Raw genomic sequence first — 72,089 nt, forward strand, 5'->3', positions numbered from 1 at the left:
TAAAAGAAGTGGCTTTTAGAGAAGAAACGTAGAAAGGGAGCACATTTCATCCCTTACTGCTCACCACAGCAGAAGCTGAGTAAACACTGATCCTGGACATGGTTGTAGGTATTAAATGATAAATGTAACATTACAGCTACTTTCCACTCAACTTCCAGTCATGTAAGGTCACTCCTGGACAAGGTTAGACACAACCTTTCCTTTACATTAGAGTTTCCTTTACAAGTGTGGTTAAGGTAATACCCCTTGTGAAAGCAGGAATAATCTCTGTCAGTCAGCTTTGGCAGCTCAGTTTTGCCTGCACTGGACTATTAAGTTTGTAATGAAAATGCTCCGTCTTGCCTTGGTTGCAGAAGGGGTAAAACACGTTAAAGAATTAAAGAGCTATCCAACTAAGGACAGGGTCCTATCAGGATAATGATCAAAGAAGGGCTTGAACATACACACTAAGTGTAATTCACAGGGCTTTAAATCAATAGGTAGGCTGAATTAGCCCATTACCAAGAGAGAAGGGGAGGATTAGAGGTGTGTGGACCCAGCATCTAGATCACAGAATCACAGAATCACAGAATTTCTAGGTTGGAAGAGACCTCAAGATCATCAAGTCCAACCTCTGACCTAACACTAACAGTCCCCACTAAACCATATCCCTAAGCTCTACATCTAAACGTCTTTTAAAGACCTCCAGGGATGGGGACTCCACCACTTCCCTGGGCAGCCCGTTCCAATGTCTAACAACCCTTTCAGTAAAGAAGTTCTTCCTAACATCCAACCTAAAACTCCCCTGGCACAACTTAAGCCCATTCCCCCTCGTCCTGTCACCAGGCACGTGGGAGAACAGACCAACCCCCACCTCGCTACAGCCTCCCTTGAGGTACCTGTAGAGAGTGATAAGGTCACCCCTGAGCCTCCTTTTCTCCAGGCTGAACAAGCCCAGCTCCCTCAGCCGCTCCTCGTAAGACTTGTTCTCCAGGCCCCTCACCAGCTTCGTAGCCCTTCTCTGGACTCGATGTGCATGGTTCATAGTGATAGTTTTGCATGAGTCCCATAGGTGGAAATCAGCAGAAGTTGGCAACTCATTTCAGCGAAAAGACTGCAAGATGAGTGTCTGTATATCCATCAGTGGCTGGGTCTTAACATATCAGTTTCCCATCTGCAGAGAGGGGGAAACACCTCTCCCCTCCTTTGCCATTGCTGAGCAGTAGCCTGTGGTGCAGAGTCCATCACCATGGAGCCATGAACTTAACTTAGTGGCGGGGGAGCCGAATGCCATATTGTAACACAAACAACAATAGTAGGACCAACTTAAAGTCTAATCTTCCCTTTTTAATTGGCAGCTTAAAGTATTAAGGATATCAAGAGACAAAAAAACAATAGGCTGTGGAGGCTGGGTGACTGAAATCTAGCCTCAGACCATTCAGACCATTTTTTTGGAGACTGAGAGGTCTCACACTGCTGTGAATATGAAGGAGCCTGGCAGCCAGTGCAGAAAATGACAATAGGTGAAGAGATGTTGTTCCTCAGGACTGCAAGTCACACAGAGACAGGGTGATTGTCATTTTGTTATAATCACGTGTTGCCTGCTGCTGAAGTGCAGGTAGAGGTATGGGAAACAAAAGTGAGAACAGAAATGCGGAAGGATACAAGCCAAGCCCCCAGAGAAAGACCAGCCACAAATGACCATGGCAAGAGGAAAACTTTTCTGTTCAGGTAAAAACCACGGAATCCATTACTCCCAAAAAGATGTCCTGATCCATCTGATGTCTTTATGCTTAAAACCTCACAAATAAATCCATCAGCATCACCAGCCCTAGCTTACCCATTAAATCCTATTTGGAATTTAGTGATCGGCACAACAGGAACATGTGCACGGCAAAGGAATATCACTGTAATAAACTTCTCCTCCAGTTGTCCAAACTCTGCACTGCAAATAGATCAAAATATTCCAGTAATTTTGCTTCTTTCTGTTCCATAACTGTAGCATCTGGTTAGAGCTAACTGCATGAAATATAAATTTGGGGTCTGTAACACTTGCTAATCAAATCAAATGTTAACTATGCCAGATCACAGTGTCACAGTGATTGCCCTTAGGCCATTTTGTGGAAATTGGTGAGGAAGAGCTTTCTGAGACCTTAAGTCTCAAATACCAGTGCAGGAAGTCAAAAGATCCTCCCAGTAAAGAGAAATCTCAAAAAGCTAAATGAAGCTTTAGAAGAATCTCTTACTCCCAGAAAGATGTTCTGATCCATATGAACTGATGTCTTTATTCATGTTTAACTCTCCAGGAATAATCCATCAGCAATAGTAGCTCCTGCTAATCCATTAAATCCTGTTCAGAATTTAGTGATCACTCCAGGAGAATCATGGGTGGTGGCTGAAAGAAAAGCCACTTGTAAGGAAATGGGTAACTGTTTTCTATAGTAGTAAGCTGATGAAGGCCACTTCTTTAAAAAGAACAATGTGATAGTTCATTTGGTTAGCAATTGTTACAGTCCATTTTTTTTTATTTTTCACATAGTTAGCTCTAACCAGAGGTTAGAATTACTGAAAAGGAAGGAGCAAAATTGCTTTGTTCTTTAACCTAGAAGTATAATTTAATTCAGAAGAAGAATTCTAAATACAAATGTGGTTTAATGAGATTGGAATTTAAGTGGTTCATTTTGTGTACTACTAACAATACTTTTTTTTTTTTTTTTTTTTTAAAAAAAAAAACAAACAGGAATGTAGTCTGTTCTATTCCAAAAGGTTCTGTCTCCCCTGCATGAATGAAAACCTACAGGCTTTTCCTTTGGAAATACAAGAAGATATGGATAAAAGAAAGCCCCAGCAAAAATCCTTCCCTGGTAAAAAGATGGATACAAGAACATAAGTACTGAAGGACAAGAGAGAGAGACAGTTCTGTGGCTTTCTGCTCGCTCCTTTTTAAGACTATCATGTTGCTCCTTTTAAAGAAGTGACCTTTATCAGCTCACTACTACAGAAAACAGTGACAAATTTCCTTACAACTGGCTTGGCTTCAAGCATCATCATGCGATAGTTGGAGCACCAGCAGTAATGCCTTTAGGTGTTGAAAAGTTAAAAAGAAAGGCAGACAAGCCTGCTGTCACACGTCAAATGCATGTAGTAAAAAACTAAACAGTGTTAAAGTATAGGAACTATGTCCAAATTTCTCATTTGTTATTTTACTGTTTTGTGTTGTTCTTGACACTCCTACAGTGTTATGAAAAATCAGAGAGATTTATCCAGCTTAATTTGGTATATGTCCGAGAAAGTTAGTATATACTAAGTGTTCACCTGACAGTGCTAGCTTGTTAAGATTACAGTAGCAAAGGAATTCAAAGCTTTATTTTTAAGTCTAAAATAAAACTGTTGGGAGAAAATATCATAGATACCCACAGAAATGCCTAGATTCAAGATCCTAATCTCAATAATATCACAGCATTAAGACTTCTGATGGTAAGAGCATTTATAATGTAATAAAAAATTTTTAAATGTGATGCAAGTCTGCAGTCACTTTCTACTCAATCTTCCAGCCTATGTCTGCATAGCAATAGGAGATGTTAAGGACCCTTATTATGTCTAGCTTAATCTGCAAATAGAAAGGTTCAGCTCCTAAGCTCAATTCTTTCCTAAACTGGGCAATTGAACAGCTACAATAGGGATCTGAACAACAGTTTCAGTCAAAAAAAAAAAAAAAAAAAAAAGAAAAAGCATAAAAAAAATAGGGAAAAAGCAATTTGTTTAGTTTAAATATTAGTTTCATGATTACCTGTGTTGACATTGACTTAATTACAAGGAAAATTTAAATTTAAAACTGTATAAAAAGCAATCAACATAATGAGATATTTTAAGTTATTTAAGACTTTCTAATGTCCTAAAATCCTTCATTCTGTTTTTACTATGCCCAGGATATTGGTTTCCCCTGTTGGAGATTGGAATTTCTTGCAGTTACGAAGACTAGTAACGATGGACCTATTAGTACATTATTCAAGCTCTGGTTGCTCTAAGACATAACATGTGCGTCATTAATTGCCTTAAAAAGTTACATGTTAGAACTTAATATTTAAGAGTCCTTTCTGTATTATTCTTTCAAAGAAAGTGATATAAAACTTACTTAAAATGAATAGTATTAAATTTCAGTTTCATGTTAGACACCCCTCCCTCGCCACTTTCAAAGTTGTAGTCTATCCTCTTTGTACAAATAACAGAGGTATATTCTATGCTCAAATCAGAATTCTGAAGAGTGAGGTGCTATAAATGGAATCATATTGCCTTTCCATCTTAAAATTGTAGGCATAAGCTGACAAAAACCAACATACTTATGTGAAATCATATCATGTGTTTATACCGGCAAATGTCTTTCTCAAACATTATCTAAGTGTTTATTTCCTTTATTTCACAATGTTTGCAACAGGTTGTATTTTAATTCTTATCCTGAAAGTAGGTTTTAAAAGCTTGGCTAGAGCAGTTCACACCTCAGGAAGAATGTGCCTTTGGGTAGTATGACATGCAGGCATGCCATGGGCCTGGAAGGTGTACCCATTGTGTGCTGGGAAGGCTCTCTCCGGTCTCTGAGCTGTTTTCCTTCCCATTCCGCCTTCTCTGTGCTTTTTAAGAAAAGCGCAGTTAACTCATTTATTCATAATTATTATCTTTGCAATCACAATCTAAGAATCATTTTAATCCCCCAGAAATTACTCTACCTTTAAGTACTTAAGTTCAGCTGGAGGGGGGAGTAGAATCAGTATTAAAGGGGCAAAATCTGAAACTACACAGTCTTTGATTTGGCCCTTTACACCTAGTTTGTTTTAGTACAACAGAAAATGCTAAGTTAAAGATGCCTCTGCTTCACAGTTACCTGGTTACACACAACTTTTAGGTGAAGAAAAACATACTTCCAAGCAAGTACCACAAAATGGTGCTGGTGCAGTAGCCTAGATTTGTCAGATATGTTGTTATCTGTGGTCCATGCGTTAGGGAAAGAAGGCTGACCTACATATAATTTGGTAAAGGGTTATCATCTGTGCCCAACTATTAAAACTTATGTATTCTGCATTCTAATATTCCCTACTGAACACGGGCATTATGGTCTCTCTATCATAATGTATGTGATTTTACAGATCAAATGCCATCATGTCTAAACTTAACAGCTATGAGGCCGTCTTTTCAAGATACACAGAGCCTTTACAGCTTGGTTTTATCAGATTCCCCGAGTACTTTCTGCTACTGAAAACAAGACCATCAATGCTCCAACACACAGCTGATGGAAGGAAAAAAAAAGTGATTCTTCACCTTCTACTGTAATTTTTCTTACTAATTTAGTAAATCCCCAGTTTCCTGAAGGGAACAATGCATATTACATATATGTTCCTAACTTAAAGGAGTGTCTAACAGTTAATTTGCAAACATCAACACTTTAAAGACAGAATGATACCTGAAACATCTTTAAAGACCCTTGCAATACCCACATCTTATTTTATAGCAAATGTATATAATACTTTTTTTTTTTTTAAACACTTGATGCTAACCCCCCAGAATTTGGCACCGTGCCCACCAAAGCTTGATTTATCCACTCTTGCTCACTACTAAAATTGCATGATTACTCCCTGGTATAAAGTTAAGCAGCCAAGTGTTTTCTGAAGGAGGGCCTTCTATATCAAATTAAGGTAAAATCATTAGAATGCTTAATTACACTGGAAGCACACAAAACACCCATTCATGCCACTGCTATTCTCACAAGAACAATGGGAAGGAGAAGAGAACCTGGGAGGGCTCCCCAAGTGCGCCACCACCCTGCACACCCCAGGTTCTGATTCTGCAAATACTTGTACAAGCAATCAGTTGAGAACTTAAGTGGTTGTACATGAGTTCAGAACAGAGCTACTTTCTTGTTCATAAAAGCTATTCATGTGTGTACGTTCATCAAAAGAGGGATTCAGTTAAGACATGGCCACAGCTTTGGATAAAGTACAAGAGGCAGCCAGCAGAGGGTAACAACGATGTTTGTCTCAAAACCACACCACCACCGTGAGTTATTTTCCTCGAAATAAAAGATTGGCACGTGTCACTAATTTCATTTCAAAAATACTTTATTTTTTTAAACCATTAAGGCAAAAAACATATTTCAAATGAACTGTGTTTACATTCAGTCTTAGAGGATGACATTTTTCTTTTTAAAGCACATAGGTTCCTACCAGTCTCTATACAAATACGGAATCCAACCTCTTATTTTTTAAGGAGAAGTGGAAAAAAATCAGAATGTAAAAAAGAAAAATGTTTAGTTCAAGTTTTTTCATTGTCAATCAGTAGGCTGGTAACATTTGAGAATCGATTATCATATTTAGCTATATGTAATTTTTACATACACAAGTATGAGTGACTGTCTTTCCTACAAATCCCTGTGAGACCAGGGCTTCCATTCTTTCTTGAAAATGTCATTTGCATAGCTCTGACAGAAAGAAACATGGGAACTCGGCTTGAATTAGTGGTATTTTACTGGAAACATGCATTCCATGAGAATTAGGTTTGACTACTCCCTGCAAGAACTGTCTGCTCTTTACAACAAAAGACACCCAAAAACTCCTATAAAAATAAAAAGGGTGGCTGGAAAAAATGATTTTTTTTTCTTTCATATTGATATCTTGATTGATATAATTAAACACTTGTTAGCTCTACTTATCAGAGTTCGGCAACACTAACCAAAATGTGCTTTTTTGTGTCATATCAGATAACAGACAATTTAAGACATGAGAAAGTGTTTTAACATCATGATGTAATTAAGCTGTTGTTATATTCCTAAAGAAAGAGTGTTTGTAAAAAATGTGAAATAGCAGGAGCAATATGAAATGCAGCTCATCTGAGAAGCTGATAAACCAGATGACAAACAGTAAAAAGGGGTGTTCTTGTTAAAAGCTGTAACACTAAAATTTTGATTAGCTTTGTTATTACTAAAGAAATAACTAAAGCCATAAATGTTTGTCCACTTCTGAAACCAGAGGAAAATATTTGTGGATACATGGCTTCACACATCCCGCCATACCCTGGGATTCATTTGTCAAGGGAGCAGGGTGAATGACTCAGAAGCAGCTTCCTCCCCTTCTCTGCACCACAGGACAGCAGCAGATGAACATCATCAGTCCACTCAGTGAGGCGCCCAAGAGAGCTGGTGGTGAGCACCTGCACCTGCACACAGCATCACTAACAAACAGCCCTCAATGGTGCAGCAGTACTAACATGAAAGAAGGGCATGGAATCATAGAATAAGGACAAAGGCACTGTGTTTTCATGAAGGCAATCCCTACACTAGCTAGCTACCATGTGGCAAAACATGGCTGTAGTATGCGAATGTGCCAGAGGTAATAAGTCTGGATGTGAACAGCACTTGGTGTGGTTATTTGCATATGAATCACTGAGCAGTTTTGCTCAACTTACAATTCTTGCTGAACATCAATGTTGAATGTTTACACTCCTACTCAGTGGGAGAATACACTATTTGCATGTTGCCAATATGTTAATATTTTCCTTTTTTTTTTTTTTTTTTAGGGGTAAAGAATGCCTTAAAACTTCTTGCATTGATTATACTTTTCCATAACGGGGATTACTGTAGATGCATACCCAACCTGAGAAAATACACCAAAATACTTAAAAATGGCTTTAAGTACCTTACACCTGATCTTGCAGTCCCATCCTTATTTAAAACCGAGCCTGTAATGAGCTTAATCTCTTTTGTGCATATAGCCTATCCCCCAAATTTCAGCTCATCTGAAATTGAGCTCCCTGCAGTAGAAATTCTGTTTTCAAACATCCTTGCAGTGGAATCTGACAAGATAGCACAAATACAATCAAGAAGATCAAGGGAAAGGTGGAAAGGAGAAGAAAGGAGAAAAACAAACAAACAAACAAAAAAAACAGCTTCAGAAACTGAAAAAGCTTTAAAAACTGTAAGCACTTTAGGGAAAACAGAAGAGGAATACCCATACCCTTGCCCATGATGGGCTTAGTTAACAGTGAATTTCACATATTTGCAATGTAAAGTGATATAACTGATGGTACCTTTTACAGGTTGTGTTTTTTCCATTGCTGCTTAAGAAATTCAGAAAAGTAGCTGTAGGTTACCACAAGAAAGTTCAGTAGAGCTTTTAAAAATTTGACAAAAACATTGTAATAGACACCATACCTGCATGATGACACTGACCAAGTAAAAATTTCAAGCTGCAGCAATTTGAGAAATACATTTTTATCTATTACAGATAAGATACAGTAAGTATAATCATTGCAGGAACATTCCTGGTACATTTTGCTCCTACACCAGGATTCATTAGCGGGAGCACTGGAGGCACAGATTGTCACACCCGAATCAAAGGACACAGAATACCCATGAAAAGGCTCTGAATTCATCTCTACGTAAAACTGTAAAGGGATCACTCCTATTGAAATGCCATTATTGGCTTTTCTGTGTTTTGTTTTGCACTGCCAAATTACTTTTTAAAAACACATCTATAAGAACTTTACATCAACCTCCATGCAGATAAAAGGATATAATTATCAATATACATTGTTATTTCTAGTAAACTACAGATCAGTTTCTCAGAAGATAACAATAATGCAGTCCTTAGAGAATCTACCTCTTTATTTCTTTTCAGTCTTTTGAGGAAGATGAACTACTACTGTGCTGTAAAGCAAAGATGAACTTATTTACCTTTCCTGTTGGTGAACTTGAGTTAAAACATTGATTATATTAACTCTGTTTTGAAATTAGAGCTCTTCCTAACCTAGACTTACTTCTATTAAGATGAAATAAAAGGAAGTCTATGTTCTCTGTGAAAGTACATTTTAAAGTTTGGTTACAATTATCAATACCAAACATTGATAAGTTGCAGAATTTGTGATACTTCACAAATGACAGAGGAATAAAGACTACACAGGAATAAATATCTGTTTGTCTTTGACTTCAGGCCCACCATCCTTGCCCATAAAAGTAAATCTTTCCTCACTGTACAAAATGGTTCACAAGATAAAGTATGAAACATATTTAAATTAAATAATTTACATATTTTTCTTAAAGCACCTCTGTAATATAATTTAGTGAAAGTTTATACCTTGCAATTATATTCTGGTATTTTACAAATTGAAAGATGAAGAAACGGTATTGCATTAAATTAAAATATCCCACAGTATCTAAGAGTATTATCAATACTCTTAGATCAAACCCACATATAATTTAAATCTCTAGTAAGAGGATTGCAAAGCTGATTCAATCTAGATTTAAAAAAAAAAAAAAAAAAAGGCAACTTATTATCAAGAAAGCACTTGAGATATAAGCAAGTACCGGATACCATACTACACCTTACATTTCAACTCTTAACTAAAGGATTAGGGTTTTCACTGAAGGACCATTATTTATAAGAACTTATGCTTAAGTAATATCCCAACAGCTGCAAATGCATTTGTTAAATGCAGTTGCAGATTTTCAACTAAGTAACATGGTTGCTTTTAAGGAGAACCAGAGCTGAAATTGTTCCTCTTCAGACAGAGTAGAGGCAGCTATGATGTAACCTCCAGTTTCTCTGTCTGAGATGCTAAGTTGTCCAGGCTCTTCATTACAAATAAGGAGGAAATTCCAATTTAATATTATGTGACCCAGCTCTCGTGATGAGTAAATCTCCAATGCTTTAGCAGTTTGAATAAACAAACAAATGTTTAGATGCTTATTATAAGCTCTTTGATTTGCAAACTTGTGCTAGCTCTCTCATGAGAACGGACTTAGTGCAACTGCTGGTATTTCCTAAATCTGTGCAGGCCAGAAATAAAGCTAAAATATGCTCTTTGGCAACACTTCAGCTTTCTAGCAGCTGGCTAGAACCAAAGCACAAAGGCACATGGAAATGGCAATTAAATTAAAAAAAGAAAAATTATTTAAATACCAAGAAAGATTCAATTTCTGTAAGTGGAAAGCATTTCTGTCTATTGCTGGACAAATTGTTTTTTAAAATGAAAGTGGACATCTGAAATTTAACAGGTACAATGTAACTTTTTTTTTTTTTTTAAAAAAAAAGGACAGCTGTGCACAGAGAATAGTACACCTTTAAACAAAATATTAGAGAGGTAAAAATGAATATTAGATTTCCTTAATGTTTGACACATTTTTTTTTCCCCTCTATCGAAGTATCTCTTGGATCCCAACAAAGCAAAAAAACAACCCTAAAAACTGAATAGGCTGTAGGTTTGTTGAAAATGTTAAGTTGTACCATAGCTCCCTAGGATTTTTCTCTATCCACTTATGGTCTCTTGTTCTAAGCTGTTTGTGGGTACCTGGTGCCTAACCAGGGTTCTTCAGTGCTATGATATTAAAATAACTTAGTGTAGGTATGAATCAGATCAAAACTATACATAACAAGCCAGTAAGCCTTTAACAAATCTTTATCCTAAAATCTGATCATTTTATTCCCCTCCATAGATTAAAATATTAGACAATCTCTAAAAGGTGGAGATGCTGAAGGCTCCTCAGTAATACATCTAAAACTTAGCAGACTCCAAAATTCCAGAAAATTAACACAAATTGAGTCATTTGTTGATATCTGGTTGGCAAACGCCTACTGCAGTTGTCTACAGAAGTAGTTGATGTGTACTTTGTTAGTATGCTTTATTAGATGTGTAATGCTGCAATTAAGAACTTCATTTGTACATTAACACTCGGGAAGTGAATTGTCTACTCTGTGTCATTCTTTGAAGATGCTGTGGATATGTGCACGCTGCAACCCCGCAGACAGTGTAATTTATCCAGAATTTTAGGTTACGTTAACATCTCATTCATATTTCTGTAATTCACAATGTGTTCTTTCCATATGTTTAAAGGTCCATGATTTAATTTAAAACAGAAATCAAATGCCATTGTCCAAGGAATTATTAAAAAAATCATGCTTTTTTAAATAAAAAAAAGAAAGTCCATCCAGAATAGGAAAAACGCAAATTACTCACTTTCCTAATGGCTGTAGTGGAAGAGAACAGCTGCCTTATGCTTTCCACTGAACAATGCTGTTTTCAATTCTTTATAATTTTGCCAAAGTTAAGTATTTATTATTAAATTTTCCAAGTTTTTGAAAAGTTTCAGTAAAGTGTTTTAGCCAATTTTGGAAACAAGAACAGGGAAAATACATTTTGTCTGCAGTGATTGTGTCCTTTTGTCTGTTTTTAAACGAGAAACTTCAGTACATGCAAACAATGGAACAGCACTTTCAAATTTGCATTTTGCACACATCTGAGCTTTGGGAAAAAAATGCAGCTTGCATTTAAGACTCAGCTTAAGACAGTTTGCTATTAGAGTCTCCAAAGTTAGAATTTAGACTGCCATCAGCTGCACTGAGTGTGGTAAGCACTGCACTACACAATTCCTATGGATAGATACCATGCCACATGTACAGATCCTTAGTATGCCATCATGACATTTTGACACTTTTTTTTTTTTTTTAAACTGGACTAAGCAGTAGAGCATATCAATTGCCTAAAGCCCACAGCCCATAGCAAGGCAAGGCTGAATTGAAGAATCAGCAGCATCATTGCTAAAACCCTCTTGTTGTTTCTGAGGGCATACTGTATATTGCTGCAAGACACAGACAACACATTTCTCATCCACTGTTTCCTTGTAAGACAAACAAACTTCTCTTAATTAAGTGTTAGAAGTAGTTGTAACATAATGCTTATAAGACCCAGCTGGGGAGAGAAGGTAGTTGAGAGGGAAGGTGAGTGAGTTTTGTGCATATGCATCCACTGCTCCTATCTTGCCTTAGATTGTCACCAAATTTAGGGCTGATGCTTTAGTATTTTACACTGAGACCTGTGCTAATGGCCACCACCTAGATGAAGACGAAATTATTTTCAAATCTGTAATTTGACTAGTCAGTGTTTAGCCATGCCAGCGGGCTTTAAAAAACAAATGTTGTGACAAAAATAAGCCTAATTTTATGATGCTCTCACTTTATCCAGCTAACTTAATTTTTTCAGTAAAGGTTTAACATTCCAAAGTCTTCAAACATGCTACAATAAAACAAGCACAATGTGTTCTCCTGTGCAACTGCAAGCTTAACTATTGTGAAAATACTAAGATTGGCTTCTGATTTCTTTGTGTTATGAAACTGATAGTAAAATAAAGGAATAATAAAAGGAAATTACCAGTATTATGTAGGAATTTATGTAGAAATACCAGGAAATTACCAATAAAAAGGAAATTAAAAAATGTCAAGAAAAAGAAATAGTACAGTGCTTTGCATGCTACTAGCATTTGCTTTCACATTTTGTGCATTAATCTCTGATAAAGGACCCTGTAAAATACCAAAGTCAAGCAGTTTCCTTTTGGCTTATTTTGCATCAAGAATAAGTACTCTTGTAAAACCACCATATGCCCTCAGGGACTCTTGACTCTCTTTCATAATATTACACAATTAACAAACTCCACTCTTGGTAACATTGTCACCTTATCCACTATGGTTGTAAGGACAAGGACAAAACTTGGTGAAATAATCTAGCTATTACCTGTATGGATAAGGCCTATGGAAGAATATAAATATATCTAAGTGGATAATTGAAAAAAGAAAAAACATAATAGTGTACTCATCAGAAAAGTAAACAAGTTCCAAATATTATATACTGCCAATATACAGGACAAGAAAGTGCTTTTCTTATATTTTCTTCAGAAATGATGACTGAAAAGCTATCACTGCACTGGAATACTGTGCAGTTGAAATTATTTATTTCTGTACAAGGATCAGATTTTTCAGTCTCTCCAAAACTCAGATTAATTCAAAATTGTAACTTTAAGCCAAAACTGCATCTTGAGCTACTACAAGTTCTCCAAAATACACATAGCATGACATATTTTTCCCCAAGGACATTTTTGTATTTCCTTAAAACCCTTTCCAGACAAGGGTTCCTTTGCTTATCACATTTACTCTTCAAGAAACATCTGAAGGGAGCACGTCTGTTGTACTTTAGATACCACTTAGGATTTTATTTAATTTCTCAGAAGTACTTCTTTTCAACATGCTAATCCTAAGGTACACCAATATCATACTATATGAAGCTGTACTGCACTTCATGAAATTCAAGCAGTGGCACATCAAAGTCTTTCAAATTTTTTAGAAGTGTATACGCGATAATATCAAACTGTTTGATACACCTAGACTGACTGCCTTTAAGAAAAATCTTTAGTTCGTTCTCAGTAATTACCATTAGCCAAGAATGCGTAATCTTCATATATAGATAGCTGGAAAGAATTTGCTGAATTTGTTATTTGCCAAGAGGAAATATATATATATATATATATATATATATATATATATATATATTTTAAAATCTGTTACTTAGCATTCTGATTTATTATACAAATATGAATTCCTTACCAATCTTCAGATTTCCAAATAAAAGAACTGCTGCAAGTCACCTCATGAGCATTATAATCAGTGTTTTTCTGCAGAACTCTTTCAAAAGAGAAAAGAACCCAAACCAAAAGAAGTGTAGCACTCCAGTTACCTAGCTTTTAAACTGTTCATGCACTGAACTGAGTGATCAGCCGATAACTGAGTAGTTTTGCTCCCATCTATTATTAATATTACTGTTGTCTTTAAATATTGTGGAAAAACAATACTAAAACCCCTTAATACATATCCCTGTAGATTTCCTGTAGTAAAGGGTGTAAATGTGCATCAGATTCAGTCTTCTTGATTATCTGAACAAGTTGAGCATGTTCTGTGACAAGTTGTCGGAGGTCAGCCATTTTCTGAAGAAGTTTTGGGAAGAGGAAGGTATCATCAGGATGGTTGGTTTGCAAATGAAGTTTCAGTATGTGCACAATGCTCTCTTGCATTTTTTCAATGTGTCCTACATTTACAAGACCAGGACGATCTATTCTCAAAACAAGCAGAAAAATACATGTCATAATTTTAAAAATATTCTTTATTGTATGCTACTTCAAAGATTCTATGTTGTAGGCTACAGTGTAAATTTACATTATACACTGAAGGCAATGAAAATATTCTCATCAGTTTCAACAGGTTTGAAACAGGCTCAAAGTAAATCTTTATTACAGTAATAATCGTAATAGAAAAGTAGCCTTTTGTTACCTCTCAGGCCAGATTGTTTTCAATGCCCACAGTTACTTGAGAAGAGAGTTCATAGTACTAAATACAGCCCATGCTACAAAGGCAAGGCAAGGAAACATAAAACGAAACACCCTCCCACCCTGAAAACGAACAATCAGCAAGAGTCAAAGATGAGCAAAGCTATAACCTGCATCAGCCTCCAATCTCTTTACAAACTGTTTTTCTGCCCATTTTGTATAAGAAATACTGTTTTCTACCCAGTCCTAAACTCATAAAAAATCTGCCAAGCCCCAAACAAAAACACACCATCACACGTCACATTCCGTTTTAAAAAACGCAGAGTAATTAGACACCTCTATAACTTGAAAATTTGCTGCCTTGAAGAACAAATACGTAGTGCTTACCTCCACAGCAAATGATGGCAGCGACAAAAAGGGATATATCGCTATCATCCAATTCCAGTGCATTGAATTTCATTGCAAAATCAAATTTTGGCTCCATTATATCACAGAATGGCTTTCTCAGACTTTTCAGGAACTCCCGTGTTATAAAACCATTTCCATAGGCTACCAGCATCCCATCCTTGTTCATTACAGATGCTAACATAGCAAAGATGGCTTCATAAACTCCGTATTTCAACAGTGTCACTTGATCATTCAAGTCCAGATTGGAGAAGCCAGGGATAGATTTGGCAAATTCAGTAAGTTCTGTGACTGTCTCTACAGAAGTACACTGGCAGCAGTGGAAGATTCGAACTTCTGCTTCCTTATTCTGAATTCCATTGGCTACCAATTTTGCCACAAGGGTCTTCTCTGCCATGCACAAGGTATCCATATCATGTATAACAAATGGCTACAGAGAAAACAGTATTAGTTCATTGACAAAACCAAAGCTATTAATCATTGGTTTTGTAAACAACTGAATTTTGATGAACCTTGTAAGTTTCATACTAATCGGTTTTCATCTATCAATAAACCTTGAGTTCTTTCATATTTCTGCATAAAGAGAAACCACACATTACTGAACTACAAAATGCAATGTCTTGAAGCAAGTCTGCCCTGCAAAAAAACAAAACTCAGCAAAAAAAACAAAATGTAAATATGTATGACATATTCACAGTAAATATCCAGAAGTATTGTGTGTAATATATATATATATCCATCTCAGAGTGAGACCCAGAAAGTTCTCAAAAGAGAGTTACCTTCTCCAGAAGTCCAGGTTATTCTTCCTACTTTTCTATCAATCCCTAAACTAACTACACTTGATGCACATCCTGATGCTTTCCTGAAGTATCCTAAGGAGAATACAGACAATCATTCAAATACGTTTATACAGTTTTATTTTTATATGTTTATGCTGTTTATACAGCATGTTTACACAAGAATGTGACTCATCTATTACTCTTGCATTCATTATCAGATTTTCATGGACTTGGTCTCAGCTGTTCTTCCACATAAATTCAGCTCACCTTTCTAGCTACTGTTAGTGCTAAATCATCTCTAAATACAGATCCCACTAGAATGTCAGACAACACTGAATTTCAGTCTTGATCACAGTCTTTTCCATAAATAAAAACCCCTCTATTTAAAAAGGTACATGCATTACAATCTGATGAGCTGTTCTCTTAAAAACATCACATAAAGAAGCATTCCCACTTTCTTAAGAATCAACCAGAACTCAAAAATATTTTTATATATATATCTGAAGAGCAGTAATCAAAACAAAACAAAGGACTTTGTGAAAGAAAAACAAACAAACAACAACAAAAAAACACCCAATGCTTCCCAGCCTAAAGTCATGGCAGTTGGCCTTGAACATAAATGATATTTCCTAAAATGCTAAGCAAAGTACCATCCCTGTGCTGTTTTGCTTGTCTCAGATTAAACATCATGGATAATTTTTTGTATTCCTTTATAAATAGAATTCACTTATTTCACTTAGAAAACTAAAACATTAAATTTTCCCTACAGTCCACTGAACCACTTTGAATGTTGTACACTTTTTCAGGTGCTTAGAACAATTCCATCACATTTCTGTACTTAGTACAGAACTTTTTATGTGCAGGTGGATATGAAAGAGAAGTAGCAGAACAATCAAACACCACTTTTTGAACTTTGTTAGATGTAATCTGTCATGTAATGTCATAATCTGTCATTTGGAATTTATCATCATTTCTCTATGCATAAAATAGGTAATGCCAAGGTCTTAGGATTCAAATTTAAAAAGGACATCTCGTCATCATGAAAAATGCTAGTTTGTTCTGAAATGAGTTATAGTGATGCCAAGAATTACGATTCTCTGAAATGAAATGTTAATGCATAGTTCATAAACAGGTGGATTATTAATTACCAACAACACCCCCCTCCCAAATTTGTTTTTGTTAAAAGATTTTTTTTTCCCAGAAGAGATGATGAAATAGCTGAAAAACTCTCTTCTTTTTCCTGAATATTGAAGAATAAAGGAACAGCCTGTTTGCAATATATTAGCCTGTTTGCAATATATTAGCTCTGATTCCTCATCAATTTTTACTTGTAAATTCACTAGGATACATGCGATCCACTATTACCTGGTTAATCAGATGACTATAATCTGAGAGCCATCACATCAACTTCATCCCATAAATACAAACACAAAAATTAAGATGTAGAGATCTAGGATCCCTGCATGTACATTACATATTGCAATTTATGATTCTGACGTGGTAACAAGTTTGAAAAGTGCTATCTGAAGATAGCTACTTGGTAAGGTGTTAAAGCATGGTATTTACTGTAGGCTTATGTCAGCTTGTACCCCCAAAATGGTTTATGGCTTATGGTTGTTCTTAATTTTTAAGCACCTCATCAACCCAGAGAAAAAGACTGGCATTATTCATACATTTCTCTTTTAATATAGAAGCTTGTATGCTTGGCTAGACTAGACTGTAATATGCCAAATTCCATAATTTTGAAGACAGCTTGTTTACAATTTTCATAATGCTTATTCCCAGAGTTACACAGTTTTTATGTCATACTTAAATATCTTCCCCCCCAGATTCATCCTGAAAGTAAGACTCCTATTTTACCGATTTTACCTTCTCTATATCATAAATCACAATAGAATTAAATAAATTGTAGCTAAAGTGAAACAAGTCAGTCCTTACAATCTTGTGTGCTACAGAACAAAAAAACAGTTGATAGCAGAACCTAGACCAAGCTTTTCATTGGCCAGTGCTGATTTCCTTTCTGTATTCAATCATTTCTAGGAAAGTTACGCACATTGTCAAAACAGTATGGCTCACAGTTAAATCTCAAAGATGTTGTGCAACTGGTGGGTAAATATTGCACAATACATATTAATTAGTAATGACTAAAGTACTATAAGTAAAAATTCACAGCGAACATGTAACATATAACAGTTTGTAATATGAGAACATGTAACAGTTTGTTATAAAATCTTGGATAAATTATCCTGTAAGAAAAATAAACAGTATAGCATATGTGTCATCAGAAACCTGTTTGGTTCTCCTTTACAAAATAAGCATACATTTAAGACCAGGAAGGCTGCATGAGGAAGTGGGAAGGACGTTAACAAAGAATTACAAACTCAAGTTCTCTTTCCTCTCCTACCATTTATACTGCTGTGATAGAACAAGAGTAATTCAGAGCTTCTGTACACCCTAAGAGATTATCCTGGTATCTGCGTCTGAATATTTTTTCCCTGACTTTCACAACAGGAAATTAAATCTGAACCATTTTCCCCCACCCATAGCAAGAGGTATTCACATTCTGTTTCTTGATTAAGAACTAATTTTATTTCCCTTATCTCTCTACTATAATTTAAGGTTCCTAAAACTTTTCATTGTTCTTATAGTGGCTAAAAGCAATTACATTTACTACAGGTATTCTTTTTTGTATATTTCATGTCCATATTAGCATGTTATTTATTTTCTGAAAGATTTGCTTACGAGTTTAACAAATCATTGTACCACCTTATGTGCTTTCCAGCTTTACTTTAAAGTTACAGCAAAAGTACTTACTGGATTGTTATTAGTTTTCCCTGCAAGGATGACTCTGGCTTTAACCTTGTTCATATTGAAGTTTTTCAGGTAAGCATCATGAATTCTTTTAGCAAGTGATTTAAGATCTGCCATTTCTGAATCTTCAATATAACTTTCACCTGTTAGAATTTCTGCCTTCAACTTGGCCTTCTCAGATCTTGGCATTCGTCCAAAACGTATTGCTGATAGGAAGACAATTGTAAAACAAACATGTTATACAAAAACCTACACCTTTTTCCATTGCTGAATAGAGCAGTAAGATTTTCCATCTAGAAAAACTGAGGTAGAACTAGCAGACTTACTATGATAAATTCATGAGCAAAGTAGTCTTATCCTTTCCAACAGAGACAGTGACTGAGACCCAACTAATGAGACTTGACTCATCAGGTTAGTGTACTATACTGAAAGTAATCAGAAATTTCAAAACACAATCTGGTATCTGCAATGATGTAGAATGCATGCATTTTTCCTTCTACACTACCTAAGCAGTTGTATCTTTTTCTCTCCTCTTTGTGTTCTGCAATGCCCAACATGAAACTCAAAGTCCACCATGGGAATTCTAAAAAGCTAAGTGAAGAAAGTCATTGTCAGGAGCTTACCAGAGGGCACGTACACCGACTGGAGAGATCACAGAATCAGAGAAATGTAGGGGTTGGAAGGGACCTCAAAGTTCATCGGCTCCAACCCCCCTGCCAAAGCAGGTTCCTTAGAGCAGGCTGCCCAGGTAGGCATCCAGATGGGCCTTGAATATCTCCAGAGAAGGAGACTCCACAACCTCCCTGGGCAGCCTGTTCCAGTGCTCCATCAAAAGATGCCTGGGGGAGCTCTGCAGGGAGCAGTGCAGGGAGGTAGGCCCAAATTTCAGTGCTGATTTTGAAATGGCTAGGGCATTCAGTTCTTTAGGCACTGGATGTTCAGTTCCGTGTATCTGTACTGACTGGTGAGAACAAAACAGACCAGAAACTCTCATTTATGCACAAAAATTATAATCAACAAAATCTCCTCCCAGACCCAGAATCAATAGATTAACTCTTCAAAACTGGAGAGGATGAGGATAGAGTTTGAATATGCAATCCAGTCATTAGTACATCCTTTTGAAAGGCAGGAGATGTGAGTTTGAAACCCCACTGGACATGGTGGTCCTCCCACTTCTTGGGCCAGTGCTCTTGCCATTTATGACTAAAATAGGCATGTCCACATGCTTCTTCAGTTTCATCTTAGAACTAAGATAACTCAATTTTATACAGGGGCCTACCCTCTGATAGTAAGCAAGGTTTTGAGAAGGCTAATAAAGCTGGTTACTCTTGCCTATTTCAGCAGCTAGCCACTGGGAGGACGGAACCTCACTGCTTTGACTGAGCAATTCCAAGCCCGTGCAGAATTAGTGCTTCAACATTCCTGAGGAATCTTCTTATGACACAAGAAGGTGATTTGAGGCGTGATCTGCAATGCAATTTTGGACTTCAATGCAAGTCCTTCTGTGGATGGCCTGCTCTGAATCTGGCCATGGGTCTATCAGAAGAGTGGAAGAATATCTTCCCTAAACTGAAACTTACAGGATAGAGGTTGTAGCTGTAAATCTAGTTAAGGTTCTTTTCCTGAGAAGCACTGTCTGCAAGTTAGCAGTCTTCTCATTCCCTTCAGCCTCCTATATGTTTTCTCCAGTGAAACTGCTGCTTCCTTCAGCTAGAGCACAGGTGCCCACAGTGCATGAAACAGCTTCAACTGAACACTAATCCCTGCCATCCAACACAGCTCCCTACTCAGTTCCTGCCCCTGAGATGTTACTTTGTTAGCTGGCACACTCTTCCCAAGTCTGTTGCTTCAGTAAGGTTATTACCAGTCCTGAATGTGACTCTCCAAATGCACTTTAATCTCAGTCAAGGCCATGCACACAGGAACCAGGCTTCCCCCAGAACCAGAAAGTCAACTTTTCCAATGTCTCTTGCTAAGACTCTAGACTATGTTGCCATAACCGACTTTCCCAACTGGGTCCCCACCCCAACTATCTTGACTGCATTGTTTCCTCAGGAAGCTCGTCTCTCCCAGCCCACAGCTTTTCATGTAGCCCAGCAACCTACTCCCAAATTGCACCTGCTCCCAAGTTCAGCCTTGACACCATAAGACGTACGTAGGGAAAGCAAACTGCTGTCATCTGGCCAACTACAATACGCTTTCTCATGGGTTGGCCTCTCCCTGCTTTATCTTCTTTCTTCTCCCCTCTTTACCAAAGTTGCTTAGCAAGCTACAAACTGTGCATAAAACTGCCTTGTGGGGGTAATATTGGCATGTAAGCCAGAGTTAAGCCATTAACACAAACAATAATATAATTCTTAAAATGTATATCTAAACGCTCTGAATTTTTACCATTCCATTTAACAAGCAATGTACTTCTGACTCCTGCCCCACAATTAGCACACAGTCATCCCTCCCCCCAACACTCCCTGAACCATCTGCCCAAGAGCTGTTGCACTGTAACCTGCAAAATAATGAAGTCTGTTTTCCTACAGATTTCTTTCCTGTGTCATGCCCTCCCACAATGAGCTAGTTCTCCTGCTCCTTCAGAACTCCCCCAGCCAGAGTTCTTCCAGTAATGGAACTTGTTTCAATGGCACCAATGGTGTCAAAAGTTCTGGGTGAAAAAAAAAAAAAAAAAAAAAAAAAGCAACTAAATTAACAATAATATGGACAAATTAACATTCAACACAATTGTGTAAAATTCACAAGAGTAGCCTTAGCAGCTGTTTATCAATTACTTCTACTAGACATTAGGGAAATTGGTGTTGTCCCTCCACCCCCTCCAATCTATACTCATACAAATAAGCATAAAAGTTATCCAAGTGTCTGCTTCCAGAAGCAGACCCTGGGTAGGAACAAGCAAATTATTAATGGCACTCTTACCTACCATTATGTGACATTCCGACTGAAAGGCACTTTTGAAAACGACAGTATTGGCACTTATTACGATTTTTTTTCTGAATTTTGCAGTTGCGATCACATTTATCATAGATGAGTTTTAATCGAATTGTTCTCCTAAAAAAACCCTATAAGAATTTTGAGAAGACAATATGTAATGTTAAAGAGCTGTGGCTACTAAACTTTATCATACATGTAATTTTTAAATTGTTTAGTGATATCAGTAGGAAAAGTAATATGCAAAGCATAATCTGTCCAAATGTAAGAATCTCCCACTCTATGTGGTGAAGTGGTGTGTATGAAGGCATATACAGAATGGAAAACAAGAAAGGAGGAAGTAGCTTTCAGCTCTTATTCTTGGAAAGAACCAAGACCGCAGAGTACCAAAGTAAATTTGCTTTTAAGGATTAAATAAAACAGTCACATCCTGCTTTTGCATACACTTTCTGTGTCCTCTGACAGAAACAACCTTAATCTTTCATATGTGTAAGTTACACAAATGCAGAGATTTAACAAATCTCTTCTCTATTCAGCAAACGTGAGGGGTATTACAATGCAGCACAGTGTGTAGAAAGAGCCAAGGACACAAAAATGGGCATTACAGAAAAGGCTATACCTCGGCAGATCTTACCGTGGTATCTTGATACTGCAATGTAATACTAGTCTCATGCTAAGAAGTAATTAAAGGGTTAGCAAAGCTTTTTAAAGTCCTTGCAACATTTTGCTTCACATGACATTGTAACAGATGTCATTTAAGCTCTGGGGCTTTCTGGTTTTTATGAATTGGCTCTCCATCTCTTCAAAGGCAAGTAGAGTTTCCAGGATTAATCTATAAGATTTATATTTGAATTATCACCTTCTGACATGGAGCATGAGAGAATACATGTATAAAATTAATTCTCTTATCAGACATAATTCTAAAAAAAAAAAAAAGAAAAAGAAAAACTAACACATTAGAAGTAAAATAAAAATAATCTTTTAATTCCTGGGTCATGTCATCCCCAAAATTATACATTAATGATAACGTTACTTTGCATATGCACTGGCTCCAAAATTACGAGAGGTACAATACTAAGTGATTGAAGCAGAATGGGGTGGAGATGAGATATTTGGGATTTGTTAGTGTTACAATGGAAATGTAGCAGGCTTTCATGCTTCTCAGAGCTATACTCCCAACACAAATAAAACACTAGTGGAGCAAGTAGGCTTTGACTTTTGGTCACAGTTTAGTGTTTTAAGTTGTTTTAGTGTTTAACTAACTAGTTCCACAAAAGCAGCATTAAAATTGTCATTGTGCATTGCCTCTGCTTGATGAAGGTCTGGTATTGAGTTATGGTATCTGAGTTATGGTAGTTACGGTATCTGAAACAAGTTATTTCTCAAAAAAGATCACAGATATGTTTATCATTGAAATAATTTTAATGGATAGAATTATATTAAACATTTATGAAACAAATGCTTATCTCCATATAACCCTGCAAATAAAGCAACGTGATTTAGGCTCTTAAGAAGAAAATTACAACTGTACCTTACAACCTTCACAAGCATGTACTCCGTAATGGTAGCCTGAGGCTTTATCCCCACAAATTCTACATTCAATGTTTAATGCTCCACTGGGTGATTCATCTATGCTACCTGGAGTTGTGGCAAAATTAATGGATGAAGGACTGGATGCTGGTGAAAGGGTGTCTAAAAGAAAAAGGAACACTTCATAAATACTATGCTAAACTCACAACAATAACAACAACAAAAAGCTTATTTTCAAAAATAATCGTGAGTCAGCAGTGAGTAATCATAGGCATTAAGTGAATTTGACATTAAGTATTTGAAAATAATTCATATTTATATTAACATACAAACACATACAAAATACAAGGCATATCCTGCTAATTTCGATGAGATACAATGTCAACAGACAAAAAGCCTTACTGAGAAAGAAAGAGAAAATCAAGTTTTTTTGGAATTTCCCACATCTAATTTTTCACTTCGGATTTTTCAATTTGTCCTGTTTGATGTGAATATGAAATTGTTTAATCTCGAAACTTAAAATAAGTAACTAAGTATTCAGAGATTTTTTTCATTTAAACCAAGGATAATTTCATAAATATTAAAATACACATGTAACTGTCTTCATGAATAACTAATTTGAAACCAAGAAAAAATATTCAACATGTATCTACTACTCAAGACAAATAGTAAAAAATATGAAAAAGAAAAAAAAAAAAATCAACATCAACAACAGAGACCTCCCCCATGGCTTCAAGTCTGTATCACAATATCCATTGAACCTGTCAATCACTCTTTCTAGAAAGGTTATTAAGAGTTCATCTTGCTGTTACCAACTCTTCTGCCAGCATTCAGAATGAGATCTATTACTACAGTATGACAAGAGGTATATTTGTAGCTCAAGCTGAATTAGTCCAGCACTTGAAGACACACTTAAAAGTCCCACTGACTGAAAAGCTATCATAGTTTTAAATGATCATCTAAACCGAGAACTAAAAAGCAGTAAACACATCATTTTTCTAAAGAAAAGATTTTATCAAAGTGAAAACATACTCCTTCACATCAGTAAAAAGGCTAAACAAGTATTAAAAGGAAGGTAAGAAGAGTGTCTACTTTTAAGATAACCAGGCAATAGAAGTCTTGCTCAAATATTTTACCTTTTGAGTATAATGGGAAAATAATTTCTGGATAGCTCTACAATGAATTAAACAAACTCTCTATTTTACTACTAGATAACACATTACAGAACCAACACCTTCCAACTTCAATTATTTCAATTAATATTTCCACCTTATTTGAGGAAAATATTTTCTGAGGCCAGAATTTCTTCTATCTTGCAAATTGCACCACAAGACTTCAGCAAATTAATGGGTGTGTTATTTTAACAGAAAGATTAAGAAACACTTATGAATGTAGGTCAGCAAGTATTACATTGGAAAAAAAACTTGGCATAGAATTCAGAGTCTTCATTGCCAGCACTGCCAAGCCCTCAGGCAGAGTCATCAACAACAGCCTACAACCCAGGATTTTTTTAAAGTATGATTTTCATTTCTTTTTACTTGTCTTACGGAATTTGAGTCTTAAACATTTACATTTTCCATCTTCTGTAACAGCAAAACTAGGAGTTTTTGCAATGAACACTTATCATAGGACTTGTATATATACACACACAAATAATAATAATAAAAAAATCATACCACAGAAGAACTGTATTATAAAGCCTGTACATATAAACTTTTCCTGTATGAAGCATATCTATAGCTGTGAAAGTCTGCAACCAAAAGGGACCCAAACTATATTATAACAAGCATTTCTTTGGGCAAGAGTGCCAAGGGACAGCTCTCCTTTCTTCCAAAATTTACGCTATTCATTTCAACCACTTGTAGCACAGAGGCGCAACTCAGTTTTATTGGTGCAATTTGTGTGAAGTAAAATAGTGATCTAGTGATCTCAGCCTAAGAATTAATTTACAGTAAAAAAATAAAAACACACAAAAGCAAAAACAAAACAGAATGCAAAACAACTAGAAGGATAATAACAAACTTAATCTTAAAATGGTTGCACTGCTAAAAGGTTTGTAAAACCACAATTTCAGAAAGAATATCTTACTTATGTTATTGCAGCGTCCCACAACATTTCAACAATTTCCATTTTGAACCCTCAAAACAAATCTCACATAAAGAAAGATCTTTTGACTAATGACTACGTAATATATAGCACTCTCAGATTAGTGTATTTTATCAGGGTAGAAACCATTAGTTGAATAATGCTACTCCTGAGAAGGGGGAGAAAACAGCAAGTTACAAACACCAGTACATTAAAATATACTGGAATTTTGGGTGCACTTGTAGGAGCTTGATTATAAAAATATTTTTGACTGATATTTCATAGTACATTTCAAATACTTGTGATTTAAAGAAACTAAAGAAATTGTATTTGTTTTAGTGCAATATTGTTACATCCAATATGACTAAAATATATAACTTCTTTCTAGAAACAGTGATTTTAAGAGTTATTTTGAAAAAGAAAATATTGATATTAATGATAACTTAAAAACCAGCAAGTTTATGTTACAATCTAATAAAATAATGGTAGCCTTAAGTATATTAAGATGAAGCTATTATCAGTTTATATATTTTTTGTGTCATTTAGTCATAAACAACAATTATTACATTAAAAAAAAGTTTTTCATTCCTATTATTATGTATTTATAAAAGCAAGTTTCATGGTAACCAAAAACTCTCTTACCTGTTATGACTGATCCATCAGATCCTGGACCATTCCCCAGTGACTGGAACTCTGTTAAACTTAAAGCTCCAGAGCTATCATCACCTAGAGACTGAGAAATGTCTTGAATATTCTCCATCTCTTGCAGAAACTCTCGAGATAAAGGGCTACCTATATCATCCTCCTCCAAGGGAGTAAGTGGATAGAGCTGGTTTTCAGTGTCCACCATTTTGGTCAAGTAGAGCTGTCACTTAAACTTCTTTACACTGGTGGGGAAAAAAAAAAAAAAAAAAAAAAAGTCCTGTGCTTACAAATTCAGAAAACATATATTTATATTAGATTCTGTTACACACAGAATATTGAACTCTTAATTTGATAATGAAAACAATATTCTGTTTCTCCAGAAGCTTTATGCAACATGAATCATTGACAGGACAGGAAAAAAAGTCCAAAAAATATTTCAGTATGATGAAAAGATATGGCGAGATCAATGTATAGGTTGTTGTTTTTTCTCCTTTGCTGTTGAGGGTACAAATTATTTTTATATAGCACTTCCCACCAAATTTCACAGAAAAATAAGTATCAATATGATTACATATTATGTGAGAGCAGTCTTTTCTCACTTCATCTAACAAGTTTAAATATGTTGATTTGGTCCTCTGTTCTCATGTCTTAGATTTATTTGATAGGTCTTATGATGCTGCAGAGAACAAAATACTGTCTTATACTATAATCTTTATAGAAGCAGGTAAAACTAATGGTTTTTGACCTACTTAGGTCAATGAACTTAACACCTTCATCAAGAGTGCTCCAGCATATGCAATCCAACATTTCTATAATTCCTAGAGTTAGATTTATTTCCCACAGTGAAATATGTTTTCAAAGCTGCCTTCCAAACTTGCCACCAGTGTAATCAACTTTGAGTAACAGTACAGATTCTTAAGAAAATTAAGTAGTTATTTCAACTAATAAGTGTGCTGTAGAATGTTGCTGCTGCTGCCAAAACATACTGCTAAAAGAAACTAATTTTTTGCACTAACTGCTGTGTTATACTCCGCACACATACGGACATGTCTTAATGCAGTATTGACCATTCAATGAATACATGCTGGCTTGCAGGGAAGCTTTGACTGTTACTGTGGTTACTACTCAACACTGAGCTTTGCAAAGAGCCACGTGTATACTGCAGTTTATCGTGGAGCTTGAATTTGCCAATAACTGGCTATATGGGGATATGCCAGTACTGATTTTTCAATAAAAAGTGCTAGGTTATGATAAAAACAAGCAAACAAACATAAAACCCAACCTTCCTTGATGTTATTTAAAGTTTTATATAGAACTAGTCTGGCTTCTACAACACTAAATACTTAATATTAAGAAATCAATCCTTGTATCTGATAATTGGTAAATGACAGATTCATCCTATGAAAATTGGGTATTTTTTCTGGTTTTAGAAGGTTTTTTTTTTTTTTTTGTCTGTTTTTCTATATAATTGCCCAAAAGATGATGTCTATGAGTGATACATAGAACTAACTATTGCTTTACATACTAATGACAAAAGACAGCTGTCACGTGTATTTAGTCATATAAAAAACATAAAAGGATTTAGACTAGCAAGATACCATCAAGCCTTTTCTCCCCAGACTGATGGCAAAAGTCTGCCTTCAATTATATTTGCCCAGATGTAACTGAGGGAAGAATGATATGCTCTATGGAAGACTAAGAGCTATGCTTGCAACAACCTGCAAGGTACACACAGTTTTTAAGAGATTTATTTTCCAAGTGCACTTAGCAACGTGCTCTTTCCGCTATTTCATGGAAAACCAATGGTTCATATATATACCATTGCTATGGTGTTTTCCAGTGTGTTCACTACATGATGTTAAAGCAAAACAAACAAACAAAAAATCTGTATAGCATAATAAGGCTTTCTATCCCACAATCTGCATCCTTCATAGCATTGACCAGCCAATCAATGTTATTTAAAATATATACAGTAGTCTTCTCTAATTTTTCCTCTGATTTTAGGACTACCCATTTTTTTTAATATTTATACCCAACATCTATACTAGTACAGCCTATCTATATAGGCTGTACTAGTATATGTATATGTACTAGTATATTTATATGTATTCACCACTCATTTTAGCCAAGTGAATGTTAACCCCTCAGGTACAAGAAGAAATTGAAATTGCATTGCAATCAGAAACTCTGGTGACTAAAACAAAGCAATATGTTCTATATATCCTTCTTACAGCTCTATGCACCATTTAACCTGTTTTTCATAGAAACCTTAAGGCTGGAAAAGACCTCCAAGATCATCTGGTCCAACCATTCCCCAACTACCAATATTACCCGCTGTAATAAATTCATATTTGTAAACTATACTCAGGCTCCCTGAAGAAAAAAACGTTGTTTGAAACAGGATAGCCTTAACTAGAAATGGAAAAATAACTTGACTATAAAGAGGATTTTCTTGGCAATAACTGTCTCTTAAATACCTGTTTTTGGCAAAATCCACTTTAAATAAAGTGTTATCAGTTTGCGTGATGAACTACAGAGGAATATTGAAATAACAACAAAACATCTCTTTTAAATCACTGTCTGGTAGTTACATTAATTTAAACATTCAAACAATGAGCAAAGAAGCCATAGCAAACACAAATGTCTTTTATATCACAAGGTAGCAAATAAGAATATCTAGGAGACTAAGAATAGGAATTTATCCATGATTTGTAACCCCAGTTACAACACTGTATGTCACTATTGATTTTACTCGGATGTGCCACATTGCTACTCTATCACTATACACATCTCAGTGTATTTAGAAATAACAGGAAAAGTACCTATCCAATCTGATATATTAAGTACTCAGTAGGACATTGCCAGCACTGTACTAGGATATTTTATCAGCAATGCAAGGATTTTCATCTGTATCTCAACCTCAAGAGCATCCAAGAAACTGTGATTATGATAATCAATTATTTTGGAACAGAACATTGTATTGGAAAACTGAATCAGAATAACTCCTTTCACATACAGTACTGAACTGTAATTGATATCCATTATATTCACTACATAAATTCTGTAATTTGAGACTATTTAGTAAAATCAGTTTCAAATATCACTTTCTTCTAAAGCTCAACAGTTGTCCTGTCTCCAAGAACTACCTTTGTTTCTCTTATAAATCCTGCTGGCTTGTGACATGACAAAATATTAACAAATATCTACATTTGATACTAAAAAGGCTGACAGAAGACACAAAATTTAAATTAAAATCACTCCAACATACATGACCATAGTTACTTCTGGAAAAAAAAAAAAAAGGCTCAGAAATTGTATGAATGACAACGCAAAATAAACACTCCACCTAATAAAAAAAATAATGAATTAGCCTGATGTTTTAGGAGCATATGGTCACACATCAAAATAAAATGCCACAGATTGTTGTGTGCTATCACACAAAGATTTTAGTGCTAAACCATCTGCATGGATGCAGACCAATGCTTCCAATCTCATGGAGACTTAAGCTGCAAAATAACTTTAGAGATGCGAAAGCTGTTACAAAGCACTACTTTTGACAAAGTAAGAAAGAGAAGCAACAGCAAACATTTCTGGTTATCATTGTTTGTTATTCTCTGCCAGTACCTTTAACTGTGAATATATTTGTACAATTTCTCTCTTGAGGCAGCACGAACCATCTCCATAAAACCTGGAACTAACTCTGCAGTTTGCTGTTAGTTATCTAGCACTGTCCAAATCTTGTGCCACCAGCATTTATTACACATCATACTCTCCCCAAATTTAACTGGAAGATGTCAGACTTCAGTGGAGAAACAAGAAATTACTTATGCATTTATTTGTGAAACTGAAGTTAAATTACTATCACTGTAAATTGTTTTGAGGGAAAGGAGTAAAAAACAAACAAACAAACAAACAACTTGATGTTTACCATTTTTATAATGGTAGCTGAGAATAATAGCAACTGTTCTCTGGCAATCCAAAGTGGACTACAAAATTTGTCTCCCTAAGGATCCATCAACAGAAAAAGGAAAAAAGGAATGGCAGAGATTATGATCAGCACTGCTCCTCCAGTGTGCTGAGTGTAACGGCATTGCTCATAGCAAAGAAACATGTCGTTCCTCTGCCGATGTGTAGCAAGAGTATCCCAGTATCGCTGGGGAGGAAGTTTTAGGAAGCACCAGGCTCTGAGTAGCCAGCCCAGTGTTACTTGAAGCTACCTGCTGAATCACACCTGCTTCTGTAAGTGCAACCTCCTAGTCCAGCACAAGTATTTTTAAAAGATTAAGTGAACAGTGAAGTTCAACTTTCAATAAAGTAGGTCTTATTTGACAAGAAAGCAGTGAAAAGACTTGATAGCTCAACTTTGAACATGGCAACAGCTTTTCAACAGCACAATCAGTTTTGTCCAAATTGTGTCACACATCTCTGCATTTGCAGTAAATATTTAAAATTCACCAGACTGTTTAGCTGAATTTATATAAAACAGCTCAACAGCTAGTGAAATATAAACGAAGTAGTTTTTGTTTTTAACTGTTAAATGACATACCCTTTAGTACTTTCAAACACTACCAGTAAATTACAGCTGCTTAATCATTATGGCTCATGTCAATGGTTAACTAGCTACTTTAGTGAGCACAGCTCTTACATAACCATTTCTGAAGACAAAACATACTAACCTTTCCATTACTGAAAAAAAATATTTTTTAAAAATATTTTTTTTCAGAAGCACAGAAACAAAACATTAATGTAAACCACCTGATATTCATGCAATTAACTCCTTGCATTTTGTCTTCTCTGTACTTGTGCATATTTATACATGCATATGCTTTCATTGGCAACTTTCACTTAATATGCATCGATACAGTTCATATGAAAATAAAACCTCTGCAGTAAAAAGAGTAATGAGTACAAAGTTTATTTAAATAACATTCTCAGAGTACTTTGCTTTACAAGAAAAGCTAAAGCTTGTTAGAAGATTAAACATGTTACAAGAGTAGTTGGAGGTAGCTGCAGTGTCCACTCACATGCCTGTATAAGTCAACATTTCTTCTTATTCTGAAGACTTTGGATAAATCCTGTGGTTGGGACATTGTCAGAGGATTTTCTCAGTGTCCCATACAATATTCTAGTCTCCATGCCACCTCTCCTACACTCACATGCAAACACACATAAAGGAAACTGAAAATAAGAAAGACTGACATAGAAAAATGAGAACACAGATTCATATAATTTTTGTTTTAAAGATAAACAGATTTTACTGGAGCTCTCTCACAGTCTATTATCTCTGCAATATGCCTGCTTTTTTGAGTAAGTCCCCCTCTCCCACCACCACATTGCAAATAACCAATGAGTAACTTACCTATAAACTTGAGACAGGTTTTAAAGAAATCAGAGTCAGATTATCAAAGAAAAATGCCTATTCATGTAGCAATCAGTAATTTGCTTCATTCTGGAAAAGGATGGTGGGAGACTAAACCCTTGGCTGTTCCACATTTAATACTTGCCACACTAAGGATAATCCCTGTAAGGAGACAGATCTTTGAGATGCAAAGGTCTCTGAGAAACAGTTACTGTTTGTAGTCTGGATTTACTGCATAAACAAATTGATTGTTTAAAGGGCTTGCTTGCAAATATCAAGGTTAAAGTTGAAACAATCATTACCTTCAGGTCACTGAGAACGTTGCAGCTGAATACAGAACATTTAGAACTAGCAGGTACAGTAGATGCTTTTAGAAAACTTAAGTGAATAGGAAGACCCTGAACAAATAAATAAGCTGAAGGATATTTCCAATATCTTGCTTCAACATATAAAAATCATCAACTGAACATAAAATTTGGCACCTGTAAGTATGAAGTCCCACCTCCTATCTGGGAAAGGATGCATGTTTTCTCCTTTATCCTCTGACATTTAAAAGTTTTGATACTTTGTAACCATCCACACCAGTAATATTTTGTATTTTCCATAGCATTAAGAACATAAGACAATTTACAACAAATGAAAATTTTTCATGTGCCACCTCTTCATCAAGGCTGCCAGTTGCACACATGTGCACACACACAGAGAAACTATGTTTTTTCCCTTTTATACAGTTGTACTCTAAGATATCATACACAACTTGTAAGCATCCTTGCCTTTACATTAAATCAAAATTCACATACTTTAATTTTCCAAAAATACTAATATTCAATATTTTCAATACTAAAATTGTAAAGTTAAGCTCTTATAAATTACAAAATAAAAAAGTCTATGCAACCTCAGTTTTTTTAGGCACAATAACAGAATGTACTTATATACTGCACAGTGTTCTTTCCCCAGATCATTCCCCTTACAACTGGGCAATGTATTAAACAGCAGTGGAATTACACAGCTTATAGGACAACACAGTCTATATTAGTCTGCAGCATTGAAAAAAAATGTTGTTAGTTTATTGGTCAATCAAAAGGGAAAAATATTGTTTGCTTAGGAAAAGTGGAGAAAAGAAAATCTTCTTTCTCTGATCTGTAAGTATACTTGTAGAATTGAAGAAACAGTAGAGAGTTCTTGAAGGAGGAGCAGAGGCCACAGAGACAAGTCTACTGGCTTACAGAAGTGGAGAGCATGATGAGTTTTACTTTCCTCCCCTGAAAATTATTGCATCTATAATTGCATCAGGAGATGCAGAGATAACACACTTCTAATCTTACATGGGAAGTGTTGTTAAAGCTCCAACACACTTCAAATATTTTGCTGATTGATACTAAAAGTGGTAAAAACAATATGGGAGCATTTGTTTGTTTTTGTATTACTCAGCCAAACCCGAGCAGAACTTACTGAGCCAGGCAGCAGCGTTTCTTTGGTCCCAGGGTTTTCTGTCCTGCTGAATTTTAAAACGTGATCCAAAAAGAGAGAGGAAAGGCAAGATTTTCTTATTGAAAAATAACATTTTTAATCAACTTTTCCATACAAGTAATACTTCTAAAGACAGGACTAAAAGAGTTCAATTAACATGCTGCACAAGCAAGTCAACAGTAAGAAGATGCACATGAGCAGTGCTGATTAATGACAGGCTAGGTGTGAACAAAACCACATGAGCAACTGACTGCATATTACATTAAGCAGAAGTATTCTTCAACTAGATGTACTTTATCAGACTGTCAAGGAAATACACAATACTTCCATGGTGCAGCACCAGCTATTAGCCCACCACGACTGGAAGAAATTTATTGATAAAGCCAACATGACTTATTTAGGCATAGTGTTGAGATTTTAAAATTAAATCTATTTTATGACATTTGCAGAGTAGAAGTTTTCCAGCTCTGTAGCAAGGTACAACAATGTTGCCAGAAACTCTTATCATGCAATATAAATGATATTTGGCATGTAGATGCAGGTTCCCACCAGTAAAAGAAAAAATAAATAAAAATCTTCAGTTCTTAACATGTAACCTTATTGTTATTCAGTTATTTTTACTTTGAAAAAGTAAGGAAGCGTCTTAATAGAAGTATAAAATATCATTTACATGACAGCGCTACAAATCCACACTTTTCCTGGTACAAACCACTTTAAAAATAAGAATATATATAAAGAGATATTAAAATAACCAACACCTGTTATTTGGCAAAAAGATTATTACCAACAGTAAAACATAACAGGATACAAACTCTGTAAAGAAAACAAACAAGGGTTGTCAAACAGTTAGCCATACTAAACATGGAAGATTCCTTACCTAATATTCAAGTGCATAGGAGCCACAATGCAGATTATTAATAGAAGTTTAAGGCTCTAGGAACATCTGTTTAACATTTATGTCCCTCCCAAGCAAAAATCTGAAACCTCAACCTGTATGGTTATAAAAACACTCAGTTAAAGGCGAAAACATTCAAAGTCATCCTGGACCGCTAAATAAAATACTATCACATCTCCTTATAAAAGGAAACTTTGAATCACTTATAACTGCAGTATATACAGAGGCACTGTTCAAAATTTAGCATCTGCAGCAATATCATAACCTTTAAAAAAGCCTAAAATACCTATGGAAATAATTCCTTAACACTGCTGAGCTGTTAAAATTTGGGCACACCCTACACAGAAAGAGAAAGAGACAGGAAAAAAGTGACTCAGCAAGGGGGTTGGGGGGAGTAGGCAGATTGAAAAAATACAGAGGCCAATGACATAATCACTAGTGGTCACTATACAACTACTTTGCATTTACTGAGCCAGCTTCATTCCCTGTTGGCATCTCCCTGTAGCTTCTTTGCAAGATTTAGTGAGAGGGAAGAAGCTACTTCATGGGTCCTGCCTCTCTGAAGTGGAATCTCATTGCCTATAATATATTAGAGAAGGATAAATGTCTTTGAACGATTCATCCCCCATTTATATGCAACATTTGTGCTTCAAAACCGCTTAGCAGCTTTCTATAACTTCATGTTTATATATTCATTATTTCTTCATTTTTTTAAAAATTATGTAACACATTCATTTTATATAGTTGTAACGATTTTTTGGTTTTGTCAACATTGCTGTTCAAGAAGTGAGTAGTAACAGAGCAGCAACGGCACTGTCCAGGAGGTAATTAAACTATTTCTTCCAAATTGAATACCCTCTCACAGGACTGAAGCAATTACTAAGGGAGAAGAAAAAATAAAAAGCAGGAATTAATTTTCAGCAAACAAGCATCTCACCTCACGTCAAGCACCTCACTTAAACATCTGAGTAATGCAGAACTCAATGGACTTTCCAGAGTGTGACTGGTCTTTGAGACCACAAATTTCAAAGTAGGACTTTTCAACCAGATCACTTCCCCAATCCAGTGCACTGCAAAGCCTTACAAATATTTGTGCTGGCTCAACACAGGGAGCAGAAAAAGCAGTTGGCTGTACTGCACAGCCAACAAATGTATTTGTGGATGTGCAGACTGAATCCTCTCTGAATAATCCAATGACTGTATCAACAGTCTAGGCTTCTAAATTAGGCTTTTGCATTGCCTGAAGTAAAGTAGCCCTGCCACTTAAGTGGCTGTTGAGAGCAGAAAATTGCTCTACAGATCAGACAGCCTCTGTATTAGACTAAGCAGTATAATCTTTTGATATGGCCACAGGACTTCCCTATAGGCTGGGGAGCTCATGCACATCCCAGTTATTCATCATTCTCCCAACAGTAAAAATCTCTTAGAAATCCAGTAAATGGAAGATACAGGCATTTACTCTCAGCTGAAACAACAACACTCCAGGCTTCCCACTCCTGAAAAAATAATAATAATAATAATAATAATAAAAAGTTCCAGTGCTAGAAACTCTGAAAGATGTCATTTAGCTCAAAGAAAAAATAAAACAACATCTTACCAAATGGCTTCCTAACAGCAGGAATTTTTATATTCAACAAGCCCCTCAAGAGCAGGGGAAATAGGAACTCAGTTGAGAACACTGTACATTTATATATATGACATCTACACTGACTAAATATTAGACCAGGAAATACATTTCATCTGAATTTTGTATTTGATCCACAACATTAGCCTACTCAGCCTCTAGCAGACAGATCTTGACTTATAATGTACAGAAATACCACAGCTCCGAGTTATCAGTATGATGAGATCTGAAGCCTGTCTTTAAATTAGCCACTGCTAACCCCTTGAACAACAGGAGCCAGATTTGACTTTGTCAGCAACAGGACATAAAGGTTTTGCAACCTTGTCTTCAGGCTCCAGAGACAAGACTTACAGGTCTATCACCTCAAGTTTACATTTATCTGAAACAATACTTGCTTTCTTCCACATAAATGGACATGAGATATATCAAATATGACAGTACTCAAATTTGCACCAAGGTCCTTCTGATGAAACAAAAATTCCATTTTTCTTAGTTCATTTCTTTAAAGAATGGAGATTGTGTTGTTGCTTGAGCTGACACAAAGCTCAAACAGATTAACATCTTTATTTTTGAATAGAATACCCATATGACATTCAGAGATTTTGCTTTGTTTTTTCCTCCTCTAAATGTGAATCTTCATATCCAAAAGGTGAATACCTCACTAATTTCTGTAACTGGACATAGAAAGATCAGCCTTTACTTTTCATCCCTAGTGAAGGCTAAGCAGAAACTTATTTCAGAAGTAGCTATATGCCAAAGTAAAGCATTTAAATCTCTCTTTTAAATCTATGTCTGCTGAATCCTTTAAATTCTTCTAAGACTTGACTAGTCAGGAATTCAGAACAAGTCAACAAACTACCGAATATTATATCAGGACTATTGGTAAGCAAGCCTGTTAACTTTCACTTTCCTATTTTCTTCAAAAAGTGCTTTGATGGGGTCTTTGCCTTAGTTTTTAATTACAGTACAACCCAGTCTGATCTATAGATGATTCCTGACTCTAAAACAGGTAAGTGCCAGCAAAGTCATAAGGGAAAAATCTTCCCTTTCCCTGTGGAAAAATCTTCTGTCTTCCTTTAACTTTTGCTGCCGAGATGCCCAGAAATCCTGAAAAATGGTAATTTGTGATTTTTTGCCTTTCTCTGTTTATCCTGGTTCTGGTTCCACTTTTACAGAAAATAATGAGCACTGACACGTGGTTGAGAATTGACTACGTGCTTAGTATTATAGAATAGGCATACTAAAATTAACATGACATTAAAAAAACAAAAAACAGCCTATACAACAATATGTGGGAAGTTCATTCAATTTACCATGAAAGCAATTATTCAGATTGGAATTAGTAACACCCCATATTTTTGAGGCATCAGTACAGATATATTGATGTATATTTTATTCATACAAGAATTAACCACAATAGGAATGTGCTTCAAGAAACCCACTGCAACATCTTAGTAATCACAATGTTACAGAGAACGTGGTGTTCTCTGATATGTGCTGTCTTTCAAGTCCCCACAACTACTTCTTACAGCTCATCACAGTTTCTAATAAAACCCCCACTTCACTGTTATATATACATCTATGCTTGCTGCACACTCTACATTTTTTTCTTTTCCTCTCTCCAAACAATCACTGGCTTTGCTCTTTATTCAATGCTGTTTTAGTGTCCATGTCTCTTCAGGTCCCTGTTATATCTACTCAAATTATTCCATACTTGAACAAGATTCAAATGATTAAACATGTTAATCATAGCAGTCATAGCAGTTTGCACTTCAAGCTTTAACAGATTCTAAATCATTAATGACAGCATCTTGTAGGCAATGCAGCTAAAATAATTTAGTGTTTAGCACAAAGGTGCTTTTTGTGTTTGCTGAACACTTACATGTGAAGACCATGACTTCTGAGAACCAAAGATACGATGCATCATTTAAGAGGCCATTTTTTGTACATGTACATTAAAATCTAGGATTAGATTTATGATTGATATTTGAACCAATGCAAGGTCACATTCAGACAAACATGACATTTATGTATTTGCTATTTGATCCAAGACCAAGGTCACGTTCACACAAATGTGTCATCTGAGTACTTACTATATTTTTATTACCACGTTAATGAACTCAAAGCGCTTCTACTTTCCCCATCTGTCCCCAAACTCCTTATTCATTTTTGAAAGTCATCTGGCTTTTTTTAAGTTTTGCATTACTGTCCAAACATCTGACAAGCTAACTACCTAAGCCAGTATTTTGAATCAATTAACAGCTAGGAACACCCAGACTTCCCAAGTCAGTGTGCTCAAACTGAGGATAAACCTGCTTGCATAGTATGGCCAGAATTAAGAGAAGTTAAAAAAAAAAAAAAAAAGTCTTATGAACTGCATGAACATATTAGATGTCATAAAACCATTATTGATGCTCTTTTCTAAAAATAGTATGTAAAAGTAAGTTTTAGTGGTTAAGTCAAAGTTGGTTCCTATGTGTACAGCATTTACAAACACATCTGTCTTAACACGCTGCTCACTGGGAAACAAGGTCATTGAGACTAAATTGAAATGTTGCAATTGTTCCCTTACATGTGTGAGTAATGCATCTCAGATTATGCAAAGTGACTTCTCAACAATTTTCTAACCATACCCTGACATTCCACAGAAATTTCCTTTGTTGAAGGATAAAGATAAGGCAAATACAAATTTGTAAAATTTGTATTTTACAAATACAAATTTGGGTAAAAGGCAAATACAAATTACATTTTAATGTGGTGACTAAATGATTATCTCTAACATAATCAATTTTTGAGTAAATAAAATGTAAGTCTATTGCTAAGTTTCCTGCAGAGTATGTTTTTACTACATATGGTAAAAATAAACTTCAGAGGGTGAAATGTTAAAGACATCTGTGCAAATAAAATTGTCCATTAAAATTATGATTTGATTAATATAGAAGTAGTGCCAGGCAGGTTTTTTGGTCATTTTCCATTAAACATATCGATGATGCTGTTACATCTGCTGTAAACCTCTATAACTCAGAAATTTTACTTGTTCCTGTGCTTGATTTAAAACAAAACAAAACAAAATCACAACAAATCACTGTCCTATTCAAAACGACATCATAACTTTTACAAGCAAAGATGTCTAGCAGCTCTTACTAACAAATGTGAGACTTTAGACAGACTATTTATAAAAAGAAATAAAAACCAATTGCCATTAAATTATGGAATCAAGCAAAGTCTTAGGTGATTTAGTGAGAAGCGATTTCTAAACCTTCAATAACATTGTAACAACCTTTAGGGTTCACGTATATGCATGGATGTCTTCAAATGTGTTCTTATAAACTAGGATAAAATAATTGCATTTGTTTTATCTCCTCAGACCCTTATGTGTGGTAGCAATTGGTATATATTGTCAATAATTTCTTCCTGGCAGGACTGGTAATAACATACTCTTAAAACTAAAATTCTTGGTGTCTTGTAAATAGAAATACTTGCCTTAAGTATAAATTCATAGTAAAACGAAGGCTGAGAAATAGTTAACTCATCATTTGTTTTGTGAACATACTTATTATTCCTGTATGATTTCACACTTGCTTATTCTTCAGCAAAGCAAAGCAATGTTCCTACAACAAAAATACTTCAACTGAACACAAATGCTAGGTCTCAAATATTGCAACACAATCTACAATACTTTAAGGATACCAAGTAGTTTTGTTACATTGTAAAGAGATTTTTGAAGTTGTATATAACTGAGTTTAAACAACATGATAAAAACGTGACAGCATTATGTTGTGATGGTAACTAAATGTGGGAGGTAGAATTCATACTGGTATTCACTGTCAGTTGCATTAAAACACTGGAAAAGGGGTAACTGCTGTTAGAAGAAATAAGACGCTTTAATTTCTATTGATTTGCTTCCCAAGACCTAACATTTTCATACCATTGTAACCCCATGTCATCCTATTGTGACTCCCTGATCTTTCCCTTCCTCACAATACTTTCCTCCCCCCACACAATGTCCCTGAACTACTGACTGGGCAAACAGTGAGCACAAGCTGTAAGCTGGCTCAGAGCTGCATGTTGCAACCAGTGCTCTTGTGCTGATTGGCAATTAACAGGCCAAATGGAACAGAGAATCGTTGAGTTCTTACTGTGTCATTTCCTCAGCTGGGTCAATAATGTGTTTTCCCTCCTTCTGTCCAGTTACCAACTTCCAAAAAAAAAATTGTGCAACTCCAATGCCACTCCTCTGTCAAATTTGGCAAGACATGCAGATTCAAAGTTATTGGAAGAGGAAGGCAGACTGTACTGCATATACCTGACTTTTTGAAGTAGTAAGACTAAAAGAGATGAGAAAGTAATTCTGAAGACAGTTATTAATACAGCTGATTATGAGCATAACTCTTCTTTTGCACTTACTAAGGTTTGTAGAATATACAAATGGATGCCTGTTAGTACTTGAAGTACTGTTCTAGTTTTCCAGGATCCCTCAATTTGACTCCTAATTGCATACTTTATTAAGAAAAAGACAATTGGGTGTCCTTGAAATAGTGTTTAAATATTCACTTTCACTGAGGACTTCTGACCTGTGGGCAAAAATAGTAGTTCTTACAGATTCTAATGGCAACATCTTTCCTGAATAAAGAAAAGAGCCATTGTCTTGAAACAATACTTTTTCATCGAGAGAGAGAGATGGATTCAATTAAAATGACTCAATGCAAACAGATGAAAGATGGTTTGGATTTTCTAGAATGTTTGTTTAAGATCATTCCTTTTATCACTGAGATCATGCAAAGCTTCAGTTGAATCTTCACTGTCCTTCAACCACAACCTGGGACTTGAAATCCCCCTTCTTTAGGAGCACCTAGTCAGATAAAACTTATCCACCTGGTAAATTCCCAAATTTTGCAATTCTGATTTCATTACACAAGCCCCATCCTCAACAATCAAAACAAAAAAACCCACAACTTTGCATCTGTATGTATAACTACAGCAGCTCTCCTGCTTATGACCAGCATTCCTTTAAAAGTACATGAAGCCCTTCAGTTTCCTTGTTTCATCTACTGCTTAAACTTCCATCTAAGGTTTTGGCCTGGAACAAAAGCAAAGTTACTTTGATATCTAATGCTGCAACTTCTGATTCAGAGATCAACAACAAGAAAAATCTTTTTTTGCCTCAAGTATACATCCTTTTCAGTTTCCAGCACTCTCCCCATCCCTAAATCTCAGGTTTCAGTTTTTGGCTTTACCCCAGCATGCTCAGCTTCAGTAGTCTTTCAGCTGTCTTATCCTTCTCTTTCATAAGCCGTGTCAACCCACCCTCAAATCACCTCCTTCATCCCCTCGGGTCCTCTAGTCTTCCATCTCAGCTCCTTTAGTATCTGCACAGCTGCACTCTTCTCACCATCTGCAACCCCTTGCATGATTCATCATCAAACGTAACAGACCATGATTATTCACTATTTGAAAAGCTACAGTGGAATTTACATCTGTTTCTGGAAGAGATTCAAGAAGCCTGAATTCGCGTTCTTAGTGGAGAAGAACACCACTGTGTATTTTCTGTGGTTTTATTTCACTGATAAACTTCATTCCCCTGCCCAGAAATACTAGCAAAGCATGTTTGATAACCTAAATTCAGCTTAGTAAGATTTACATCCAATAAAAGAGACTGACCCTCAGACAAGATATTACAGATTAAGGTTCTTTCTTCTGGAAATTATTTGAGTAATCCCAATGAGCTAGCTTTTGTACTCTTCTACCAGTAGACTAATGTCTTCTATAAACAGCACCTGGAATTGCTTGGCTTACTTATTCTTCAGTGTATTACAATTTTATTCATTCCTTCAGAGTATTTTTTACATGCTCTCATTGCTCAATGATTACATTTAAAAAATAAAATAAAATAATAATAATAAAAAAACCAACTGCTGAAAATAAACTAAGTTTGATTTAATGGCATGCCACAACTCAGAGTACCCAGAGTGGAATGTGAATCAAAATTCTTTCACTTTTTTTTGTTGTTGTCAAGAAAAAAGTCTTCAGTTTTGTTCCAATAATTTAGAAATTCCTACCATACAAAGCTTTTCTGCATGATAAATATATCACCCAGAAACAAAGTTTACACTGAATTAACATTGCGGACTGGAGTCCTAGCAACAGGTATGAGTGCAATGAATCTACATCTTTTGGCAAATGGAAATCAAGTACTTGTGCTTCCAAGCTACTGACATGTCAGAGGATATACTTGGTTCACATGACTTCACAGTTCTAAATCAGGTCACTTGCTACAGTATAGAGATCACAAGCCTTACACTCCTGCATGATCAAAAACATCAAAATATAACCAATTATTTTCCTGACATCTAAGCTCTCTGCTCATCCTTCACACGATGTAAAGGGTATCTACTTACTGGTTTAATAGCACTGTATTAACAATACTATCACCACTGCTGCCTGCCTGCTACTCCACCTCTCCACCCCAATTTTTTAATTTTTTTTTTTTAAACCAAGGAAGAAACTGAATTATAGCAAGGTGGGAAAAAAAAAAGACAAAAACAACTAACAAAACAATGAAACAATCTGGACAAGAAATTCTGTTTACAGAGTCCCAAATATACTTTCATATATCAGTTTGAATTTAATTTGTAAGACATTTTAGCTGACAGAATAGAACTTTGAGAAAGCAGTTACAACAGGGACAGCACTCACAGCCCTCTGCAGAGCCACAGAGAAGTTTCGGGTTGCAAAATAAAGTTGCATTAAGGGTACAGCCAACTCAATAGATCCACGACATCAAAAGGATATCCCTGCCGTAGCTCTGACATTGTCAGTCCTGCGCCTTCGCGCTCCCCTCTTCATTTCCAGCCACGCAGCTCCAGCCTACCTTTGGTCTGGCTCCTGCAATGTCTGACCTCTCTGTCCACATCTGTAAGAGTAAATAAACCAGGGCCAGAGCTCAGGCTTGAGCCATACATGTTAGTGTTCTCTCTGACACCATTTTGGCCCACAACAGCTTGGTATTCTCCCAGCCAAATGCCCAGGCCTGGTTAAGAAACAGCTATCTGTTCTGGGAGGAAGACTGTTACATGTGTGCGGTATTGCCACTTCACTCTGGGTCCAGAGAACAATCCCCAGCATATTTTATTACCTAGTATAGACACAGCCTCAGTGAAACAATCTGGCTCATAAAACTGATAGAAACGTAACACAGGAAAAATGTAAATAGCTTGAGATAGCTGAATGGACTCATTGAAGGGCAGCAGAAAGGAAGGAAGGCTGGCATCCACATGGCTGGCAGGAAATGAAAGAAGCACGAAGAGAGAGCATGCCTGATCTTTAACAACAGCTGGTGTATCAGATCAGGCTGTGATGTGCAGCTACACCTCTCACTGCAAACCTCGTATTTGCAGGGCTATCAGCAACAACACAGAGGAGACAGCTGATTCCGTTTTTTTCATACACACATATCAGGTAGAAGAGAAATAAAATGAATGATAGCTGCAACTAAACAATTCTATCTTCTTCAAGGATAATCACAATTGAATTTCAACAGGATTTATAATCTTGAGAAAATGCAATTCCCTGTAACAGTTAGAATTATGGCAGCTCAGTACACTGAAAATCAGGTGTCCAAAACAAACACTTAAAAGCTGAGAATTTGGCAGCTGTTTGAAAACATTGGCCTGTTTATGTACAGCCACATCTCTATGGAACCACAGTACACAAGAAGTACAGCTCCTGTTTTTTTCAAAAGCAGTATTCTGTGCTGCAAACTATTATTGTGCCTTAGCTACATCTTTTTATCTTTTCTAAAGCTGCTACTTGACTTGTTTCTAGTCAGTCTGGCCTGTGTAACTTCACACAGCAGTCTTTTGTTCCATGGTGGATAAGAATAATAATAAAATATTAAAAAATATTTTCCGAGGTAAAAAACAGCTCAAAATTCTTACATGCTCTTCTCTGTGGGCAGCTATGTGCAATGCGAGTACACACACTGCACCATTTTTAAGTTTCAGGTATATACAGCTTAACAGTATAACTACACTTTATGCCACTAAGCAAAATTTCCAATAACCACGATGTCAGAAACTACCACAGACAGAACGTTCTCCTGTTCACATAGCTTTCTTCTAGTGAAACTGCATCCATACAGCATCTTCCTTTTAAAACAAATCTGCCTAGGAAAACCCAGTAATACACCAAACGTATTCCAAACTGGATGTTTACCTACTGGCTAAGAAAAAGATTTGAAAAGTCACATTTAACCACTTCCAACTTTGCTGACTAAACATCACTGTCTGGTATTCTGTGCATACCTGTGCTGGTTATTTTTTGGTTAGTTTTTTTTAGGACTACTAACATTCATCATGAATCTGATTCTAGCCTCCATGAGAAACATATTTTTAAGCTGGCAATGTGTCTTCCCCTGAAAACTGCCAACAAGCCCACAATATTCTCTATGACCCGTGGGCTGCAGCACATGAGAGTGGGTGGATTTGTGGACTGCTGTAATAGAGCATTCCTCAGCCCCATTGCAAAGAATGCCAGCGAGCACTGCCTGGCAATAAATCCAGGAGTCTTAAAACCAGCCCTTTTTGACAAAACGCTCCTCTTCTCCCTCTTTCCACCCTCAAATCTAAGTTGTTTCATACTATATTTTTCAATTTAACTACTCCAGGGAATATTTTTCATACATGTCGAATAAACACACGAGGAGGCTTTGTTTTCTTTTATATGAGCCTGCACTATGACTCTAACGCCATGCACTTAACATTCTTGCTGAAGCAGTAACACTAACAGGCAAATAGGAAGTGTCAACAGTAATTGAAGTCTTCACTTTCAAAGAGCTTTTGCTAATAGACAGAAGTTTTTACCATCTGAAAACTCACAGTATGGTTTAAATTCAACAGTGTCTTCTGTGAATTGCTATACCAGTAATTTCTAGTAAATAATTAAAATGAAACAGGCAGGTACAGTCTTATTTATGTAACAAAAAAAGAACTGCAATACAAGTCTACATGCAGATATTAGAAATTTTTCAGACGGTAGAGCTGTGCTGGATGTGCAGATGTAACCATTAAGACAGTAAGCCCTGCATCAAAACCTTGATAGAATAGTTTGAAATGATTCTTTTTTTTTGGTTAAATCTAAATAACATTAGGACAGACTGTGATAACATTTTTCCATGCAAAATACATCAAACTCCAAGCTACTCACAACAGTAAATGCTCTCAGCTCCAGGATTTCATAATTTACAATAATTTACTCAGCTAGCAATTTACTTGCACACTGAACATCAGCTCTGGTTTCCTTTTACATACTTACCAACAAACTGGACTATTGAAATATGAAAATAGTGGACTAACTTGCTTTCACATGCATGTCAGCTGGCTGGAACCAAATGCCAAAAAAACTTACAACTTCAGTAGCTGCTAAAGTGCCAAGTAGCAACTCTGAGTTTCTCAAGGCAGATGCATCTTTGACCAGGCTTCTTTCACCATTTGGAAAGTTTAAGTGAATAATTTTTTAGTTTATAAATACATAAATAAAAAAAAATATGATTGTGTATCAACATTTCTAAAGAGGGATAGATAATTTGCCAAATGCTTGCAACTACTTCTCATATTGTTAGTGTTTCCACATGTATGAGACAACTTGAACTTAAAACAGTAAATTTAATGAATGTAGTACTGCAACAAACTATCTGTTTGCTTGTTCTCATCTTTCAATCTGCAACGTAAAAAAAAAAAGTTCCCACAGCTCATGCTTACAGCACTTTAAAACACAGCAAGCAACCACACAAACCAGTGATGTAACAACTTAAGCCTATATCAGGATTAGAATTACTAGTGAATTGTATTTTACAATTTGTATTAATCTGTGCAAAAGAAGCCCTTTGCTAGTCACAGAAATTATACTTCCTAGTATATTTAAAAGACACATGCAGTGCACTTATAAATAAATACTGTTTCATAAGCAGAAACCATTAGAACTGGTATGAGGAAGCAGTATCACATTTGGCAACATCTCAATGCAACATACAATCTGGTCACACAACAATCTGCTTATATCCATTTAGTGTTTTAAAAACATGCCAGATATTATGCTTTTAAGGGAGAGAGATTTTAGTTTCTAACAATCACTTTTATTTTGAGTATAGAGATGATTTAGAGCCTCACCTTACAGGATAAGTACTTTTTCACTCGGTGTCTATTCAGCATTTTACAGACCTGGTCCTGTGAGATGCTGAACACTCTTAAACACTTTTAAAAACTTATAAAATATTAAGAATTCATCTAATTAAGAATTCTACTGGGTAGCACCTTTACACAACTTCCTTCTATGTAAAAGTCCAACATAGCAACAGACACTACAACATAAGGAAATATTACTTACACTGTTCTCCTGAGATTGTGCCACCTTTCGTTTGTCAACTATTTGTTTGTACATCTTGCTCAGATTTCTTTCCTTGTCAGTTGACTACACATTAATCACTCTTTACAGAAACTGTACCTCAGATTTTTTTCTTCTCTAGTTGTTCAAAAATATTGCCAAGGTAATTCTCAGTCCATGTATTTACTCACCACTTCACGCAGCATCTTGCAAGGTTGAAACAGAAGCTGTTTTCCATAATATGTTCCCTTTCCATTTCATGTGCACATTGGTGATAACAAGGGTCTCTTCATTAATAAAGAAGTGCCAACATTCTTTCTTTAAAATAAAATTAAAAAACAGTCAACAATATTTCCCATAGCTTGCTAATCTAATTTTATTATGATATCACATAATGTACTGCTTTTTTATATTCATGTCTCTTCAGAAAAAACAACACTGTTACTTCACTTAAGCTAAACCTGTTTTGTTTGATTGTTTGTTTTTAAAATGGCTGAGGTTGTAAATACAACACTTAGTTTTACAGAAGGACTACACTGACATCTAGCTAACTAGGCTCTGTGACTGGTACATGCTAATATCATTCCAAGCTTTTTTCTTCATGCTAAAAGAAAATAAAATAAAAAGCCCTCAGTTAAGACCACTTCAGTCAAAGCCCTGTGGTATTTTAATTATCAGATATAAAACAAAATACTTTTACTCCTAAGAAGCATTCTCACAGAACTCTAAGGCTTTATGTAGACAGACTGTTATGGATCCTGAGGTACAAACACATATCCCACAAGATGTCTTCGGGGTGTGGTTGGTACTTGAAAGGCCAATCAAAAAGGGAGAGATTTTATTGTTACATACTTTACAAGGCCCGTATTGGAAAAAAAAGGCACATACATAGCTATATAAAAATAAATACTGCTTTGATTAAGTTGACTCCCCTGTCCACTCGACTCAAAAACAAATAAGTTAAATTTGGGGAGATTTTGCAAGAGCAGGCGGATTAAATTAAAAATGTTAAAATGCATGAATGCTGTAAGAACATGTTTGTATTTATAATAGATACAAATTCAACTTCGTTTATTTTCCCAGACAAGTAAGGCATTCTCTTCTTCATCTCATAACAAATATTCCAGTTGCAAGAGAAACAACTAGGAACTGAAATCACAGTAGGTAGGCCAAGGAAATGTAAACAAGAAAAAAGCCCTTTTTGCAATTTTGAAGAAAGCACTTCTAAAAATTGAGTATTTAAAAAAATTACTTTGACCTCCTTGACCACTTCAGGTAAACACTGAACACTGTAATCCAATTTCTAGAACAAAATGAATAACCTAGCCCACTTACCCTACTGTGCTGTAGGACACAATCTTCTCTAATGTTTTTGTAACACTCTACACAAAATATTAAAAGCATAACACAAATACACAACAGAAATGTAACCCCTATTCTTTGCTTTAAATTTCATAATTTCCTTGGAGAGGACTACAGTTTTGAGGGGCATGAACAGAAAATGAAGACATTAAAAAAGCAACAACAACAAAACTGAACTGCAAGTGAGAAAAAGGCTTTCAGAACATACAAGATTATCACAGGCAAGCAAAACTCTCTATGCTGCCTGAGTGTACAGGATGAGAGTCAATACAAGGCATCAGCAGATTGATAAGAACTTTTTTTTGGACTATGTCAAGTGCTCCTTCCAAACATGGGAAAAGCAAGAGACCATGCTGGCCACACAGTTGTACAAACCTCTGATAAGCTCTGGGCACGCACTCATCCTTCTGAAACAATACCTTGCACTACTTAAAATACAACAAGTTGCCACAAAAAGTAACTGAGAGCCAAGGGCTGCTGGATGGACAGCTAATGGCAACAAACAAATACTGGTTTAGCGTAAGCTTGTGACCACATCACAAGAACCACCACTGCCGTCAGTTTCAGCATGAGACCAGGTATCCTCAGTGTTAGGGCAGCAATTCAGAGTTTATAAAGTTTTCAGTTTTGCTACCTGCAAAGACCACGTGAATCACAACCCTACGATCTGTGTTCGATGCTATTAGGAAAGTCAGTGCATGTTCTTTAACACAAGTACAGTTTGATTAAATCTTTCCGTCCCGGCAAAACTTATGCAACGTCTTTATTTGTGAAGTACTACTAAGGCATCCAATGCCACTGAAGTGCCAAACATCGTTAGTCCAGATAATCCTGGCTGACGATGCCTGTACTCACATGGCTTTCATCTGAGAGCTTACTTGTGCCAGTGAGACTGTGCTAAATCTTAATATGAATACACAAGGCAAGACCTTGTACCATTCCATTTCTGTTTGAATGTTATCTTCTCCACCTGCTTTTCAGACGACAAGTGGACAGCCTGGTAGGTACCATCAGGAACACGTTTTGCTTGTCAAACCGCAGAGGGAGCTCCCACAGACCCACTCCTTGCTCCATCCTGCTCTCCTCCAGCCAACTGATCATGAAAAAAGCACACCCTGACCAGCCAAGCCAAGGCAACCTCTGAGTGCAAATCCTCCATCTGGTTCCCAAACAGGACCAGCAATTCAAACACACTGCACTGAGGCGACAAGACAGCAGCAAGCTGGCACCTTGCGTGCCAGGACATCACCTCCCATCTCTCCATTCCCTGAGCTCCAGCACCCTGACGTCTCCCTGAAATTTCTAGAATTGCTTTCTGGACTAGAAACACGAGCCTCAAACACCAGGGATGCCCCTGCTTGCCCTTGGACCCCCAGGATGCAGCCCAGCAGCAGAACATGGCAATAACGTGAAGTAAAACCAAACTAAACTAAACCAACCCAAACCAACCCAAAGCAAACCAAACCCATCCACAAAATCACAGGATCACAGGATCACAGAATGGCCAGGGTTAGAAGGGACCTTTGAAGATTACCCAGTCCAACCCCTCACCAAGCAGGATCACCTAGAGCACACTGCGCAGGATGGCACCCAGGTGGGTCTTGAATATCTCCAGAGAAGGAGACTCCACAGCCTCTCCTGGCAACCTGTGCCAGCGCTCTGTCACCCTCACAATAAAGTACCCCCTCATATCCAAACTAAACCAATCCAAACTAAAGCAAACTGATCAAACCAACCCAAACCAACTCCCCCAAAACAAACCAAATTAAACCAAACCATCCCAAACCAAACCAAACAAACCAACCCAACCCAAACCAAAGTAAACCAACCTAACCCAAACTAAACCAAACCATCCCAAACCAATCCAAACTAAACCAAACCAGCTCAAACCAACCCAAACCAGAATAAACCAACCCAACCCATTCCAAACAAATCCAAACTAAAACAAACCAAGTTAAACCAACCCAATCCAAACTGAACCGAACCAAATTAAACCCAACCAACCCAAGCTAACCCAACTTAGACCAGCGCGAGCCCACCCCCGGCCCCGGCCCCCGCTCCCGCCCCCGGCCGGGAGCCCCCCGCCGCCCCGTACCGTGCTCAGGCCCTGCCCGCAGCCGCCCGTGGAGGCGTTGCCACCGCCCGCGGCCGCTGGGCGCCCATGGGCGCGGGGGGCGGGGCCCGGCCGCGATCGCGACGCCTCCCAACGGCGGCTGCCCGCGGGAGGTGGGGGTGCTGAGAGGAGGGGGGCGGCGGCACTGCGTCCTGCACCCGAGCAGCGGCCGTATGACAGGTACCGGAAGTGAGGTCGCGGCACACACCTCCCGCCGCGGCCACGCGCCATTGGCTGGGCGCAGGGGGGGGGGGGAGAGCGGCGCGGGCGGGCGCAGCGTGAGCTCCCCGGGGTGCAACTCCCCCCCCCCCCCCGGCCCCCCCGGGGGCCGTCCCCCCCCCCCCCCCCGCGGGGGGGGGGGGGGGGGGGGGGGCGGGAGCGCGGCGACGAAGCTCCCCGTCAAGGGCAGATAAAGGGCAGCGGCGCAGGGGGCGAAGGCGGCCGTGTGGGGGTGACGTCTGCGCTCATCGTCCGCTGGTAGCCGCTCGCCCGAGCTGCTTTTGGCGCGGGGAGCCGCGGCGGCGGCAGCGGCGGAACCCCCGCCTCAGCACCAGGGCCCCGAGGCCTTCTCTGGCCGGAGAGGAAGAAAAAGGGGGCTGCTTCGGGGTGCCGCCGGGGCAAGACCCCTCTGGGGACGTCGGCGGTGTCTCGGCACCCAGTGAGGACGAGGAGGGCCCGCAAGGGGCTTGGTGTTCTGGGAGTTAATCCCAGGCAGCACTTAGTACACCTCCCCTCTTGAATAAAACCTCAAGCAAAGCTCTGTGAAGGCCTTTGATTTCTTGAATCTCGTAAATCTTCAAAAGGTAACACAAACCACAAGCACTGTGCTTTGGCTTTTTATCCCCCTTCTGCGCTTTCATTGCTCCATGCATATTGCATTTCTCGATTATCATCATAATTGTTGTGGTTATCACTACAATAAAAATAGAAATCACTAGATTATTTTTTAATAGTAAACTACATTTTTACTTTCATGTTCTCACTCATTACTGACTGTAGTAGCCAAGGACAGGGATGTCAGGAGGAGAGAACACGGCTTGTTTCATACATTTCCAAGGAGAAGTTCATTTACTCATATCACACATGCAAACGGGGCTTCTGCTTATTTTTACTGCATGGAATCACTTTATGATAGCTCAGAAAACAGAAACAGGACCAGAAGGGAAGGAAAGAGAGCTCTGCACTGGAGACACCACTGCATCAAACACCATAGATCATTAAGGTTGTAAGAGACCTCCACCATCATCTGGGCCATCTTCAGTTCCGTACATTTCTCGGCCGCTAGGTTAAGCACTCGGAACTGGATACTGGAGCATTCACTAAAGAAACAGCAATGAAAAGAGGGTAGAAAACATCCAGGAGGCATGCCTCCGTGAAAAGCGGCAAAAGGCACTATTAACAGCAGAAAACTGAAGTTAAGGAAAGCTGACACATTTATAGTAAGTTAAAGCTTCTTCAAAGTGGTTTTGGTCACAGCCTGACTTCTCAACCAGTTGTGCTTCTCCAAGTTCCACCCCAAACCAGGCCAACACCCAATGCTGCAAAAATCAGCTGGTTTAGAAAGTTAATTCCTAATTTTAACACCTACATATTTCCTCACAGTGTGTGTGTAAGAGAGCTCAGCTGATAAAGAGAATCAGGGACTATAAAAGATCTTATCTGAGCAGATGAGCTTTGCTTTGCTTTTGTTTCTGTTTGTCCCTCCTGCCCCTACCTTCCTCCCTCCCCCCAATATATCCAAACATAATGAACTTCTGTACAATTACAAATATATATTGTTAGATTGGGTGCTTGATCAGCTCTTAAAAACAGAACTGTTTCCCCTCTTGTTCTGTTAAGGAAGCTGTGGAGAGTGAGGATACTAAGTATCTACATTGAACTAGCTTTAGGTGGTCTGTTCACATGCATGCGACTACTACTGGCCTTGGAGATGACAAGCACTAAGGTGAAATTCGCAAAAAGAAAGAAAGAAATCTTCATCTTGTACTTGGTCACACATTAATGTGATCCCCAATTCAGTAAAGCCATTAAAATATTTATTGACATTTAAATTGATCTGTGGGCCATTTCCTGTTGACAAACTACAGGTTCCCCACCCCACGCTTACTGACAGTCAAGCTCACAGCAGCCTCCATCTGCAGCACAATCAGTGAAGAGGACCATGGTATCCAAGACATGGAGGAGAACTCTACTCAGCCCTGCACTGGAAATGTTTTCCTTTCAATAAGTTGTGTATGTTTTGTCCGTGAAAATGGCTGGTGTTGCACAACATATCTGTGGTAAACAAGGAAAATGTATCCCACATTTCAATTATTATCCAGGAAACCAGATCGATTCCTTTGGTGCTGAAAGTGATTTTTGTGTGTACCTTGCTGATAGGATTGCATAAACCTGTATCGCATTTTGAATCTTAATAACATACCAAATATCATAAACACCCATTAGCTACTTGAATGTGCAAGCTTTTAGAAATCTGAAATTAGATTATTTACCAGGCTTTTAGATGGAATAAGCTTTAATTACTGTTATATTGTATTAATATGCAATAACCATAGTGTTGTTGCCTAACCGATTGACAGTTGTGAAACAAGCAGTCAGACTTGTACAGTAGCTGATTTTCCATCTTTTCAGCATCCAGCTGTTTTTGTCAGAGGTCCTCACTGTCACACACAGCATTTCTGTAATAAAATAATTTCATTTGTAAAACAAAAATGCCTTTTTGGTTGTTAAACAACAGGCAGGGAGTCTTGTAACAGCTATGTAGAAGGAGATGAGCAGATTCAGTCAGACTGTGGATCAGAATTTTGGGAAAGGGACAAGAACAGCAAAAGCTCGTTGTGCCTTCACCACCTCCTCCAGCTCCTGGTGACATGCAGGAAGTGCGCTGCCCCTGTGCTCAAATATTTGCTGTGGTTTCTCTTGCTGATCCAACGATAGGAATTTTAACAGACAATGTGCCTCAGTTTTGCTGTGTCATCACGAAAGACTCTCCTAACAAGGTAAGGATGAGAAGTAAAATGGGGCCTTCCCATTTAGGTATTTATCTGAACAGAAAAACAGCATATCTAGCATTTCATAAGGTGGAATAGCACATACATGTTTCAATTTCTCTTTATGTGACTACCAAAGTTTTACTGAAATACTGTTTACTCAATGGAAATTATTTTAATAAGTGGCCAGACTCTCACAAGAACAAGCTTCACAAACAGAAGTCCCTACCAAGTATATAAAAACTTTTGTGTGTAATTTAAGACTTCCTATGCATATTTTTGTGCAGGCTGAATCCTGCCCCTTTGTGATCGGTCAGAATAGCTCAAAGACAAAAGTCCCAAGTGGTAGTGAATGGAAGATGATGCCATGATTTCTTTCCATTAAATACATGGCTTATATGCATATGTGGTAGGCAGATTACTGTTAAAAGAGCAGTTCTCTCTCCAAATCAACCCACTTAAACAAGCAAATGAACTGTTGAAACAGAGGAGAGCTGTGACGTGCCCATCCTGATCTTTTTTTGCTGAAGCCCTGTCCCAGCATAGCAGTTGTTTTACTGAAAGGTCTGTGGTACTGGGCTTTTTTTTTTGCTGTTTTAGAGCACGCTGGTTGGTTTTAGATGCAGGTCTCTGGGCTGGATTAGAACAAAGTTCTATGAGAGGTAAGTTAACAGGTTTAAGATAAATCATCTCAGGCTCACGTGCCTCATTTTAATATGACAGGTTCTGAAGAGAAGCAGGGTGCAGGGTACAGGTTTACACAAGTCTAATTTTTCACAAAACTCTCTAGATATTGGATTATTTTTAGCCTAAGACAAGGCTTATTTTTTCAAAAAAATAAGGGATTAAAGTTGTTATTTATATTTAATTTTCATTATGGATGTTTACCACGCCGTATCATCTATGTAAAGTGTGGACCCAGCCATTCAAATAATCTCTATCCATATTTGAAAGTGACTTTACCATTACCCCTTATTTACTGGTGAAATATTATTTGTCAGAGTCTTAAGATCAGACATTCCAGATGTCAGTACATCTGATGAGAAAATTGTGAAATTATTATTATTATTATTTAACATGATCGTTCTCCCATCATTAAAACTGTAACTGTTTCGTTTCTCCATTTTAATGAAAAACGTTGTTTTTTGAAGAAAAGCTGTTAGTGGTAGGCAAGCACTTCTCTTACAGTAACAAAGGACGGACACATTAAGGGTAAATGGAAAGAGAGTAGATAAACACCCCCCCGCGGCCCCCCCCCCCATGGTCTTCCTGAGGGAAAGCTCACACTTGATCCTTCTGCAGGGGAACCATAGGGAAAAGTATCAGCTTGAAAACAGTGTATGGGAAAAAAACAATCACTCCTAACACTCAGCTGTTCTGTTCCTTCCCAAATCCTCCCTACAATTTCATCTGAATCCCTTCTTCGTCCAGTGTAAGACTCCTTTTCTACACATTTTGGTTTCATTTGACAATCTATTACCAGATTCAGTAGGCCTAAGCAGACTGAATACTATTTGAAGGTTTCCTGTTTCAAATACAGTGTTTCTTCTCCTCTCCAGGCTTCTCACTTCTTACAGCTTTTGCTCTGTTCCTTTGGTGAAATCTTTGCTGCCTCTTTTTCTCCAGTCTCTGTTTCACATTCAGTGTTTTATCTGTCATGCTGAGACTCTCTTCCTGGGCGACATCTTTAAAATCTCTCTGTCATCACCACCATAACTGTGATTCATATCTTATTAATTACTTGATTGTTGCAACATCTTTTTTTGGCCTCCATTCTTCCCTCTCTCCAGATAAAGCTATTCTTTACCGTCCCTCTCAAGCCTCTTTAGCATTTGCACCAGCTCTGTATCCCTTTCTGATGGCTGCATCCAATTCTCAGCCCTTCTTTCCCATAAGACCATGTGCACTGCCTGCTGTCCTTTAATAATCATGCTAAAATCTACACTTTTCCTGAAGAGCAAGACAAAACACAGAAGCAAGAAAGAATGCATGGTGGAATTTGCTTTTCAATACAATTACTAGCAACTCATACCTAGTTTTCTTTAAAAAAGTATACTACATTCATTTATACCTCTGCAGCATGTGTGTATGCTCTTGCATGCCTAGATTAGCATACACCCCAAGTGGTAAATTTTCCCAGCATACTTCAGTCAATACTTACTTATTCTTGCCTGGCTTTAGTTGTAGCCTTAATCTAAGGTTCAATAGTTTCTATGCCTTTTCTCATGTATTATGCAGAGTTCAGGAAGGAATTACCATGTAAATGTCAGCTTCCCATGATCTCAGCTCTGCAAGTAATTCAGTCCAGACACAGAAATTAGAACTGAACTTGGAAGTTATGTTTGCCTCCATACTAACTACATACACTTCATGCACCAATGGTATAAATACATTTATTTAGCAAGCAGATGCTGTGATTTTAAAAGCTGTGTTATTTATTGCCAGAGCACCCAAGGAGACTAGCGTGAATCATGTGCACTTATGTTTCTTTAGGTGCAAAGTCCAGTGACTTGGCTTAAGCTCCTTTTGAAGGTGAGTTTAAAGCTAAGCTCTTGGATTTTTTTTTTTTTTAACTGAAGCAATTAAAGGGAAAGTACAGGTTGCATGCTGCTTTGAGATTGGCAGCACGTGGCAAGCAGGTTGAAAACACAACAGGCATTACGAGGACTTTGTGTCCATTGCAGTGCATTTTTCAGAGCCCATCTAAACCACAGTTTTACACTGCTCCAAGATCCTTAATGCAAGGGGTTTCTCTTCCTAGTCATTTCAAGTGTACCCTATCAAGTAAAAAATTTGAGTTTGGGTGCTAGGGTGTGTGAATCTGAGACTTACTCAAAGCAATTAGCTGAGTAACTATTCAGCTTAAATTGTTTTCCTACTCTGTTCTCAGGCCATGACTAACTCTCACCGTGCTACACCCATCTTTTCCAGCATTTATGACTGATATTTTGAGCGTATGCTAGAAGAACATTTTATGAAGAACAATCGTATATTTCATTTTGGGGCCCTTTGCTAAATTATTACATATAGATTTTTAAGCAAAAGAAGCATACATGCAGTTGAGCTGATTCTTTTCAGTTGCCACTTCTTGCTTCACACTTCAGTTGTCCACGTCCTCATTCAGCTATTTCTCACCATTCTTTAAATTGGTCAGCTTTGTCATGTGAATATCATAGTCAATTCCCAAATATATTTTTGAAAGCAAGACAGTACTTCCAAAATTGCTTAAAATGTATGACAAAATAATTTGCAAACATTCAGGGCAGGCTCATCTGAGGCCAGCAGCAGAAAGACCATAGTTTTCTGATATTGTGGCCTAAGGAACATCCCAGCCCTGAATTCTACCTTTTCTCATCCTCATGCAATGCTGTATCACCTTTCCATTTTCCCACCACTGGCTCTTTGCAGGGCCATACTGTGAACCAGATCAGGAGGCCTGGTCACCTGCAAAATAATTTTTAAAAGCTGCAGGAAATAAAAATCATTTCATGACCTAATTCCCCCATGTACCGGAGAGGTGTCATGCTGCAATGAAAGAATGCCGACTGATTCCCTCCATCTGTGGTACCTCTGAAACCTGCCTGGCACCAAACCATGGTCAGGCCTGACCAGAGAAACAGAGGTGAAGACAGAAGTGGGTGAGATGAGGAATCAGAAAAGAGAGAAAAGAGCTTGTTTTGTTAGAAGGTGGCTACATGGAATCCTGAAAAAGAAGGTGATTCTCAAATGGATGAAGAACAAAACCAGTAGATGTCTATAGGACCAGCACATGGGGTTGCCCTCTTTACTTGGATGTGAAGAATGTAAACAGCAGCAGGAGCTGTGATGTTCAAAACCCTCTGAACTTAGAAACCAGGAAAGGAAGTATTTCAGCAACACCAAAGCATCAACTGCTAACACTGTATTTATCCAAACCGTAATGAACGACTTTAAATAAGAGCTTATGGAGCCATGTTTAGCTGGAAGATCTGTGTGGGAGAGGGGTGGATACCTTTGGACTTTGTTAATAATTAAGTGGAGGAGTGTGCTAAAGCCTATGGAATGGATAGTATGGCAGTAAAAATACCATGACTCACTGAAGTCTGAGGTTAGCAAACAGACAGAAGTAAACAATATTGCACATGACAGATCCTTGTGCAGCTAGACCTGTCTCTCTTTAGTGAAACTGTGTCTGAAATGCTTCCTTCGCTTCTGGAAACTTTGTGGAAATAATCTGATACTGAACCTGAAAGAAATAAAAACTGTTGTATTCAGAGTTGGATTCAAATCTAGTTCAGGTTTTTTGTTTGTTTGTTTTGGTAATAATCCCTAAGGTAATATCTTACCTGTTAAAAAAATAAACAAAGAAACCTTATTTTCTCAGAACACTTAGCTCTAAATGCAGTGAATGCCAGGATGAAAATCTGGATATATAGTTTAAAAAAGGCAACAGCAAAGCGTTCTGTGAGCTGCAGGCCTTTCTAATCTGCTTTTCTGTATATTAGTGCCACCAGATGTTCAGTTTTTCACTGAATTGTTTTAGGGGGCCTCACACATTTTTTTTTTTTTTTTTAATTGGTAATAATTCTTACCTATATTAATATAATTATTTCCCTTTCACCTTCTGTTCATGGCTTGGGGTAACACTCAGTCTGCTGCTACACTTAGTCAAGTGTAGGAACTGGCAGTCCAAATTCATCCCATTAGTATGCAAAGTAACAAATATTCAGAAGTCATTCTCCTATCAGCTACTTGCTGCTTGCAGAGTTTATGTGCAGTTCTTATTGGGGTTCCCTATTTTGACAACCATAGCTGGAGACCCCAGAGGTTCCCAAGCCACTGGGAAACATCAAGAATGGGACATGAAAAACTACAATGTGCCATTCTACAAGAAACCAAGTACAAGAAGCAGAATACAAGAGCATTTAATTAGAGACTTTGCATAGATTTCACATCTTTTTTAAGTCATACTACCCAATTGCAGTTTCTTTGATTACCTAATCCATCTGCATGTATGCCTGCAAATATTTGCTAAAGAACTCAAAATATTTGCTGTTTATCCTGGGGAGCAGTACTACAAATATTTGTTTAATGTCCAGACTAGGATTTTCAAATGTATCAGTTAACTCAATATACCTTTAATTTATTTCCAATTAATTTAGAAAGAAAAAAATGTCTCTTCTGTATTCCTACCCTGTGTGTCTCTTTTTGAAATGTTTACATTCTAGGAGTTTACCTGTTGAAGATATGCAAAAGAAAAAGTGCCCTGTCAGTCTCACATGTGTCAACAGGTCTGTCATCTTAAAGAAAAAAATAAAAAGTTTTTAATGCAATATACCAATATACTTGCAGTGAGCTCCCTGTACCACTGAGAAAATGGTGTGAAGACAAGGCACTGTTATGTTATCATAGGGTAAATGAGGCTAAGATTAACCAAGGGTGTGAGTGTGCTGACTTCACCTAATTGTGTGGCAGTAGAATTACAAGTGCTGTCTCTCCACTTAAGATTTTACAGTTAGATTAGCTATTACATATTACTGTGCTCTAAGACAAGTGCTTTGGTGCAAATAAAAACAAACAAGAACTTTTTTTGATCCAAGAAAACTCTTATTTCAACACAGAGTAAAAATTCATCTTTTTCTTTTAAAGGGCCATGCCATAGCTTAATTTTAAGAGGGAAAACTGAGTCACAGAATCACAGAACAGTCAAGGTGGGAAGGAACCTCTGGAGGTCATCTGGCCCAGTCTCCTGCAGGGCCATCTTGAGCAGGCTGCCAAGGACTGTGTCCAGACAGATTATCATTATTTAATTTTCTCCAATGAGGGAGGCCCCAAAACAATTCCTCAGACCAAGTTGTCTTAGGCTCCAGAATTGTACTTCATGGCTATTAGGACACCAGAGCAGTCTTTTGGAATAATGCCAATGTCGCCACTCAGCATTACTGAAAATAGAAAATCCCATTCCCTCCTCTTACTCTTCCTTCAGGCCTATAGCTCTGCCATTTACCTTCTTTGGGCTTTGGTGTTTTTCAGCCCCCTTAGTGAATCAAAATTTGCTTCACTAAACTGGCAGAAAGTAATTTTCCTGTAGGTTAGTGAGTTGGGCTGACTCATCCAGGAGGCAGCTAACACCAGAGCAGACCCACAGAAGAGGAGAGGTCCTCAGAACCAGGCAAGAGGAAGCCAGATCTTCCCTGTCACAGGTGTAAGATATTACATCAGTTCTGATATTTGTTAAACCACACCTTGGAGGAAGGTGGTAAAGGCCACTCACTGGGGATGTATAAAAGTAGATAAAGGAGTGGTTGAAATCACTGTTGGGTGGCTTGGTTTCTGATACAACCAAGATCAGTTTTATTCGTCTTTTCTTCCCCCTTTTCTCCAAACCCCTTGACTGGGGCAACACCCCCCCCTTAGCAAACACCCAGTGTCCTTTCCTGTCCTCTTTGGATGCCCTTTTTAAAGCCTATTTATTTTGTAATTTTTGTTTTCTTTTTTATTAGTGCTTTCCATTGACTACCATCAACATAATTATTCCAGAGTTCTTGCTCCTGTTAGCTTAAGCAATCGTGCCAGTTTTGGGGGGTAAATGTTACACTTAACTTAGTTTTGTAGAGTGTTGTCTGTCTATCTTTAGTTTTGCCAAAGCAAGAGAGTCCAAGACACCTTAATAGCTTCTATTTGCACCTAGCTGGAGAAAAGACAATGATCTGAATTGGTCATTATCCCATGATCAGTCCCCTGAACCATATACAGGAAAATTTATGTTATTAAGTAGTAAAGCTGAACTATACATTTAAAAATGTCTGAGTCAAACACTGGGATCAAAGTATCCTTAATCCAAAAGCAATTAAATTCTGATTAAAAATAAAAGATTAATACAACAGTGAATTTTAAAAATCTCTGCAGTTCCTTGAGAATCAGAGTTGGAACAACTGACCTCTTTTCATTATTCTTTTTTCTGTTTCTAGCTCTTATGTTCACTTTTTTTTTTTTTTTCACTCCAGAAATAGAAACTTTACAGCTGGGATATATATTACACTAATGATGCTTTGATTTAGAAATATACCTACAGATGTTAAATTAATCTAGACAGATTTTATTTACCTTTGAGACCTAACTACAGTGTTTTCTTCTGGAAGGTATTCACATTTTATTTGGCTCTGTGGTTTATGAAAGTCTGTCTGTCTCTGCATAAAATATGGTTGATTTCATGTTTTTCTCAGACATCCACTCATGTCCATAGATTTGAAAGATGTATCCTCTACCTGAGGATGTACTTCAACACTTGTTTTTAATTTAGTTGCTAATCTGGTGGCCCTGCGTTTTTTTTTCTGTAAAAAATTTTAATGTCAAATGGGCCCAAAGCTATCAATTCTATTCTCTAAATAGCCTCCAGTTATAGCTACTCCATGGTGAAAGGACATACATTAAAGGAGAAGTTCGATAATACAAATGTATGAAAATCTACCCTGAATGTTTGCTGTGTCTGTTTCCATCTCTCTGAACACATGTGGCTGGACTCTATACAGCTCCAATGTGAAACACCAGGCTGTACCCAGAGCAGCCTGTACTGGATACCAGGTTTCTGATAAGCTCCTGGATACCAAATATTATTGGACAAATATGTTTCATACAGTAGTGTACTATATTATATTGTTTTTTCCATTCCTGGTCACAAGTCATCATAGGGCTAGAAAAAATTTGGTAATTCAATTCCAAGGCTTTGTGATGCTTCAGCAAAATTAAAACTTACTTTAAAAATATTCATGTACCTTAACCAAAACAAAATAAAACAAAACAAAAAAAAGAGCAACAACAACAAAATGCTCTTTTTTATTATTATTATTTTCTTTCTTTCTTTTTTTTTTTTTTTTCTTTCTTTTCTTTTCCCACTGGATTAATCACTCAGAGCAATGTGCTAAATACACTAAGGTGTTCTCTGTGGGATTGTGAGGATCAAGCCTCAGTTCTAGGCAGGCAAGTCCCTCATGCCATGCATGCTGCAACCCACCATTTTTAGTTTTCATTCACAACAGGAGAGCAGAATGCTCTACAGCAAGTAAAGGGATATCTCCTCCCCTGGGAGCTTATACTATAGTAGGAGATACCCAGGAGGAGTGGGGGAACATGAGGGTCAAACTAAAGGTCATGATGAAAGCTTGACGTGGCATGTATATTTTGCTAATACTGCTTTGAACTTTGCATGCTCCATCAATTTTTATGGGTGCTATTCAGACTGGGGCTCAGCAGTGGGCAGCTGGCATAAGGAAGGGGAAATGAATGTACTGCTGAGGTATACCAGATGCAGAGACATTGTGGAAGAAACAGAGACCTTCATACTGTATGTTGTTGGCAGTGGAGAATTTTGAGTGGAGCCAGGAGGCAGAAGGACACTGTAGACATATTAGCCCTTTAGTCTCCACAACCTGTCCACCTCATGCCCCATGGGGACATGGGCAAAATGACAGGGCTTTCTCTCTCTCTCTCTTTTTTTGTGGGGGGGGGGGCGGCGGGGCCCCCGGGGGTTGTTCTGTGAGTGTGTTGTGATTATTTTTGCCTTGCTGGAGTCACCAGTGTAGAAGAGATACAAACCCAGAAAGTTATTTAAAAAAAAAAAAAAAGAAAGAAAGAAAAGAAAAGAAAGAAAAAAAGAAAAAAAAAGAAAAACCCACCAAAAAAAAAAAAAAAACAGGAAAAATATATTATCATCTGGAGATATATCTCCAAAAAGTATCAGTGGTCAACACAGTAAAAATATAGCCTGTAAGGGAGCTAATAAGAGGTCAGTTTTTGTGCAGACTGTGTAACAAAGTCATAAGCCCTGTCTCCGGAGTAACATGTACGGATGCATATATTTCTTGTATATATTCACCTTTTATTGATATGCCTCCAAAAATCTGTGTCAGAACTTAGAGAGATTAAGACAGAGGCAGAGAATACATAACACATCACCTTATACTAACCTGAGAAGGTAGCATCAAATGTTAAAAAAAAAAAAAAAAACACACCTTGCTTTTCAGGAAAAAAGGGATAATACCTAACTAACAAAAACACCTTTTGTTGTCATCAGGCAGAACACAGCCTCAGATCTCACATGAGATGCTGCTGACCCTAGGGAATCAATTGGCATGTCTTTTTGGTCCTTCAGCACAAATGGAATTTACACCTAAAGCACAGCAAAAGAAATTGCTTTGTAGGATCATGCTGTAAGCACATTGATACACTCTCTACAACATCTAGCAAATGCCCTAAACAGGAGCACTGAATGCTCTGTTAATTACAGTAGAGAGCTTCTCTTTACCTAATATTCACAAAGCTATACCTTCTGCTGTTTTTCAGAAGCTCACTACTTTTAGCTGTGCTTCTTTCCAGATGTGTTTGTCATGCTTATCTATCTCACAGACTGAGTTTAACTGTAGTGTAAAAGCTGCAGCTCTTTCATATTTTTAATTTATATTACTGTTTTCTTTGCTCTGGCACCACAAGTGCTTTTTGCAAGGTTCATAGTACAGAAATAAAACTGACTTTCTCTTCCTCACAGCTCTTATGATTGAATGCAGAGATGGTGGTGGTGTCAAGAAACAAACTGCCAGGGTAAGTATTTCTCACTATAATAGTTCAGCATATACCAACATGCTTCTGAACAACAACAACAACAATCACTATTTAAAAAAGTAGTAAAAAACACACACAATACAAATTGCAGGGATTCCAAGCCCAGTGACAAATCGGGAAATTTGATGTAATGAGTGATATTTTAGAATTACTTTCAAACATTTGACAGAATTACATGACCATTTAGCAAGCACTGTCTGCATCAAATGAGGATCAGTGTATACCTAAATTATATTCAGATTTACTGGAAAGTAGATCATAACTTTTAGATTTAATAGAACCAGCTTCCTATCATTTAAAAATATTTCTCCTTCTATTTGTGTTACAGGATAATAAGTATACAAATTGGTGATTTCCCTTAAACTTTTATTTTATTTTTCTAATAAGAATATATTGTCTCTACAAATAACAAAGTATACCTGCCCCAGAAATTATTTAAACCTAAAAAGAGATATTTTCTGTTTAAATTACTCTCTGGTAGGAATAAAACATTGCATTCCCTCTTCTGAGGATGTTCTCAGATGCAGACAAGGCAGGATCTGAGCAAATCAGTCATCAAAACCACTAAAGTAAACCCTAAATCCAGTTTTAGCATACCATAAGGTACTATTCTACAGTATTCTGTGAATAGTTTCACATTACCAACAGCTGGCTTAAAATAGTAACAGGACAATTGTGCCATCCTCAAAAATAACGATCCTATCATAATAAAAATATTTGCATGAAGTAAATGGACATTGCGTAACTGTGAACTTTTGTACCTGTGATTATATTGCATCAAGCCATGTTAAAAACAAAGTAGAGTTACTAGAAAAAAAAAAAAAAAAAAAGGTATACAACGGCTTGCATACTTTTTCTGCTCTGATGTTTATAAGAATATCCATTTGTCCTTTGAACAAAGACAAAATGACTTTTGCTACAAAACCAAACTAAAACAAAACAGAACCAAATAAGCTTGCAGCACCAATTCTTCCTTATTTCTAGTCCATTGGATTGATACTCAGAGCTTTGCGATTTTTATTACTTCACCAGAATTCATCTATCAGAGAGTTCTATAGCAGAAAGAGCAGCAATCCGTCTTGGATATTGTTTGAGGTTTTTCATATTGGGCCAGATTCTAAAAGACATTCTGAACCTATGGTGCACTCTGAGTTGTAACCCTTAGAAAAAATTAAGCATCTCTCCATGTTGATGATAGGGGAGACTGACACAGGCCAACACACATAACCTTGGGGTACAGTCTCTCCTTGTGCAGACCCTGAAGTTGTAGTCATATGAATTTGATGTCTTGATTCATCTTCTGTAATTTAAAAAACATCCTTACATTCCTTCCCTTCCATTTGCTCACTTGGAAACTAACTCCAGGAAATGACCATCTCCAAGTGACTTTTTTATATGTTTATTTTTTAATGAAAAAGGTTTAAAACATCTCTAACAAAAGTCATAATTCACCTGTGGATGTGATTAATTTTACAGCTGGCTCTGAAGCTTACTGATTTCAGAGAACTGGAAAATACTGAAGCTCTCTAACTGTTCATTGTATTGTTCTGTTTAAAAGCATAGTTCTGTGTAAAGCTAAAAAAGAAAAAAACAGGTTTTCTTATACATTCAGTGCAGAATGAAATAATCACAGCGAACCTTTCCGCAATAAAATAAAGTACTACTTTTTCCCCCACCGTAAAATACTAGCAAAAGCACAGGGATTCTTTTACCAAATGGGGAAAAAATAAATAAATAAATAAATAAATAAAAGGGAAAAAAAAGAAAAAAATTAAAATTCAATCAGGTAACTTAGAAGTGTCTTGAGCCACCAGGGGAAATGGACAGAAGTGCATGTTCAGCTGTGTCATGAAGGTTAACAGCATGGTTACAGGTTTACCCTTTAACTACTGGCAACCTGATTGATCTGTCACAGCTCCCACTGAACTCCAGATCAGCCCTGGGGTCAGAGTAATCCTCTGATGAAGATTTTCAAAGCTACATGATGGTACCAGCTTTACAAAGAGATTCTGAAGTGGCCTGCATTTCTAATAAGAATATATATATAAATCAATTAATATGTATTAATTATTGATTAATATATATTAATCAAAAATGATAAAGGTTTGGTTTAATTGCTGGCCTGTGGCTTTACACTGTAATGTCAAAGATTCTTATTCTGGATCTCAATTCTCTATTAATCAAAAAGAACACAGATCAGGAGAAATTCTAGGAAAGAGAAAAGGGTAACTCCTTGGAGAAGACAGCAAGGCCCTCTGCAAGTTTATTGTTAGGTCTCTAATCCATTACTGTGTTTATCCAATGATAACAAAGTCATATCTCTTTCAAATCTGGAATCAGCACAATTTGAGCTCCTCAGTGGTAAAATTTATACATCCCTCACCCTGGTGGGAAGGCAAAACATTGCACCAAAGATCCCTTGGAGCTCTGGGTGGAGGTACAGGGCTGGGTTGCAAATTAACATGATGTGTTTCAAGCACACCTGAAAAATAATTTTAAAATGCTGTGATGACAATGAATGAATGGCTGCATTCAGGGACATAGCTAATGATAGCTGTTCCTGGCAGAAACCTCTGTGAGAGGATTTACTGCCTGCTGAAAGAGAGTGAACGAAAGAGTAAGCTTAGAAAATTATCTCTGTTCGTGCAGTCTACGTGAGGTAGTCTTTGTATTGGGTGGGATACATTTTAAAGTGAAGTTGAATTTTCTCCAAAGTTTCCTGAGAAAATTTATGAAAATGAAAAGTGTCCCCAATGAAAAGTTAGTAAAACCAGAAATTTGAAATGCTGCAATACCTGGAACTGCTCAGAACACATCCAAAGGGCTGCTGTGTCAAGATGGCCTACAGATTTCATTTTACTACTGGACGTTTTCTGACAAAATGTGGAACCCAACATTTTACTTAACAAGGAAATAATAGCAGAGATGATTTTGTCTCTCTATAGAAAGCAAACAAAACAAAACAAAACAAAAGCAAACAAACAAACGAAAACTAACAAAAACAAACAAAAACCAAAACAACAACAACAAACCAAACCAACCAACCAAACAAACAACAACAACAACAACAACAAAAAACAACACACAAAAAACAATGCTCTTTCTTAGATCTGTGTAATAGGGACATGTCATGGAAATAGTTTAATGGAAGAGTTAGTTAAGTGAGACGTATCCTTTTGGTGAGCTGATGTGGTCCTTTAAGAAACACCATTAATCAGTTGGATGTGTTTGCAAATCAGCTGCATGTGTTTGCAAATGACTGTGTGTTTACTAAATCCCTGTTGCACAGGCTATCGTTTGCCATTGGTCTGTAGATGGCATTGTCAAAAGATTATTTAATGATGTTCATAGGGAAACACATGATGTTGGGAGAGAAATAGCACAGGTGGAATTCTCCAGGGCTAGACTGCAATTGTGGTGGTCACAACCTCTTGCTGTTTTAGTTAATTTAATTAATGTGTTATTTTAATAAATTAATTTCTTGATTTTTCTTTGGCACTTCTGAGCCTAAAAATTACATTATTGTCCTGTATAAAAACATATGTGCACCTACTGCAGTCTGGGAAAAACCAAAGTCAATAAACTTTCTATGTTCTTTGTATTTTTATACAAAGTAGCTTTAGTGATTGTCTAGTTAATAAAGTGTTTGGGAACAAGCTGGAAAATTTAAGGGCTTACTTTATTTGAACTATTTCTATACATCAACTAGACATCTCTTCTCTCTCTTTAGCTGTTTCCTTTCTTTTCTGTATTATTATTTCCCCTACACTGAATGGTAATTGTCCAATATCCCTCATTTTAGGGATGCTGATTTGTTCCTATGCTCATGCTGCCTGCACAGTGAGCTACTCTCTTTTGTATTAATATATGTGCCAGTCTTTGGGTAAACACTAATTTGTATTGCTTTTGACTATTCAGTTGCCGTTTTTTAATGTATTTTTGTGGGGACTTGATTTGAATTTAATATTCCCATGGCAACTTTGGTTGACATTGGACTGTGGGGTCTACATTGCTAGGTCCACATAATCCCACCAGAACCTTGTCTAAATGCAAGGAACATGAGTATTTGCCACCAAAAGAGAAGCACATTCATCTACTTTGGGCTGGCACAAATTACTATAAAAAACTGCCATAAGTTATTCAAAAAGTACAAATACTGCATCTAATAATTATTTTCATCACCATTACTAATGTGAAAGCTATAATTTCTCTATTATGTCTAGTATATCATTAACTCACATTAATGCACTTATCTTCTTCACCTGTTTGGAAATTCATACATAGCAAACTACCACACCCCTCACAAAATTTTATCAAGTGGCATTTCCAGGGAGACTGCTAAAATATTTAATAGTCCAGATTGGCTTTTTTTGTTTGTTTGTTTGTTTGTTTTGTTTATTGTTTGTTTGTTGGTGTGTGGCTTTTTGTTTGCTTGTTTGGTTTTTGTTTTTAGGACATCAAACTGAGGCACAAATTACACAGCAGCACTGTCTTTCAATGGAAATCAAACTACAATTTTTTATTAAAAATTCTAACTAAGCAGTTGTAAGTGTTCTCCTTTCTAAATGGTGTAATTCACTGTTGCCTTTATATTTGCCTCATAAATATATAATAAAAAGAACATTTTTAACCAGTTCGCTGTAACTTTATTTTCCAAATATATAGTGCTAGTACTTATTAATGACAATAAAGATAATGATAAACATCTGACCTCTAGTGGCAGCTTTCTCAGAGTATGCTTTAAATATGAGAAAGAAGTGAAGGAGTTGAAAAGGGGAAAAATGGTTTAAAAATAAGCTGGAACTGTGAAAGGTAGCCTGAAGTTTCATAAGTTTCTTGACTAGTTTTTGTCTAAATATCTTTGCCATCAAGATCACGGTTCAGAATCCAGGAAAGTATTGCTTCTGAAGATTTTATTCTCGAATCTTCTGAGTTGATTACTTCATTTAAGAAATGTGTAAATGATTTTCCAAAAAGAGGTTTTCCAAAAGAAATATAGCAACATTCTAGTAAGTTTTATAACTTCACATAGCAAGTTTTTAGTAAGTTTCTTGAGCTGGTTGATTCTCCCCTCCATGCACACACAATTATTCAACAAGTACATTCGGATCCTCACTAGACTTCATTCCTTCTCCTCAACTGACGCATGACATTTTCCCAGTGAAAATACATGCTTAACTATCAGCACACTGTACATCAAAATTTGCATTCCTGTTGGACTAAAAATACAGTAGCTATTCCATAAACAAAGGTCATAGCCTTCCTAATTGTGTGGCTAATCTAAATATTAATCCCCTCAATGAGAACCAACAGTGTTGTTTTAACCCCTGCAAGATTAAATTTCAAAGCACTAGTTTGCATCGCTACAATACAAACTTTCTCCTAAGCCAAAAACATTAGCTACAAGCTAAATATACTTTTCCTTACAGCTTCATGAAGACTTCAGGCCAGTGAAACAGTCTTGTTAATGTGATGGTGACAAATTTGCAGACCAGCTGGAGCATTGTCAGATTCAAAGGTTCATTATTTTTAGAGTTCAAGTTAGAATAACTTATGCTTATTTCCTGCAGCCAGAATGAAAACTGAGTTATGTAAGACTCAAATAGTTTTGTACATTAAAAACAAGTTAGTACAGCTGTATGAAGATATGATTTCTGTAAAAACAGCCAGAGTAGCAAATATTGTAGCCCATTTAAATGATTAGTTATGACATAATAGAGGTAAGTTTATGTTTTTCTTATGGTTGACCAGCACTGATTTGAAAAAGGTGTAGACTAAGACTGAATTGTTTAATTTTAATGTTTCTCAATAATAATAAAAAAGTTAAATTATCATAGTTGTGTTTAAACATATTTTTAAGCTTGATCCACTTATATATTTTCTACTTAATAGAAAAACTTATGTAACATTTTTAATTTAGAAGCTTCTGAGAAACAGATTTTGTTCTGTCCGTTGAGACTAGTTCAAAATCTCCTTCCTTATCTTTGAGGTACTTTGGCAGAAGCCCAAGATATCCAATGGCTTGTCCTACACAAGATGTCAAAGTGAATTAAGAGAAAAGATGTGAATTTAAAGTGAATATAACTAGTGCACATATAATTCCTCTATGGACACTCATTTAGGAGTCAGCTGGCCGTAATTACCTTAATTTAATTCACGCTCAGAATGAATTAAACTGAAATAAACTAATGGTTTATCAACATGGGAGAGATGTACAATAAGCTCAGTGTAAATTCACAGTTCATCAGCTACTTTGGTCTGACTTCCCTTGTGTAAATATAGTATGCCTTCAAGGTGCCTTTGCATGAGGTAACTCAATTTTTCTTAGGAAAAAAATAAAATAAAATAGAAGCTATATATGGAAGTGTAGGCTGATTGATAGCAGGTGCAGAAGTGATTGTATTTCAATGGTTCTACATGTAGAAGGAAGGTCGTCATCTATCAATCATCTGTTCAATTTAAGTCTCTCTACCATTTGGGGACCATAATGGCACTTTCTACACTGCAGGGTACATTGTGAACTAGAAAAAGCTATTTGAGGCGAAAGAATTTTTGGTGTTTCTATAGCAGGGGGGCAGGCAGCAGATGAGTACGTGTACCTGGGGTACCATAAATTCATATCTTCATTTAGGTGTGTAGAGAGGCCTTAAACATTTTTGAATGAAAACATGCAAAAGCAGTTACACGCTTTAAATTTACACCATTAGCTAGCTTGGTTTAACTTTACTGAGCATTTTGGCATTAATTTTCCCCTAAATTATTTCCCACATTTCTTTATTCATTAGATTTAATGGCATTTTTTTCTGTTAGCATAAGCAAACCAATGCAATGAGGAATATGGAGAAATATTCCTACTTGCAGTACTCTGTTTAAATTTAATCAACCTAGTCAGGCAGTCTCTGACATTAATATCCAGTTATGAAAACATCCCTGGCCCTATTCATTCAGCCATTTCTGTTAATTTTTCCAGGAACAGCAAGTTTGCACTATAGCATTCCTTGTCACATTTGGAGCCCTTCCAATACCTGATGAGCATAGTAACAGTGCTCCCATTCATATATTACAGCCTGCCAGTTCTATCTAATTTTAGTTAAGTTGCTATTTATAGTTAGATTGCTGTGTTTTCTCTTGTGAAGGCCTTGCAACTGCTAGGCACAGAGGGAATATATTTTTGTTCTGTTTTATTTGGCACTCAAAAAGTTCACAGTTGTAAGTTACCTAAGTCCAAAATACTCTTCCATCCTCCCAAAGTAACAGTGATGCTCCATGTAATGATTTACACCAAAAAATTTACACAACCCTATAGTTGCCTATATAGAAGTCAGATAGTACAAAATCAAAGTCTTTGTTAATATTATTATATGCAAAAAGGTTTCAAGGTCCAAAGAACAGGGGACAGGGGATAAAAGGAGAATGAATGTATTGAGAATTTATGGTCTAGCATAAACTAATATTCCTGTGAAGTTACATACATGCTTATGTACACACATATATATATGCGAAATTGAAAGACAAATGAGAGACAATCAACATTTCAGTTAATTTTATCCTGCAGCGAAATATGTGTATGAAAAGTAAGCACTTTGCAACTATTTAATTTAGAAATATGATGTTTAAATCAATCTAGTGCTCTGAAGTAGTATAATGATCCTTGAGCCAACACAAGTTGGCCTCTTCTGGTGAAACACTTAATTACATTTTTTAGTAATTGGTAATTGGTTCACAGTTTTGTTGACCAGATAGAAAAGTGGTTGAAAAATTAACTTTCTTTTTCTGAAGTTAAAATTTGGGTTCTTTTCATCTTGGAATGAACAAAATAATTTTGGGCTTTGGTAGGGGGAAGTTTGGGTCACAGAATTTCAGTCCAGGTTGGAACATTTAAGAGTCAGAATACCCAAAGCTAGTCATTTTTAATCTTGTTTTGTTTCTCATATTAGCAATATATACCTCCTCTATTTCTAAGTAGTATTGTAGGGGTTATTTAGTGTTTTTCTTATATCCTATCTGGCTTACATAGAATACATACTCTGATGATGCTTCATTCTTACTCCAATAGTCATGAAAGCCTAAAGCTGGAACAGATACAACCATGTGAGTCCTAAAAAGTCAGAACATAATCTTAGTATTCACCTACCTTAATTGCCTTTTGAGTCCTAGACAATAAATATGTTTATCAAAACAAGGAAAGGATATTGGACCAACATGGATTTTGATTGAGCTGAAATTCATATTCAGTCTGGCTGGAATTATTCTGATGTTGAGCTGAACTGGAATTTAGGAACTACAGAAAAGTAGTTGGAGAAAGAAATATTGCCATAATTTTGCAGATAACATGATTAAGAGGACAAAGAATAAATTTTCCTCTATTAACTTGTAGCTGACTGCTCCACAGGATAAAGTCCATATTCACCAATCCAGGGGTCACACAGCTACAGAGGACTGCCACGACTCCAACTTTTGGAGGCAGAAACTTGTTTTAGCTGCGTAGTTACATCAGTAAGATCGTGTTTCTCTCTCCCTCCCTCCCACCTCCCCCAGCTGAACACAGATGTTCCAGAAAAGCAACTAGTTTAGATGTTATTGCAGATATAAGCTGCAGTGTTGCCTAATGAGAATTACAGGTAGAGCTGTAACAGAGCTTTAAAAGGGCCCTAGATTAACAAATATTTATATTAGTTTGAGTGTGATTTATGGCAGATGAAGATGTTCCTTGTGTATTACTGGCAGGATAATATTGAGAAAACTTTGCAGATGTAGGTGTGTCTGTCTTATTTGAGGGAATGTAGAAAGAGGAGATACAGCAAAGAGAGGCAATGGCTTCAGCTGAAAGCTGGGAGCCTGGAGGTCTTCAAGCTCTGGTGTCACTGCCAGACCCTAACATCTGCATGGTGGGTAAAGCATGTTAATGTGCTTTTGGACAACCCATGGTTGGCATCGTAGCTATGTCTCACTGAAGTCCTCAAAACCTTACATGGGACTGTTCTGCCAGATGTCAACCACACACCCTTTGCAGCCTGGCACAAGAGCTGGCCCCTCACACCACAGTTGGACCATGGCTGAGGATCTTCTGGCAAACCCACCTGTCCTTTCAGCCCCTGCACCAGGAAGCAGATGCCTGCTCTCAAGTCTGCTCTCAAGGCACACACGGTGCTTTTTTCCCCTTCTACCTCCTTGCAACAGAAGACAAACCTTTTCTATAATCCAAGCTATTTGTTTATTTATTTATTTTTAAACAGGCTTATTTCCTAATGCTTTGATTTTTATACTTCTGGGAACCTACTCAAAGTATAGATTCCCCCCCCGCCTCAAACCAACAATTTACATTGAGAGACTCATTCTTACATCACAGGCTGTCATGTCTCCCTCCTTGCACCACATCAAGCCATCTTGTTTGCTTGTCCTGCATTGCTTTGTGGTGTCTATTAAGCAAATTAATTATACTCTTCCTATTTGCATTACACGACTTGAAAAAGCTAACACGTTATTACTGTGCATGCAACTTCTCTTCCACGTTTTCTTGGGACCCATGGAGATATTATGCTATTTGTCATTGTTAGATTCAGGCCCAAGTGATTTCTCTTCAAAAATGCTTCTAATTAAAGCTAATCCATCACTGCCTATTGCTCTGCACTGAATTTTGCATTCATCGTGAGCAGCCACTGCAGCTGCTCCTGCCGCCATCAAGTGGCTCGGGATGGATTTTGCAAGCAGATGAGCATGTCTCCATCCTTTTTCTCGGATATTACCTGGCATCTCATCCTCTACTTATCCCAGGCCTTTAGGGTACTGATGAGCTTGATTACAGTGACTTTATAAAACAATTCTTAAATAATCGACCAGACCAAAATTGGTTGTATAGTTTTTTCCTGTATTTGTGACAGTTGCACTGCTAGCAAGATTTTTTTTTTGTGTGGTTTTTACCTGTGCACTGCAGTACGACACTTTCAAGAAGCCCATTCTGTGACTTCCTAAGGATCAAAGATACCATGCTTGTGGGAGCTACCCAGCCTCAAGCAGAAAAAATTATTGCCACTCTTGGCAATAAAAAGTATGATAAACACTACTGGTACTAAACAAATGACCACAGAGGTTCATGACACGACAAAAAAATAACTGTAATGCCTACAAGGTATTCAAGATCCTGCTCCTGCACAGGACATTGCTAAAGATCACAACAGCAAGGTGGCCAGTTCAACAGATGCTGGACTTGTTGCTTGGAAATCCAGGATTTTTGTTCTCCCTGTGCAGCATTTCTCATTCCAGTCTGCACATGTATTTTTGACCTAACAGGCACACTACATGCCAATCTGCAGCCCTTTATTTGTGCTGAAAGCTCTCTTTCCCATCTTGCTCACTCTTTTTTCTCTTCCTGAAAGCACATTGTCTTTTTAGACTAGGAGAACATCAGTTCTGTAATATTTTTCCCAACCAAAATCATTATGCATTTTTTCTACGAGCATCTAACTGAAGCTTTTAAGAGTTCATGCTGCGTAATTCACATGTGAATAAACTCTTCCCTTGAAATGTTAAAATTAAACCAAGAATCTTACTGCTTGCATCAAAGCCAATACAAATAGGCCTACACTGGGGACTGAAGTAAGCAGCTCTGCAACTCAGATCTTAGGGGGAAAGGAACAGAAAACTGAAACAGAAATATTCAGAAGTGCCAGAAGGGAAAGTAACTCTTCTTTCAAAGAGCAGCTTTATATTTAGGCAGTAACACTTGCTGCAAAAGAGTTGAGAAACTTTGTATAAAGGCACTATTGTACATGGAAAATACATTAAATTTATATGAAGTGAAGAAGGAAGATGTTAAGACATTCCTATTTTGGGATTGCAAGACACGATAACTAAGTTTCAATGATTTTCTTTACAATTCCTATTGCTTCTTTACTGATTTTTGTAGATAATATTCCCTAGAATTTCAGGCATCTCAGTTTCTGTCTTTGCTAGGAAGCTTCACGTGCATATCCCAGCATCTCAGGTAAGACTAACAG

General features: G+C 37.0%; 2 protein-coding genes across 5 annotated transcripts in view; one reads left to right on the forward strand and one right to left on the reverse strand.

Moving 5' to 3' along the window:
• Positions 1-4,121, forward strand: part of CDPF1 (cysteine rich DPF motif domain containing 1) — a 20,249-nt gene extending 16,128 nt beyond the window's left edge. For both annotated transcript variants that reach the window (XM_035309035.1, XM_035309032.1), the window contains exon 4: positions 2,720-4,121. In XM_035309035.1, coding sequence (XP_035164926.1) covers positions 2,720-2,869 — 150 coding nt within the window. In that variant the 3' untranslated portion in view covers positions 2,870-4,121. The remainder of the gene's footprint in view (positions 1-2,719) is intronic.
• Positions 4,122-6,080: 1,959 nt separating this feature from the next.
• On the reverse strand, positions 6,081-48,644 carry PPARA (peroxisome proliferator activated receptor alpha). 3 transcript variants are annotated; one of them, XM_035308882.1, is made up of 8 exons: positions 48,488-48,644; positions 45,222-45,348; positions 25,300-25,544; positions 22,574-22,734; positions 21,035-21,173; positions 18,109-18,311; positions 14,498-14,945; positions 13,348-13,896 (listed from the first exon to the last, which is right to left on the reverse strand). In XM_035308882.1, exons 3-8 carry the CDS (start codon positions 25,505-25,507, stop codon positions 13,649-13,651), a joined length of 1,407 nt encoding a protein of 468 aa, XP_035164773.1. In that variant the 5' UTR covers positions 25,508-25,544; positions 45,222-45,348; positions 48,488-48,644; the 3' UTR covers positions 13,348-13,648. The 3 variants fall into 3 exon arrangements, with proteins under 3 accessions (XP_035164787.1, XP_035164773.1, XP_035164778.1); XM_035308887.1 differs by lacking the exons at positions 45,222-45,348; positions 48,488-48,644 and adding an exon at positions 30,662-30,862; XM_035308896.1 differs by lacking the exons at positions 18,109-18,311; positions 25,300-25,544; positions 45,222-45,348; positions 48,488-48,644 and having other exon boundaries at positions 6,081-13,896; positions 22,574-22,711.
• Between the last annotated feature and the right edge of the window lie 23,445 nt (positions 48,645-72,089).

Source organism: Oxyura jamaicensis, chromosome 1 (assembly GCF_011077185.1).
Source record: "Oxyura jamaicensis isolate SHBP4307 breed ruddy duck chromosome 1, BPBGC_Ojam_1.0, whole genome shotgun sequence".
Taxonomy (NCBI): domain Eukaryota; kingdom Metazoa; phylum Chordata; class Aves; order Anseriformes; family Anatidae; genus Oxyura; species Oxyura jamaicensis.

Coding starts and splice junctions, on each gene's coding strand:
- PPARA (XM_035308882.1), bottom strand. CDS start 25,507: ATGGTGGACACTGAAAACCAGCTCTATCCACTTACTCCCTTGGAGGAG. Junction 22,735..25,299: donor TGATGGATCAGTCATAACAG/GTAAGAGAGTTT, acceptor TTTTTCTTTTAG/ACACCCTTTCACCAGCATCC. Junction 13,897..14,497: donor TGCCATCATTTGCTGTGGAG/GTAAGCACTACG, acceptor TTTTGAGAATAG/ATCGTCCTGGTCTTGTAAAT.